This window comes from Schistocerca serialis, chromosome 1 (assembly GCF_023864345.2).
Source record: "Schistocerca serialis cubense isolate TAMUIC-IGC-003099 chromosome 1, iqSchSeri2.2, whole genome shotgun sequence".
NCBI lineage: Eukaryota > Metazoa > Arthropoda > Insecta > Orthoptera > Acrididae > Schistocerca > Schistocerca serialis.
In genome coordinates this window covers 479765891-479837979 of record NC_064638.1, presented here as the reverse complement: position 1 = coordinate 479837979, position 72089 = coordinate 479765891, and positions in this window count along the sequence as shown.

Genomic DNA, 72089 nt, shown 5'->3' with positions numbered 1-72089 from the left:
ATCAAATATTTTTGAGAAAGTAATGTATTCAAGAGTAGCCTCCCATATTTGTAAAAATAAAGTACTAACAAAATGTCAGTTTGGTTTTCAGAAAGGCTTTTCAACATAAAATGCTATATACACTTTCACTGATCAAATATTAAATGCTCTGAATAACCGGACATCACCGATTGGTACTTTTTGTGATCTCTCAAAGGCCTTTGATTGTGTAAATCATGGAATTCTTTTAGATAAGCTAAATCATTATGATTTGAGTGGGGCAGTGCACAAATGGTATAATTCATACTTAACTGGAAGAATGCAGGAAGTTGAAATAAGTGATTCATGTAATGTTAAAACAACAGCTGATTCCTCAAACTGGGGGGGGGGGGGGGGGCTAGCAAGTACGGGGTCCCACAGGGTTCGGTCTTAGGTCCTTTACTGTTCTTGATATACATTAATGACTTACCATTCCACATTGATGAAGATGCAAAGTTAGTTCTTTTTGCTGATGATACAAATATAGTAATAACATCCAAAAACCAAGAACTAAGTGATGTAATTGTAAATGATGTTTTTCACAAAATTATTATGTGGTTCTCAGCAAATGGACTCTCTTTAAATTTTGACAAAACACAGTATACACAGTTCTGTACAGTAAATGGCACAACTCCAGTAATAAATATAGAGTTTGAACAGAAGTCTGTAGCTAAGGTAGAATTTTCAAAATTTTTAGGGGCATCCATTGATGAGAGGTTAAACTGGAAGCAACACATTGATGGTCTGCTGAAATGTCTGAGTTCAGCTACGTATGCTATTAGGGTTATTGCAAATTTTGGTGATAAGAATCTCAGTAAATTAGCTTACTATGCCTACTTTCATTCACTGCTTTCGTATGGCATCATATTCTGGGGTAATTCATCGTTGAGTAGAAAAGTATTCATTGCTCAAACACGACTAATCAGAATAATTGCTGGAACCCACCCATGGTCATCCTGCAGACATCTATTTAAGGATCTAGCGATCCTCACAGTAACCTCACAGTATATATATTCACTTATGAAATTTGTTGTTAATAATCCAACCCAGTTAAAAGTAATAGCAGTGTGCATAGCTATAACACCAGGAGAAAGGATGATCTTCACTATGCAGGGTTAAATCTGACTTTGGCACAGAAAGGGGTAAATTACGCTGCCACAAAAGTCTTTGGTCACCTACCAAACAGCATCAAAATCCTGATAGATAGCCAACTAACATTTAAAAATAAATTAAAAGAATTTCTAGATGACAACTCCTTCTACTCATTGGCTGAATTTTTAGATATAAATTAAGGGAAAAAAAACAACAACAACAATTTAAACATTAGTGTCATGCAATATTTTGTGTAATGTAATATCTTCTACATACATCTTTTATTAACCTGACACGTTCCACACCATTACGAAGTGTCATATTCATGATCTATGGAACAAGTATTAATCTAATCTAATCTAATAGTTTTTATAATAATCAATCTCAATTTATATAATTTTATATGTTGTATAGCATATTTTTCGTACATAGCTTTTGCCATGGGTATAACTAATCTTATATTTTAAAACAAAGAGAAGGTACAACTTCATTATAAAATTTCGTCAAAAAGGTCGTAAAATTTTTTTTCGCGAAAATCTAATTGTTCATTGAGCAGCATTGATGATTTGGTTTTCAAATGAGCATATATCTTGATTTCTTCACAGGTCTGAAGATGGTTACATAAATGTAACCGAAACTGGTCACCTATGTTATTGAGACATAAGTGTTGTGATCAAGACTGAACTTTAGTTAAAATACCTTACAAATCAGTTATTTCAAGGACAGCTCCGAGCCAGATGCCCCACAGCGTATATTCCTCTTACCTCAAAGTATCACCATTTGGGGCATCAATGTTGTCGAACCAGGGCTCATTGAAGAGCTGGGTGGAGACCTCTTCCGTTTTCTGATGAACGCTGGCTACGTCTCAGTGTCAGTAATGGCCATATGTTGGTTAGAAGAAGGTCAGTAGAGGGACTGCTATCAACCTGTGTACATACTACACACACTGGAGCTACACCTGTAACTATGAGCTGGGTTGCGATTTCGTATGATAGCAGGAGCACTCTCGTGGTTATCCCACATACCCTGACTGCAAATTTGCACGTCAGTCTGGCAATTCGAGCTGTTGTGATGCCATTCATGAAGAGCATTCCAAGGGGTGTTTTCCATCAGGATAATGCTCGCCCACATACCGCTGTTGTAGTCCAACACGCTCTACAGTCTGTCGACATGTTGTTTGGTCTGCTGTATCACCAGCTCTGTTCCCAGTCGAGGACATAAGGGAGGTCATCGGACGGCAACCAGCATTAACCGTTCCTGTATTGACTAACCACGTACAACAGGCATGAAACTCCATCCCAAACTGACATCCAGCACCTGGGAAACACAGTGCTTGCTCGTTTGCATGCTTTCATTCAACAATTTGGCCGTTACACCCGTTATTGACGCACCAGCAGTTCACATTTGTAATGGCTTAGATCACGCTTACAATAATCTATGGTGTTGCAAGGTTAATCACGTAAATAAGTTACATAGACAAATGTGTTCCCGATATTTCATTACTCTGCATTAATTATTTTTTGACGTTACGACTTTCCATCTTGAGCACTTTATTTCGAAACATGTGCATTAACTTGATCTCTCTGAATATTTTGACATATTATACGATGAAAAAATAAAAAAAATTCATTCACTAAAAATTTAGTACTACAGCTTAGCTGGCGGCTGGATTTCAACAAGGGCCTGCTTTTCTTTCTTTTAATGTCCAGTCGGTCGCAAAATGGAAACAACAGTTACAATCAAAACTGTTTTATGTCCAACTTCAACTTTCAGCTATACCTTCCTGCTGCTTCTCAACATAATCGCCGCTCCGACTTAGACATCTGTCGTAGTGTTCCACCAACTTTCCAATACCGTTGTAGAAGATAGCCACCTGCGCTTTCCACCAATTACCTAAGCTGGTCTGTAGCTGTGGCAAGCCTTCCTCATAGCCAGCGGCTCGCGCGAGAACAGAGATGAAAAATCAGAGGGAGACAAATCGAGCTACGTGGTGGGTGATTGGAAATACTACAGGAGCTTCTTTGTTGCAGCTGCACTGTGAAGCCGAACGTTGTCATGAAGAAGGAAAATGCTTGATGGCAATATTCCTCCTCGTTTGTTCTGAATTCCTCTTCGTAGACGACATTTTCGAATCGCCTGATCCACTGAGTGAACAAGACCATCGTTTGACAGTCTCTTCCTTCTCTGACCGCCTGCATCATGAACGTCTATAGGGCTACGTCCTCCTTCAAAGTTCCTGCATCATTGTCCCACAGATGACAGTTACATTATGTGGTACGCATGAAGTCGGGCAGGTCTCTACAACCGACCCCACTGATTCCACGTGTGACCAATTAGCCTTTGTATTTTAAATGCCCGAACCGCGTGTTTTTAACATTACGTATCAAGAGAAAGAATGCTTCATTTCGATCGTGCCAATATTTACCGACCACTAACATTGCTTGAAAAGGAAGTAATAATGTGCAGAATAATTTTTATATCTCCACAGAAGTGATTATACGATATTGGCCACGCTACGGAAAATGAATCCGGTTAGTAGTCATGTTTACGACACCCCGCGCGGATACCACTACCTGCTGGGACTGCCTTACAAAGAAAAAAGAACATTCGTCCCTCCCGCAATGATTACGGGTCGCTCCTCAGAAAAATACAGCTTTTATTTCGCTCACTAGAGCATTTTCATTAAAACTGCACAACATTACACTGTTTTTACTAACAACAATAATGTGTAACACTAACTTTGGCACATATTAGCTAACACAATACTATTATCAGCAAAGCACCAATTTATATTTTAAATTTCTCTCCGGAGCAAGGTGTGGATAATGGGGTTCGGTTTCCAGGATTGGTACGCCACACAAGTTGCTACACACACACACAACACTTTATTTGGTCTACCTGGATTTGGTTTTATCCGCACCCCTGTAGCAAACACCTTGCAGCTACGCAGTCTTACGTTTCGACAGATCCACCGAAAGTAAATTATGACTACGAATATTGTTTTGGTCGTCAACTCTGAAAGAAAAATTTCAATACTTTATTTAAGTTTATAATTCTTTAAATCTGCCACAAGCAAATTTACGTTAAATTTTACTTGGAAACAAGATCTACATCGACGAACTTCTAGAGGATGTAGAAGAATAAAATGAGTGACCGGAAACGTCATTGGACGACGTTACACAACGTCAACGTTACAGGCGACGGCGCCTGTCCTCAGGCCTCCCTCCAGCAGCAGGCGTGGCTTTGTAGGTGAACAGACACAGGGCAGAACATCTCGCAATGTACCTGACACCAGTCTGGAAGTTAGATGGCGCTGAAGGCGGCCAAGCCTGTATACCAACACTGTAGCGCCAAAGAGTAACAACAAACGTATGCAGAACAAACACAGCGCTCCGTAGTAGCTTGTCGCACACTTGCATGCCCCATCAAGCAGACGCTCGCCTGAACTGAGGAAGGCGACACGCATATCGCGTATGGTGAGGTGAGAGGCAATGGGCATGCAGCGTTACTCTTCTATGGCCAACGATATCCCAGTAGACATCAGCCGCACTGCTTCACGTTTGCGACCATCCATCGGCGTCTGGATGAAAGGGCTGGTTTCACAGGGCTTTGACAAGACAGAGCCCGCTCGTGAAGGGTACGCAAGGTACGATTTCCGGAGGAAGTACGAGACAGTTTCGACGCAAACCCATCCGCAAGCATCTGCACTGTGGTACCCGCAATGCAAAACCTCCACTCAGCGATTTCGCGAGTGCTGCATAAGGAGGGAGAGCTTCCATTGCATCTTCAGGAGACACAGGGGCTGTTGATCCACGATTTTGGTCCACGAGTGAAGTTCTGGCAGTGGCTCCTGCAGCGTTGCTCCAGACAGCCGTATTATGCTGCGTATGTGTTGTTCACAGGGGAGGTGTCCTTCACGCCCACAATAACCATTTGTGAATGGAGGCGAACACCCGCGTCACTCACTAAAGATATCGTCAGGAAAATTTCACCATCAGTATATGGGCTGTCACGGTACATGATTTTTTGATTGGCTCCTCCATGCTTCCACCTCAGCTCACAGGCAACAGCCACACAGTGCTGTCGGAATTACTGGAGGAGGTGACATTTGTATTCTGCCGACGTATGTGGTTCCAGTGCAACGGAGCCCCCTCACACCAGAACCCAGATGGGACAGATTTTTGGGAATCGCTGGATTGGTCGAGGCCCTGTAATGTGGCAGCCTTGGTCACATGATCTCAACCCACTGAACTCACTCCTCCTCAACCATCTGAAGAATGTGGTGTGTAGCGGTACCATCGTTTAGGAGAGGGAATGTTAGTTTTGTGTAATATTCTGAGCTCAAGTTACAGCCAGGTGCGGGCCGGATTGCAGTGAGTTACACATACCAACAGTTGCGAAACAGAATAGAGGCCACAGGAGTAGGGGGACAAGGGGGGTGCCACCCCACTCTCCATTGTTGCCACATTTATTCACGATGGCGGCGATGACGTCATCCAAGATGGCGGCATGTAGACTTGGCAACATCGCATGACATCATCCAAGATGGCGGAGTTTGGCGGGAGAATAGTACAATTGTGCTACGTCCACTAACCCAACCTCAAGAAAAAATGATGGGAAGTTTGAATTTTGGCAGGAAAATAGTCCATTTGTGCTACATACACTAACCTAAGCCTCCAGAAGAAAAAATGGTGGGAAGTTTGAATTCCAACAGGATAATGCATGCAAAGACCGTACTTGTCTTTTTATTATTATTGATTATCATTCATTAACATTCATTATTATTTATTATCATTCATTATCATTTATTATCATGTATTATTATTTATTATTATTGACCTGCCTCCACTAGAAAATTCCCTCCATATTCAAATTCCAACACGATAATGGCGGCAAAACCTTACTTTTGTTTATTATTATTCATTATTACTTATTAACATTCATTATAATTCATTATCATTCATTGTCATTTACTATCATTCATTATCATTCATTGTCATTTATTATCATTCATTATCATCAATTATCATTTACTATCACTTATTATTATTGTTATTACTTTTATTTATTATTATAGGCCTACATCCACTAGGAAATTGCACCAAATTCAAATTCCAACACGATAATATCTCGAAAACTGTGCTTCTATATATTATTATCATTTATTATTTATTTAAGATGTCCGATTTTCTCGGTGAGAAAGTCATTTTCCTTACATCCATAACAAAAATCTATCATAAGTACAAATAAAAACATCATAATTGATCACACTCGCGATCTTTCTTCCTCACTTATCTTTCTTTTCACTGGTAGCCTTTCATAACCGCATCAAATAATAAACAGCACTTATAGTAACATAAGTCACGTGCTTTGATTTTGCAGGGGGGAAGGGACTGAAGACTTTATTTCAAGCAGTACAGTCATCACTTGTTCTCCAACACAGTCAGCACATACATCTTTGATATAGCAGCGAAGTCACCATGATGTCCGCACTCCAACTGAATTAGTTCAAATCCTCGCCACCCCCTGGCCAGCGCGCGGAGACACTGCCTACACCTGTCCCTTGAGGTGGCAAGCCACTAGCGCGGGTGGCGAGCCCAGCGATCGCTGTCTCGTCGTAAAGATGTTTTCGCTGGACACGCTGGAACTTGTAGAGTTTCATGTCGCAGCGGCCCCTTGTCCGCTCACCACGTGCATTCGTCGCCTTTGCACGTTTCCCGCCAAAATTGTCTGCCTCGGAGCTGAATCTCACAATGGTCGGCCGTTTCCCTGCAACACTTTCAGCGCCACGTTCAAAACTGCCGATGCCGACCACTCACTGTCCACCACGTGTCCCTGCGCGAGTGAGAACGCAGTGCTACACTTTTGGCGGCAAAGTTTGCTCGACTGTGGAATCCGCCATGACTATATAACAGCACGTATGGACCGCACTAGAATGTCCGCTAATTGACTCGCTCTAGCGCGCGCGTAATAACTGTACAATCGCTGCGCCGCCGCCCCGCTTACGACACACACCCTCCATACACGCGACGGACATAGCCTTCTGTAAATACCTGGAAAATGACTCGTTATTCAGACATTACGGTCATGCAGGTGTGTCCCAACTGACTTTTCTATGCTCTCACAGCAAAACTCCAGAGCGCAGCTGATGTACGCGTGGCCGGCTGAGCCCACTCCATCGACAGCTCCCTGGCTGGCTGACGTCAAGCGACCAAAGGTGCCCGCACAGCCCCCACGGCCAGCACACCAGGTAGGTGGTGAGCGGAGCCTCAAGAGTCCGACTACGTAAACATCTTTCGGGGCCCGTGAGCACTTAACGCTGGACACGATGGAACCTGTCGACCACATGCTGGACAAAGGATAAGTTTCCAGCACTCAACCTCATCCTACACGTTTCTGGTAAACGGACTCACCCTGCACTAGGTCCGTGGACTGAGGAACGAATTTACTTTATTTAGGAATGGAGTATATGTATCACACCGACATATCCCACTTCATACCGACCTGCAAAACACTCCTACATAACTCATTTATAATGATCTAGACCCACGCTTGCTAATTGTAAACAGTTAAAAATAGCTCATAGCACAGCCTACAGACATGCGAACCACTCGTAAATAATGCAAAATATTTACCTCGAAATAGCCAAACAACTGCTAATTTTCGCAAATAATTTCAGTGCATAGGCTGATGGAAGGAAGAACGAGTGTACTTTATTTATTTGCTACATATCTTTTTCAAACTTTTACTTCTCATAGGTTTCGATATGTAAGGCTGACATAAGGCAGTTTCTGAACTCCAGTAGTGCACTACACTTGGCAACACAACCACACCCATCAAGATATTCATTCCGATCCAGACCTGTAACTCCTCTACAGATAAATTTGTCCAGTTATTTGTCTACTCACTCACATTCTGACCAGATTGCCGTTATTGCGCAGAAACAGCTCAGACCGCGCTGTGCTGCTCGGGGAATTAAGGAAGGGCTGCACTCTATTTATTTTGAGCCCTTTTGTTTAGTCGTGGAGTATATTTGTCACAAAACACTCGCACTGATCCGACTGTGGTCATCTGAGACAGGCCACAAACACGTAAACAACTCCTAATTTCACCACACAATAGCAAACAGCTCTTAAATAATGCAGTACACAATATCAGCAGACGAGCTCTGTACGCTTAAACTCTCCAAATAAAGCACCGCACAGTGCACAGACATGCTCGCAACATAGTGCAACTGACGCGCCCAAACACCACCAGCTGCCAAACCGACCAAACGTCTCTGCTCGGCCTCCCCCAAACATGACCTCAACACACCTATCACTGGAGAAATTGATATCGCCTATGCGCCTTAGATTACGCTCCAAGGCAGGTCGCGCGCGCGTGCGGTCGGCGGGGAAGGGGATTCCAGAGTCTCCAGCCAAGTTCATCTTCCGAGCGCTCGTGACATCCGACACATGTGAATGCTGCATTGTTCTTCTCATGTATACCGCCAGCGTCTCAGGTCTGGACCTGCCTTCACGTCTATTCTCAGAATAGTTCATAGCTCGTTGACACACTCGATTATCGCGGCCGGGAAAACATTTACTACTCGCATGCAACCGAGATGGTGACGGAAAAACCAAATCACTCTGATCTTCGTTGCAGGCGCCTGTAATCTTTGAGAACACTCTATTTATTTTTTCGAACAACTTATTTAACCATACAGTGTATCTATCACGCTATCAACAAAACACCAATCCCAGATGTGCCCTGGGCCATGTTGCACAGCACCCAATCATAATTTCAGTACACACTATAGCAAACTGCTACTAAATAGTACATCACACAGATGTGTATATACGCTCAGTACTCGTGAACTATCCTAATAACGCATAGCAGAGCCTGCAGATCCGCTCGCAAAATAACTCAGCAGACGTGCGCAGATACCCCCACTCTGCACTCTGCCCACAGGATCGTGAAGTCACCCATCCGTCTGATTTCAGACCTCGCACAGCCACTGCTCGGCTTCCGCAAGCGTGAGTTGGCGCGGTCAACGCGCTCGTCAGCGGTCAAAGCACACACATACGTCCGTCCAGGACCGCGATCCCGAGCCGCGACCACCGACCGCGGGTGAAAGTCAACTTTATATCAACGTAGCATAGTTCCAAAGCGCAGCCCCCATACGCTACACACATCATAGCAGCACATGTCTTTACCTCCTATGACCCTGTAGCACACTGCGCATTGCTTCTTACAAGACATTACACGGCCCTTTAACTAAACACAACTACACATCCCTGCTCTCGCCTCGTCGCATGACCAGCCATCTAAAAACCTTCTCAATATTATTCCTACTTTACAACATTAAAAAAAAAAAAAGATCTAATTTACACCTCCCTCCGCACCTAACCTCACACCCGTCCCACCATCAACATACGCAAACGTCCTCAACCCTATCTTGACACTCATATATCACCCCACAAACCATGCCCATCAATCAATTTACCATTCTCTCAATATTTATAAACAACGTAGTTCGATAGATTTTTAAGCAAATCATCCAATCTATCATGTGTAAAGTATTGTTCTAGAGTCCATGATCGGTGCATCGAAGGTGCCGGTAGGAGGGAGAGAGAGAGAGAGAGAGAGAGAGAGAGAGAGAGAGAGAGAGAGAACATAAACACACACACACTCCTAAGACTAGAACGTTCAGCACTTAAAAACGGGCAATAACCTTAGATCGCTTACTTATCCGTCCTGTCAGACATACACCGCATTTCGGTGTATATTAGGTTAGTATATTAGGCGTATCCAGTCACCTCCAGATGCAGATCCACCTTCAAACACTACCCCGTGCGCTGCGTATTGTGGATCCGCATCTGAACACTCTATATAACTCGCTCTCTATATAACTCGCGGCGGATCCACATTCGAACGTTAACCCTACTCTACCACCGGTCCTGTGAGCATTTCGCGAGGCGTGCATGTGCAAAGAGTCACAGAAAAGAGAGTAAGCGCTCTCCGAATGTAGAGGTGACTGGATACCCCTTGGTTAGATTTAGAGACAATTTTAGAACACAGAACGATAACTTATTTAGCGGTCGCATGGATGGTTCTGACATAAAATCGAAAGAAATGCGAAAACTGATTAGCGCATAGATATAAACTAACCTAATATACACCGAAATGCGGTGAAAATGAGAACGTACTTGCTTATCTTCTGGTTCGCAAGGGGGAATTTGTACATGGAGTCAAGCATGCAGCAACAAGAGGAATGCAGGAAAACGATGACTTCGAAGCGAGCCGAATAAGGAAGGCAGTCAATTTTTTCTCGTTGAGTTCGTATTATAGTGTATGTCTACCGAGGTAGCAGTGATACACGCGAGTTGTCTACTGTATTTGATGCTTTTCAGGAGGACAGAATCATTCACGTCTAAACTTACTCACATCTGCGTTAAATCATAACAGAGGTTGTACGGGATGATCGATTGAGACAGAGCTGCAACTAGGTACGCTTCAAACGTTGACTCATTTATTCTAGAGAAGGACAAGTTGCCGATGGTAGATTTTTTTTCCAGTATTCTAATTGGATGCTTTAGTCACGTGATATAGCCAGCGTTCTAGTCGTATGCGGCTACGTGTTCGGTATGTGGTTTAAAGCGCTGTCTACTTGCGATCGTTAGCGGTGAACCCGTCGGTCATCAGAGGACTTCCATCTTATGTGTGATTAAGGTTGACACAATCCTCTAAATGCATTTTGATTTACACGATCCCCATCCTGTCGCATCCTTGGTGTAAAATCGAGACTTCAGCGTCATAACTAAGTTAGCTGTGGGTATTTGTGAGGGGCTGTAATCATTCTGTACACACTTACCCGACTGACGGGTGTTTATAGAGTCGGTGACGGGATGACTTTTAATTTTCACATGTTGGACGCTGCTGTTATACGTATCTGTTTGCTTGTAGGATGTACCGGCTGCTAATAACTATAATTTTTATATAGACCTGATGGAGTAATAGTATTATTTCTGACTCGTGATCTGGTGTGATCATTGGGCACTAGACGTGTCCGCAGGGCTATATTGGGCTCGTATCACAGAAAGGAAACGTTTTACGATTGGGATAGAGATAGCTCAGCGTAAGGTGACCGGGGAGAAGGATGTATGTCTGACAGGACGGAAAAGTAAGCGATCTAAGGTTATTGCCAGTTTTTAAGTGCTGAACGTTCTTGTCTTAGGAGTGTGTGTGTGTTTATGTTCTCTCTCTCTCTCTCTCTCTCTCTCTCTCTCTCTCTCTCTCTCTCCTCCTACCGGCACCTTCGATGCACCGATCATGGACTCTAGAACAATACTTTACACATGATAGATTGGATGATTTGCTTAAAAATCTATCGAACTACGTTGTTTATAAATATCGCTCCGTTCTTGTTCTTCTTAACTGTATGTTATTAAATTAAGGCACTTTGAGATCTGTTACTATAGTTTGATATGGTGTGCTAAGCTCTAAGATTTAGTTGCATTTCGAGAAATGTGGTGCACTTGGATGGATTAGGACTAGGAAAGCTCTATTCGGTCAAGAGAGGTGGAGTGTGGCTGTATTCGTCTGCTCGGTTGAGGAATAATTGGGTAGCGATGCTGCGGGGTAGGTAGGTCAATGCCAAGGTGAGGATGGTCTTTTAATGTAAGAGGACTAGATAGCTCTGTGACTGCCATACGCAGAGAGATTGATCGAGTACTATGCGCGAGGTCTTAGAAATATGTATAGCGTTGTCTGGTATAATTTGATCGTCTTTATGTGATCGAGAATTAAGTGTGAATGAATGTGTTGAGCAGTCATCTATGAATGGTAGCAATGATACTTGCAAAGTAGAGGGTGTATGGTTTAGCTATGACACTGAAATTAAGAAAACAAGCTGTCACATGATTGGCCTGTGTTGGACTTATTGTAAAATTTTTCGTGATATCAGCTGTGATGGATAATATTACAGTAGATGGGTGGTGTCTTATCCATCAGATTTGTAAATTGGGTACGACATAATGATTGACTGACAATGCTTGCTTGAGTTGGGGGAGAAATTTTGGTTGATTGACGGCAAATTCCAGGGTTTCTAGAACCGAAAACGGTGATCCTGTACTTGTGTGCAAAAATGACCAATCACTAGAAATTGAATGCAGAGTTATAAACTATTCGGTCACTGCGACATATGAGTTTAAATGTAGGGGTGGTCAATCACTTTCGAGGGAAGTGGCTACAACGCCAGCAGGCTCTTCTATTTTCCCTGTGTTGTGGGTGTCCTTTATTTAAAATCATTCAGTGTTATGCTATCAACTGAAAGAATATGATTTATAAGGTGCAAGGTATAGTTTCCTATGAGAGACCATGCATCAGTCCGTGTTAATGTCTGTTTAGAATCAGACAATGACTTCGAAGTCGTGGCAGAAAGACGAAATGCTCGGCAGTGTGCAAAAGCGTGTTAGAAAACACTGTTTGAACAAGCTTCTCATTCGCTTAGAGTATGGGTGATCAAACTTTAAAGGGCTCTCTGCAGAGCGTGTGTATATTTAATATGATCTTGTTCATATAGGCATTTGTAGTTTGAGGTGTTGGATTTGGTGAGCTGTTAGGAATTCTTGGATGGTTGCACTCTGAGTTATTCAGGGGGAGTATTGTGAATTCCGTTTGTCCAAGCTGGAGGTGGATCGCATTGGTGCCTTCGTGACTTTTTCACTGTTTGATGGCAGAGGATAAAGATGATAGGGTGTTGAGGATCTGTTGTACTTGTACCTACTTTGAGGCGTACAACATTGCGGACATTTCCGGCGAATGGTCAAAACAAGGTCCTGTTGTAGTAACTGAGATCGTTCTGTTTATAGACAGGTTGCAGAAGGTAATAGATGTGTCTTTCTCTGACTTAAATTGCAGAGATCAGGTGGGTGAAGATAAATGCATACTCATCTATGCTTAGAACGGGAGAATGCTTTTTTATTATTAAGTGAGTTTTGGCAGGAGTGAAAATGGTTTTATATATGCGAGTGGAAATTATCAGCGAAGGGTGAATGATGTCGGGTTCGCTGGCTGGGGGAGACACTGTTTACTTGTCCTGTTGGCGATGGAAGGGGGGGATAGAGATCTGCGCTATTCAGGAATCCATTTGTGCACTGTATGTCGTTAGACAATAGCTGGAGAGCAGGTATAGGAAGAGCCCACTTCAGCATTCTGGTCCTGGGGCTGAGTGGACGGCTGTTTAGATGGACAGCTATGTGGCTTTGACATGGCGCCGGCGGCGCTCGGACACTCGCTTTGTAAGGCACTATGGGATTCGTTTGAGGATTTAGTACTTTATTCGGTGGTTATTGGATTAAGAACTGTAATATTGAAGGTCATGTCCTCAGCGGGACCGCTGTGTAATTGAGTAAGTGTGTTCACATATTTGAAGATATGTTTCGCGAATGGTGATGTTAATTTGATGGCGCAGTTTAGCTACCACATAAAAAAAAAAAAATAAAAAAAAAGCTGTCTGCTGCTGAAAGAAAGAAAGAAAGGGATGACCTTGCCCCCAGACTTGATGGACGAGTTATTAGATAAGAGCAAGTGATAGTTGAATGACGCTATGTGCTCGGATACAGGAGTCTCTAAACGGTGGGGCGAGATTTATTTTTTATGTGGAAGTTTATGCAAACTATAGATAGTGATATTCGACCGCTAGTGACAACAGTTAAGAGCGGAAAAATAGGTACAAATCGAGCGCTGGCAGAATGTTGCGGCAATAGTAATAATATTTAATTGAAGGTGGAGGTGGTAAATATTGACCAGGCTTTGAATATTCTCGCATGTGCCTGATGCACTGTATAAAAGTTTGAATCTTTAATTGCGTTTGGTACTTCAGGGTGTCTGTAAAATTAATTTTACTGTTGAAAGTGCGAGAAAGATGAATTGATTGGTGTTTAGATAGAGGCTACGTTTGTAATTCGAAAAGAGGGGATGAGAATGGTAAATTGATTGATGGGCATGGTTTGTGGGGTGATATATGAGTGTCAAGATAGGGTTGAGGACGTTTGCGTATGTTGATGGTGGGACGGGTGTGAGGTTAGGTGCGGAGGGAGGTGTAAATTAGATCTTTTTTTTTTTTTAATGTTGTAAAGTAGGAATAATATTGAGAAGGTTTTTAGATGGCTGGTCACGCGACGAGGCGAGAGCAGGGATGTGTAGTTGTGTTTAGCTAAAGGGCCGTGTAATGTCTTGTAAGGAGCAATGTATAGTGTGCTACAGTGTCATAGGAGGTAAAGACATGTGCTGCTATGATGTGTGTAGCGTATGGGGGCTGCGCTTTGGAACTATGCTACGTTGATATAAAGTTGACTTTCACCCGCGGTCGGTGGTCGCGGCTCGGGATCGCGGTCCTGGACGGACGTATGTGTGTGCTTTGACCGCTGACGAGCGCGTTGACCGCGCCAACTCACGCTTGCGGAAGCCGAGCAGTGGCTGTGCGAGGTCTGAAATCAGACGGATGGGTGACTTCACGATCCTGTGGGCAGAGTGCAGAGTGGGGGTATCTGCGCACGTCTGCTGAGTTATTTTGCGAGCGGATCTGCAGGCTCTGCTATGCGTTATTAGGATAGTTCACGAGTACTGAGCGTATATACACATCTGTGTGATGTACTATTTAGTAGCAGTTTGCTATAGTGTGTACTGAAATTATGATTGGGTGCTGTGCAACATGGCCCAGGGCACATCTGGGATTGGTGTTTTGTTGATAGCGTGATAGATACACTGTATGGTTAAATAAGTTGTTCGAAAAAATAAATAGAGTGTTCTCAAAGATTACAGGCGCCTGCAACGAAGATCAGAGTGATTTGGTTTTTCCGTCACCATCTCGGTTGCATGCGAGTAGTAAATGTTTTCCCGGCCGCGATAATCGAATGTGTCAACGAGCTATGAACTATTCTGAGAGTAGACATGAAGGCAGGTACAGACCTGAGACGCCGGCGGTATACATGAGAAGAACAATGCAGCTTTCACATGTGTCGGATGTCACGAGCGCTCGGAAGATGAACTTGGCTGGAGACTCTGGAATCCCCTTCCCCGCCGACCGCACGCGCGTGCGACCTGCCTTGGAGCGTAATCTAAGGCGCATAGGCGGTATCAATTTCTCCAGTGATAGGTGTGTTGAGGTCATGTTTGGGGGAGGCCGAGCAGAGACTTTTGGTCGGTTTGGCAGCTGGTGGTGTCTGGGCGTGTCTGTTGCACTATTTTGCGAGCATGTCTGTGCGCTGTGCAGTGCTTTATTTGGAGAGTTTAAGCATACAGAGCTCGTCTGCTGATATTGAGCACTGCATTGTTTAAGAGCTGTTTGCTGTTGTGTGGTGAAATTAGGAGTTGTTTACGTGTTTGTGGCCTGTCTCAGATGACCACAGTCGGATCAGTGCTGGTGTTTTGTGACAAACACACTCCACGACTAAATATAAGGGCTCAAAATAAATAGAGTGCAGCCCTTCCTTACTTCCCCGAGCAGTACAGCGCGGTCTGAGCTGTTTCTGCGCAATAACGGCAATCTGGTCAGAATGTGAGTGAGTCGACAAATAACTGGACAAATTTATCTGTAGAGGAGTTACTGGTCTGGATCGGAATGAATATCTTGATGGGTGTGGTTGTGTTGCCAAGTGTAGTGCACTACTGGAGTTCAGAAACTGCCTTATGTCAGCCTTACATATCGAAACCTATGAGAAGTAAAAGTTTGAAAAAGATATGTAGCAAATAAATAAAGTACACTCGTTCTTCCTTCCATCAGCCTATGCACTGAAATTATTTGCGAAAATTAGCAGTTGTTTGGCTATTTCGAGGTAAATATTTTGCATTATTTACAAGTGGTTCGCATGTCTGTAGGCTGTGCTATGATCTATTTTTAACTGTTTACAAGTAGCAAGCGTGTGTCTAGAACATTGTAAATGAGTTATGTAGGAGGGTTTTGCAGGTCTGTATGAAGTGGGACATATCGGTGTGATACATATACTCCATTCCTAAATAAAGTAAATTCGTTCCTCGGTCCATGGACCTAGTGCAGGGTGAGTCCGTTTACCAGAAACGTGTAGGAAGAGGTTGAGTGCTGGTGGCTTAGTTTGAAACAATTTTCTTAGGTTGGTGGCGGGAGCGCAAGTGAGCTTTGTTTACTGGCAGATTTCAAACTTGGCGCTGGTTCCTAGGAGGAGGAGGTGGCGTTCTGGTCCTCGAAAAGTAGTTGAAATTAGGGAGTTGAACACGTTTGCATATGTATATGAAATTGTAAATTCAATTATTTAATATAGCGGGGTGGTGAGAGTGAATTAGCGAGTGTTCTCGCGACAAGCAAACGCGCTGTTCGCTGTTATACGGTCATGGTTGATTCCACTGTCGGTCAAACTCTAGCACCAAACGTATCCTTTGTCCAGCATGTGGTCGACAGGTTCCATCGTGTCCAGCGTTAAGTGCTCGCGGGCGCCGAAAGATGTTTACGTAGTCGGACTCTGAGACTCCGCTCACCGCCTACCTGGTGTGCTGGCCGTGGGGGCTGTGCGGGCACCATTGGTCGCTTGACGTCAGCCGGCCAGGGAGCTGTCGATGGAGCGGGCTCAGCCGGCCACGCGTACGTCAGCTGCGCTCTGGAGGTTCGCTGTGTGAGCATAGAGAAGTCAGTTGGGACACACCTGCATGACCATAACGTCTGAAATAAAGAGTCATTTTCCAGGTATTTACAGAAGGCTATGTCCGTCGCGCGTATGGAGGGAGTGTGACGTAAGCGGGGCAGCGGCGCAGCGATTGTACAGTTATTACGCGCGCGCTAGAGCGAGTCAATTAGCGGACATTCTAGTGCGGTCCATACGTGCTGTTATATAGTCATGGCGGATTCCACTGTCGAGCAAACTTTGCCGCAAAAAGTGTAGCACTGAGTTCTCGCTCGCACAGGGACATGTGATGGATGGTGAGCGGTCGGGATCGACAGATTTGAACATGGTGCCGAAAGTGTTGCAGGGTGATTCAGCTCCGAGGCAGACAATGTTGGCGGGAAACGTGCGGAGGCGACGAATGCACGTGGTGAGCGGACAAGGGTTCCCTGTGACGTGAAACTCGAGAAGTTCCAGCGTGTCCAGCGAAAACATGTTTACGACGTGACAGCGATCGCTGGGCTCGCCCCCCGCGCTAGTGGCCGCCCACCTCACGTGATAGGCGTAGGCAGTGTCTCCGCGCGCTGGCCAGGGGGTGGCGAGGATTTGAACTAATTCAGTTGGAGTGCGGACATCATGGTGACTGCGCTGCGATATCAAAGATGTGTGTGCTGACTGTGTTGGAGAACAAGTGATGACTGTACTGCTTGAAATAAAGTTTTCAGTCCCTTCCCCCCTGCAAAATCATGGACGTGACTTATATTACTACAAGTGCAGTTTATTATTTGACGCGATTATGATAGTCTACCAGTGAAAAAGAAGGTAAGTGAGGGAAAAAGATTGTAAGTGTGATCAATTATGGTGTTGGTATTTGAACTTATGATAGATTTTTTGTAATGGATGTAGGGAAAACGGCTTTCTCACCGAGAAAATCAGACATCTTGAATAAATAACAAATGATAATAATATGCCGGCCGAAGTGGCCGTGCGGTTAAAGGCGCTGCAGTCTGGAACCGCAAGACCGCTATGGTCGCAGGTTCGAATCCTGCCTCGGGCATGGATGTTTGTGATGTCCTTAGGTTAGTTAGGTGTAACTAGTTCTAAGTTCTAGGGGACTAATGACCTCAGCAGTTGAGTCCCATAGTGCTCAGAGCCATTTGAACCATTTTTGATAATAATATACAGAAGTACAGTTTTCGAGATATTATCATGTTGGAATTTCAATTTGGCGCAATTTTCTAGTGGATGTAGGCCTATAATAATAAATAATAATAATTACAATAATAAATGATAATAAATGATAATGAATCTTAATGAATGATAATAAATGACAATGAATGATAATGAATGATATAATGTTAAAAATAATAATGAACAATAATAAACAAAAGTAAGGTTTTGCAGCCATTATTGTGTTGGAATTTGAATTTGAAATGAATTTTCTGGTGGAGGCAGGTCAATAATAATAAATAACAATAAATGATAATGAATGATAATAAATAATAATAAATAATAATGAATGTTAATGAACGATAATCAATAATAATAAAGAGACAAGTACTGTCTTTGCATGCATTATCCTGTTGGAATTCAAACTTCCCGCCATTTTTTCTTCTGGTGGCTTACGTTATTGGACGTAGCACAATTGGACTATTTTCCTGCCAAAATTCAAACTTCCCACCATTTTTTCTTGAGGTTAGGTTAGTGGACATAGCACGATTGAACTATTCTCCCGCCAAAATCCGCCATCTTGGATGACGTCATGCGATGTTGCCAAGTCTACATGCCGCCATCTTGGATGACGTCATCGCCGCCATCTTGAATAAATGTGGCAACAATGGAGAGTGGGGTGGCTCCCCCCTTGTCCCCCTACTCACAGGGCCGTCGAATTGCTGAAAGAGTATACACAGTGGTTTTGCATATCGCAAATCACAAGCAGAAGGGGCCCACTGGCCAACTTAGCGTGTTATGAGTACGTGACACGAAACAGTGCGTATGGCAAAACAGAGGTGCACAGCTGTATATAAATAGGTGCGGGTTTCTAACGAGATTGATTCAAGTTTGGCAGGTCTCCTGGAAGGCGGGGCGTGTCACACCACCAGCTACACGCAGCAGCACATGCGATGCCAGTGGTCCAGTCCACGGTGGGTCGCTGGTTCGACCCTCTGAGGCCAACGCGGGGCCCGTAGCCAGCCAGCGGCGAGCCACGCGCGGCTCGCTTCCGCGGGCAGTCATCCTGGCTTCCAACACACGCCGAAGGCATCCCAAGGCGAGGGCCGCAGATTCGGACACTGGATCGTGGGCACTTGTTGTCGCTCTGATCTCAGTCACGTCGGCGAGGCAGCCATTCCGCGCCAAGCCGTTTCGCAGACAGCGAAATGGGGTCCTAAGCATTGCGGGACCCAGTGACACAGACCTAGGGGAACATGGCACTTTAGTTGGAAACAATAAATCACTTGGAAAGCTCAGACGAGTCTTAATACGGTGCCTTCTACCTCTTCCCGCTACATTTGTTCGTCCTGATACATTCGGTGGCAGAAGTTGCCACTACAGGTGTATGAAAGCCCGGTGAAGACAGCAGAAGACCTAGTGGTGAGGATACATTCTGCATGTGATGATGTTCGCACCATGCCCGATATCTTTGTGCGAGTGCGGCTGTCAATGATATGTAGATGTTACGCATGCTGTGATGCTGGAGGTATGTATTTTGAGTACCTACTTTGTATAATTGTATTTAATTTGTAAATGGTAAAAGCATTGTTGCAAGGAGTAACAGCTGTCCGTTAATTTAAACAAGTGAAGAAAAAAGTGTCGATCGCGCTGGAAACATTTATTTTTTAACGTTTGTTTCGCGTGTTGTTTAGTTTGTGCAATGTATTTAATATGCTTCACCAACGAAATAAATGGTTACGTACATTCCTTGAATCCTGTTGTCTGATGGTTGCCACAGTGTCTACACATATATTTCCTTCCCGTTTCCTTGCATTCATGGTTCCTGTCCTTTTCAATAAAGGCGCCGCCGTCTCGGAATGCCTGTCGTTACTCATGTAATGCGGCCGATTGCCGCACACCGCAGTGGAGTAGACGACGATGGCTGCTGCGTAGACCGACGTTCAGGCCCCCTCCCCCCCTCCCCCCCCCCTTAATTTCGAAGCTGTCTTTCCCTGTCTGTTACATCCTACGCATTATACCGCAAAAACATCGCAGATTGTATAGAGGGTTCCTGGAGACAGTACACTGCGGATAGAAGCCCGTGTCCGACACCATCAGCCAACACAGCAAGAGAGCATCGCATTCATAGGGGACAAGGGTTATCTACGCAGCAGCTGCTTCACTGGTGAATGTGGCAATGCGTCGTGATCAAGGAATAACAAAATGCAAAGCTCTCGGCCTGCCCGTGGTTTATTCGTGTACAATGTCACGACTGCTGCCGAAGGGGAGGCCTCGCTGCAAGCGATGGCGCCTATAACTTCGACGCTCTGTAGCGCCGTTGTATGACGTTTCCGGACACAGGTATTGTATCCCCAGACTTCGAAGTCTGTCGGTGTAATTCTAAAACATCCTATATATCAACAGGCTTTTTTTTTTTAATTGGTAGTTTATTATGTTGACCCGAGTGGCCGACTTGTAGTGCCGCTATAAGAGAAATGAGCTTATTTCTACGGTTCTAAGAGTAGGAAGCATCACTGCAGTAAATGCAGATCATCAACAGTTGCCAGCCGAAGTGGCCGAGCAGTTCTAGGCGCTACAGTCTGGAACCGTGCGACCGCTACGGTCGCAGGTTCGAATCCTGCCTCGGGCATGGATGTGTGTGGTGTCCTTAGGTTAGTTAGGTTTAAGTAGTTCTAGGTTCTAGGGGACTGATGACCTCAGAAGTTAAGTCCCATAGTGCTCAGAGTCATTTGAACCATTTTGAACCATCAACAGTTAATCCAACTTTGCTGATCCCCTTCTCACCAAGGACATGCATTATCTGTTTGTGGTACTAGAATACGTCTACTTCCCAGCTCGGTCTGTCACCAAGTGGCCAAGAGTGGCTGGCCAAGAGTGGGTCGTTATAAACGATCCTATGGCTCTGGGACAAGGTGAAGGTGTTTTGGCCAACGCCCAGCGTAGTTCCCTGTTGGCCGTTTAAACTTCTGAAAATGGTGAAATCTGATTGGCCTGGAATTTTTCACGCAGTGAACGTTCGAGCGTCAAGCACGGCTCAGCTCCGGTACGTTCGATTAGGCCGCTGCCTGTCGTGTCGCGTGCGGCTCTTGGAAGGGGTTAGTAGGTACCCTTGGCCGTTTCCGTCCAGTTTGGGTAGTTTGAACACCCGGCAGCCACACTCAAGACTCACTCTTGCCGTGCAGCAAAGTATGCTCGATTATGCTAATTCCAAAGCTTCTGGCCTCTAATAGCTCACTAACGCGCTTTCCGTACCATTCCCATTTTACCAGCTCTTAGTCCGTTCTCCCTACACTTTACTTTGTGCCAAATTAAATAAAATAATGGTTGTTCCCTCTCTACAGGGAAACGCTGGTCACGTTTTCTTTCAGCTTAGTTGGACTCTGACTTAATGCAACATATCTGATACTATGAGAAAAATTAATGAAGAAAAGCACGTTCTTGCTTTACTTTTATCTGATAGAAATTCTAGTGAAATGTTTCACAGTTTACAACTCACATTTTATGGCATAAAATGTAATAATCACAGCAAATTTAAAACTTTTATAGTACAATGACTTCTTTATTTTTTTTGTGAAAGAGCTTGAAACAATTCTTCCCTTTGCAAGACACAGGTAGTGGTTGCATTTTCTGCACTTCGTTTTAGTTCAGCTGTTGCAGTGTTCATATTGATATGTTTGTGGTGTCAAGACTTCCACTGTGGGCCAGTAATCATAGCAACTGCTTCGCTCTTCCAGAACTTGTTTCGGATGAGGTTCCCTTTTTTTTCTTTTAGAAGCCTAACTTATTTTCCATCAGTCCTCACTCTCTCCTTCCCTCCTCCTTCTGTCCATACAAGCCAAAAGGGCCTCTGCACAGAGACGTTCTAAATTTAATAAGGTTCATAATGTTTTTCGCTGTCTGGTTTTCACGGCAGCTGTCTCTGTGCAAAAATCGGGAGTTTACAGCGGAAATGTCCACGAAGTATAGTAAATACTGACGAAACGCTACTCAAATTAGTATTCTCAAACAGATAACGAATCTGATGTTCTGCTAATCAGCGCATAACAAACTTAATGCGCATCAAAACTTCCCGTAAAGCACACAACCGTATCCATTCAAGGCTAAGGCTATGCAGTAAACCCCACAATCACGTTATTTCGAATTTAATTTACCTTTTATAGATATGAGATTACTAACAGTTGTCAGTAGTACGACATTATGTACTCCTTACCAAACAACCAAACCCAGCATATCTCCAAAGAACTGAATTTTATACAATTGCTGGCTACTGACCTAGCGACGGGATGGTGCTTTTATCTTGACTGGCGCCGAGTGGCAGCATTACCAGGATAAATACATAGCACGGAATGTCCAGAATCGCTGAAGGTCGGTTGGAAGTAAGGCAAGACGATGTTTAAATATACACAGGTGCACAAACTTGTATGTCATCGTGTGTAATCGTTTACTTTTTTTGTAAGCTATTGACAATGGCTTAAGACACAAACTGTACAACCAATAAAGGAGAAACTAGCTACTGGCGGGACTAAAGCATTTAAACAATTCATCGCATCTGTGGAACCATTCTCAATGAAGATCATTGAGTGGATTTATTATTTGGGCTCGTCGTGCAGGGGAATTTTAACACAAAATCAACGCGTCAGTCAATTGGTAGATTGAAACGTCTCATATATCCTTGCTTTTGGTTAATTTTATTGAAGTCTGTTTCATGTTTCTACCACTCGATGAATGGAAATGAAATGGAAATGAGCGTTTGGCGTCATTGTCCGGGAGGCCCCTTACGGGGCATGTCCGACCGCCTTGGTGCAGGTCTTATTACATTCGACGCCATATTGGGTGACCTGCGCGCCGGATGGGGATGAAATGATGACGAAGACAACACAACACGCAGTCGCTGAGCGGAGAAAATCTCCGACCCAACCGGGAATCGAACCCGGGCCCCTTAGGACGGCGGTCCGTCACACTGACCATTCAGCTATCGGTGCGCACACTCGATGAATGTGTCGTGTTGATAATGTCGGTGATATCGGTGAGTGCGAAGACTGAGCCGCTGACATATCTCTTAATTTGTCTCCAACTCTGTAGTCAATAGCATGTGCTGTACGAGTATTTGTGCTGTACGAACTTGAGAGAGACTTGGATGGGTCCTCACAAAAGGAGAGGACAGGAGCCACGGCTGGCCAACTCCTCATCCTCCCACCCACCCCACCCAGAGGTCCCTAAGGAGAACAGGCAGCTTCATATTTTTTTAAAACCGAGCAGGAGCAGTAACCTGGACCGTAGACGTTAGGTATGCAGTTGCAAGAACCTGTATTGTCCGGATGGGCTGCAGCGTACACGAGCAGTCTAGATAGCACCGAACGCGGGCAAGAGCTGCGTGGTCCCAGAGTCTGTCTAAAAATAGCCGATATGATGAACGGTGCTGCACTTCCGGCCAGTGCAGTATAAATTACTTTTACAAGTCGGTCCCTCTGCTTAAAGAACACCTGGTGGAATGATCGTTTCCGCCAGTAATGCTTTGCGTAGGAAAACTGAGTGTCCCAGGCTGGTTGAGGGATTTTCATGTCTGTTCTCTCTTGGGCAGCTCGGCGACTGTTTATTGTAAACTTTTTTTCTTCTCCCTTAATGGAGGAGGAAGTTTAGTGGCCTAACGGCACTGAGCATGGAGTAAAGACTAATTTCTCTCGCAAGGCGAGGAGGAATCCCGTTGGCTGTTCTAAAAAAGTAACTTTAAGTGTGAGTTTAGGAAGCTGTTTTCTACACATTTCGCATTTGGGCCATTGGGCAACAGAAAAGATACCTGAGCTGTGGGAGTTTGGGACTCGGCTCTCTCACAACTGTACGCGCCAGATGAAATCCCATTGGATAACTTATAAAACATTTACTATGAGGGATTTTGGTTCGCTGTTTGAAAATAATCTCTGTGGTCGAAGTTTAACGTAGCCTTCTAATTGGTGGAGTATTCTTTTCTGTGGAGGTTGTACAGGTCAGAGTGGAAACAGAATTTTTGGGGGCTCTCCGTATGAAGGCACGGCAAGTAGACGCTCGTGTCGTGGATACACGGAGAAATGGACTTCGGAGGCGCGATGGAGGCCTCACTTGTATTTCTGAGGGTCAGCCAATCACACAGTGGCTGAATGGTTAGTGCCCGGCAGGAGACTCCGCCGCACGCACGACTCGACGCTCCCACTGATAAGCTATGGCGAAATTACGTGGCTGCTTAGGCTAACCGGATGGCGTTTTTCTGGTACATTGCAACCACCCTCTATTATGCTGTGTGAATTAACAACTGATCACAGATTCGACGTCTCATCCATTAACGAGCGGACTCTAGTTTTTACATGCGGATTTCATATGACTTCCCGGCACGATCAGGCTAATTATTGCACACCCGCCCCCGGTTATATATTTTCGAACCAACGTATTGATACAATGATCTCTCCCGACCCCCCTGTTCCTTGTAGTTTTTGCCAAACCAACTTACGTCTGATTTAAGTGTGTTACAGTATTTTAAACTGGTAGTTCCTGTCCTCTGTAATTTTGTAATCTGTAATTTTTGCTCGCATGATTAAATATGTACTTACAAGCAATAATTATAATAAACTGTGGTTAAAATGGCCTTTAATTCTTAATCCTTCAGTGCTTCCTGTAAAAACCAACATGTGGGACTCATTTACAAGGATCATTTTATTCATATCGTTCAAACCGTTACACGACAATGTCATGCACGTATTTTTTTCTTTCCAATTGAAAATACATGAATTCGTTGTGGGATATCGTGTAACACGTTCAGCCCCTATAGTTTCGTGCGGTTTCAATAGGTGGCGGTGCTACACGTAGCCTTCAAAATAGAGTCTGTAACAAAGGTGGATTCTAAGTATACAGTTGTCATTGAGTTTCTTTTGACGGAAAACCGAAGTATCGGATACACTTATATTCGTAGGCACGTGTAGAATGTCTACGCAGACATGGCAGCGAACAACAGCACGGTGAGTCGTTGGGCGAAGCGTCTGTCATCACTGTAACAGGGTCGTGCAAACCTGTCCGGTCTCGCAAGTTCTGATCGGCAGCACACAGCTGTGAGTCCTGCAGTGTTGAAACGTGCGGACACTCTCATTTGAGATGATTGAGAGATCGCAGTAAAACATCTCACTGGCCGACTTGTCTCTGTTGATAGGGCTGACACATTCGTCCACCAGTTGCAACAATCAAATCTGAAATTTATTGTGATAGCCTAAGGAAACTTGCGGGCTTTCAAAATAATAAATGAAATGATATTAGTGTGGCCCTCAACTACGTACCCTCCGACTCAACGTTGAAATATTAAAAGTTTTGGCTGGTTTCGTTGTCTAGGAGCTGGGATACGTAGCATTACAGGCCAAATACTGCTGAGTCTACAGTATACGATAAGAACACACACATGAATCGAATGGTTGAAGGTTTCCATCACTCGGCAATTGTGAATTATGAATGTAACATATAAATTTATAAATGAAAGATTGCAAATAAAATAAAATCTGCAGGTATTATCTTAACGACTTTAAATTATGAGTACGATAGTAGAAGTACTTTTGAGAATGCGGTATATTTCTGCAAAACCATTGGTGTCGATGGTCCAAAAATTAAGTAAAATATAAGTTGAATAACAGGGCAACAACAGATTCCTACTTCACGTAATTAGCTACGAACAACAACATAGCTCGCGAGATATTCACTGCTGAATGCAAACTACGAATTCACTGCAGAAGCCACGGTAATCACACAAGTGCACAGGTCGGCACTCCGAAATATTTCTATCCTCCACGACCACGTGCAAACTGCTCCACTGTCCAAGTCTTTCCGCCGACTGTGCGTCGCTCGCCGTACTGTCCAGCACTGCCGTGTTCTGTGCCATACTGTCCAGAACCGCCCTGTCCTCTCTCAAAACGATGCTCTTGACCCACTTCCATACAGTCTCACCATTAACGAGCGCTGTGATTGGCTGGAGCGCTCCCTCCAAGTCTCCAAGCCAATGTACACTCACAAACATATCTAAACAAATACGATATACTGGAGTTACATTTAAATAACTTTAAATTAAATAAATATTCCTACGGCTGGACCATAAACACGCTCTAACACACATTATTGAATACATAAACAAATTAGATTAGATTAGATTAGATTAATACTAGTTCCATGGATCATGAATACGATATTTCGTAATGATGTGGAACGAGTCAAATTTTCCAATACATGACATAATTAGGTTAATTTAACAACATACTTAAGTTAATATAACAACTTTATTTTTTTTAATTTTTTTTTATTTTTTAAAATATTTTTTTCTTTTTTTTCCTTAATTTATATCTAAAAATTCCTCTATGGACTAGAAGGAGTTGTCATTCAGAAATTCTTTTACTTTCTTCTTAAATACTTGTGGGTTATCTGTCAGACTTTTGATACTATTTGGTAAGTGACCAAAGACTTTAGTGCCAGTATAATTCAGCCCTTTCTGTGCCAAAGTTAGATTTAATCTTGAATAGTGAAGATCATCCTTTCTCCTAGTATTGTAGTTATGCACACTGCTATTACTTTTGAATTGGGTTTGGTTGTTAATAACAAATTTCATGAGAGAATATATATACTGAGAAGCTACTGTGAATATCCCTAGATCCTTAAATAAATGTCTGCAGGATGATCTTGGGTGGACTCCAGCTATTATTCTGATTACACGCTTTTGTGCAATAAATACTTTATTCCTCAGTGATGAATTACCCCAAAATATGATGCCATATGAAAGCAATGAGTGAAAATAGGCGTAGTAATTAAATAAACATATATCAAAGGAATAGCAACAAAAAGTAGGCCAGTAGCCTAATGTCTCTGTGCTTTCTAAAACACAGTAAATATTTAAACAATCTCTTCATGAATAGTATATATCGGATATAAACAAAGACATAGATGAATAATTCCCAGCCATGTGGCTGGACCATGCGCTGGGGCTACCCCTCTCGTCCGGCTAACGTTCGGCACCACGTGTTTGCTGCCGGCCCTGGCTGGCCCTGTGGCCCGTGCGACCACGCCAACTCAGAACATGGAATATTTGCAGGGCGCCACAACTCTCCCATTACCTCACAAACTCAAGAAAAGACATCAAGGGGTTCGTCGCCAAGAAAATGCATACCAAATTCCCCCTCTGCATGACGACACAGAGCCTCACAGAAGTCTGCATCCGAGAGCAGCTCACAAAGCTTCACTGTTCTCCCTCATCCACCCTACAGTTAGATATCCTACCCCGTCTGACTTACATCTGTTTGACACAATGAAGGATGCACTTTGCGGGAATCAGTACGTGGATGATGTGACGGTTATTGATGCAGCAAGACGTTGGCTCTGACGTCGACCAGTAGAGTAGTACCAAGAGGCTCTTAATTGTCTGACCTTAAGGGTAGCTCAGAGCAATGTAGTCACACACGAGAGGGCTTCGCTGTGCCTACGTGAACGCCGTACCTCTGCAGTCGTAGGCACTCATATTTGGTAATGTGGGCGTCCACCGAAATTTATCCAAAGGGAGAGGAGGAGGGGGGGAGCGGAGCTGCAAGATTTCAGAAGTTCCTTTTTGATGCAACTGACTGGTTGAGTTTGGAAACGTGTCGTCGCGCAATAAATATATTTGACAGGAATTACACAAGCCGGCCGTTGGTGGCAGAGCGGTTCTAGGCGCTTCAGTCTGGAACCGTGCGACCGCTACGGTCGTAGGTTCGAATCCTGCCTCGGGCATGGATGTGTGTGATGTCCTTAGGTTAGTTAGGTTAAAGTAGTTCTAAGTTCTAGGGGACTGATGACCTGAGATGTTAAGTCCCATAGTGCTCAGAGCCATTTGAACCATTTCTGAATTACACAAAGTCATTGTGTCTTAACCGTTTAACAGTTATCCAATCGATATATTTTTCAAGATAGATTCCACCTAGATTACAGCCTATACCTTAAAGGTAGGTATATTTCATTAGCATATCCAAAGTACATCTTTTTTGTCATTAATATGAATATGACTGTAGCAAATCTTCGGAAAAAATATGAAACTCGTTGGTAGAACAAACTCTTTACAGCGTAAGAGTCAAGCAAAATCGTCTTTGTTTTCCTTGTTTGGCACGTTATTGTGCAGGCCTGGCAACCGGATAATTGAACTCATTTGGATTTCGAGCATGGTTGCACTCTCATACAGTTTAAGAAGGTCAACCTTCTAGATCTTGATATTTCACCATTTTTTCCTTTCATTGAGGGCAGAAATTTTGTATTTTATTCTGTTTCTTGGGCCTACAGGCGAAGTAAAGGTGAACACATCTACAGTATAGCATACTTTGCTACAATCACTCTACCGTGTAAAACTTAAGTCCAAGCAAGCCTTGACAGGTCATACCGAGATTAAGACGTGAACAAGTGAAAGGGCTATTGTTGTTGGATTTGCGGACGGGTGTCGGGCAGGTATAATGCAGCAATTCATAATGAAAAAAAATGGCTCTGAGCACTATGGGACTTAACTTCTGTGGTCATCAGTCCCCTAGAACTTAGAACTACTTAAACCTAACTAACCTAAGGACATCACACACATCCATGCCCGAGACAGGATTCTAACCTGCGACCGTAGCAGTCGCGCGGTTCCGGACTGAGCGCCTTAACCGCGAGACCACCGCGGCCGGCAATTCATAATGAGATTTTCACTCTGCAGCGGAGTGTGCGGTGCTCGGATATGAAACTTCCTGGCAGATTAAAACTGTGTGCCGAACCGAGACTCTAACTCGGGACGTTTGCCTTTCGCGGGCAAGTGGTCCCGAGTACGAGTCTCAGTCCGTCACACAGTTTTAATCTGCCAGGAAGTTTCATAATGCAGCAATGTTTGTACTGTAGTAGGTGTTGTAACTGGTCCTTTCTGTATCTCACTAAGGGATGTCCAAGGAAGTGACAGAGAAAAGATCGGATATTCCATTTCGGCAATGTTCCTCCAAGATTGGAAGACAACACCGAACCTGCCGCCACGGCAAGAAAACAGTTTGACTTTCAGAGAACAACATGAACAACCAAATTAGGTAGTATTTACGAAAGCCACTGTCTTGCCCCATGAATGTGGCTGAGTACAATGAGAGACAATCATTTCTGCGAATACAATAAAATTTTGTAATTAATAAAAAGTGTACCCCACCTGTCAGCAAAATTGGACGAGTGCACGCTCTGGTCCCCTCTCACCGCTTGTGGACACCTATGGCTGGTACTCTGTTCTACATGTCTTCCGAATCTAGAGTCGTTTGTACCTTCCCTCCACTGTAGTGTCTTTATTCACAAACCATAGTGTCCAGCTCCCGCGCTTTGCCCTCACAATCAGATGAACCGTTCTGCCTAACTGGACACAAAACGTTCTCCACGGCAGCGGTGCTGCCGGGCGAAGATGCGGCTTTGCGGGTGTGACACGTGTCCGTACGAAGTCGTGGTTTCCCAGCCGTGAGAGAGCGCGACGCGACGTGGCTCTATCGATCTGACGTGCAGTGACTGAACTTCAGAGCGCGAGCTGCCGTAACACAATCGCCAACTCGTAACTCGGTTCACATACAGCGGGGAGACTTACACGGTAAATTAAGTTGTTTCTGCCGTTCCCGAGACTCTGGCACTGTTTCTAGCTTCCAACAACATATGAGGTTACCGGTCAATTCCTTGTTCCAGTTATTGAGTTTTTCATCTTTTTTTTTTCAGTGTTTCGCTGCAGCAGCTCAGAATCTTCGCTGGTGAAGCACTACACAATGTGAAAATAGTGATGCAAATTACTGAATGTGACTAATGGAAAGCGCTGGAAGGAACTGCTACAACCAAATCGAAATACGTGTGAATGCATATACTATTAATGAAATGCTCAAATACCGCGAAATTTCGAAGAGTTTCATACCCATCATCTACTGGCGAAGTGCCGAGATATGCGGAAGTGGTTATATATAGTAGCGCTACGTTGACAATGTAGGGTGTACATGAAGTCCGGGAACACTTTATTGCACAAGAACCAAACATTGTACAGATATCATACACATGTCATTTTGAAGAGAAACCGTGAAAGTATTTTTTTATGTATACCGTCACAGCGTAGTTTGGTAATTTGCCGATAGTCAGCGCTAGTCGCAAACATGGCGAGTTCAGATGCGGAGCGAGCTTTCTGTGTGTTGGAAGCCGGCCGGGGTGGCCGAGTGGTTCTAGGCGCTACTGTCTGGAACCGCACGACCGCTACGGTCGCAGGTTCGAATCCTGCCTCGGGCATGGATGTGTGTGATGTCCTTAGGTTAGTTAGGTTTAAGTAAATCTAAGTTCTAGGGGACTGATGACCTCAGAAGTTAAGTCCCATAGTGCTCAGAGCCATTTGAACCATTTTTGTGTGTTGGAGTTCGACATGTCCTCCCCGATCACCAGATCTCACTTCCTGAGGCTTTTTTCTATGGGGACACATTAAAGATCTGGTGTAAGTACCGCCTCTACCACGTGATGTAGCAGAGCTCCGGGAGAGAATACGGGAAGCAAATGCCACAGTCAACGATGTCATGCTGGGACGGGTATGGCAAGAATTCGATTACCGTATGGACGTCTATCGGGTCACTCATGGTTCGCACATCAATTTTTGTAAAAAAAAAAAAGAAACTTTCAGAGTTTCTCTTCAAAACGCAATATGTATGACATCTGTATAGTGTTTAGTTCTTGTGCAATAAATAGTTGAAAGTGTTCCCGGACTTTATGTACACCCTGTACTTTTGTGGGCGGGAGGATGGCAGATAGACGTTGGAAAAGTTTGTGGACCACCTTAACGGCATCGATCAAGACACAGCATTCACTGTGGAAACAGAGGAAGATGGTTGTCTCCTTTTCCTGGACATAGTAATAAAGAAGACAGATGGTAAACTAGGCCATGCAGTATATAGTAAGAAGACCCACACATAGCTGTAACAGCATGCAACGAGTTGCCACCATTCAGAGAAACGGAAGACAATGCTAACAACCTTAGTACATAGTGCACGCTTCATCTGCCATACAGAAAGCCTCTCAGCCGAAATGCAACATGAGAAGGAAGCGTTCCGCAAAAATTGGTACGGGCTAGTAGTGCATTCGAGAAGAGAAAAGATTCAGTAAACTGGGGACTTGGGACGTCTCTCAAGCAAAACGATGAGGCTACTTGCACATAGGACGTAAAAACCGGTTTCTGACCACCGCCTAAGAGGAAAGAGTACCTTGGCTTGGCGAAAGACACACTACACCTGTGATGTACATCATCGGCAGCGAATGTGGCCACCATCATATTGCGCTAGCGTAGCCCTGTATTTCGAACCGCTGCGCGAAGCACATTAGCCGTGTATGACTGGACACTCAAGAGAAATCAGCGATAGTAAACGTAGCATCAAGGAAGACCACACGTTTGGCTTTCATAACACCAAGGGGCTATGAGGGGTTGTTGGGGGGAGCATTATAAAGGAATTTACTGAAATTAGGATTCACAAGAATCCGGTCAGCAGGGACGAAGGATACCAACCGATGCGGCGCGGAATCCCACGTTAGCGGCAATGGGACGAGGGCGCGACCACCACCGTCCAGCGTGCAAGACGCGGAAAGCCCACTCCAACCTCACCAACCCCTCCGCCCGTGAGCCAGACAGCCCGCAGCCGCCCGTAGCCAGATGGAGGGAAGCACACTTCGCCAAAAGACGATGAGTGTGACACTCTTCGAAACGTCGCGATATTTTAACACTACTAGTCAGACGTTGGCCGGGGTGGCCGGTTCTAGGCGCTACAGTCTGGAACCGCGCGACCGCTACGGTCGCAGGTTCGAATCCTGCCTCGGGCATGGATGTGTGTGATGTCCTTAGGTTAGTTAGGTTTAAGTAGTTCTAAGTTCTAGGGAACTGATGGCCTCAGAAGTTAAGTCCCATAGTGCTCAGAGCCATTTGAACCATTTGCTAGTCAGACGGAAACCAGAGAGCTTTCGTCAAATCTAGATATGTTAAGCTACAACAATTTTTTATAACTCAGCTAAACGTCACAGAAATAACCATTGAAGGGTGTCTATGTGACCTCTTCATTTCACTTCATTGAAAGTAACCTCATCTCAATGTCTCTGGCATCTTAATTTATCATGCAATCAATAAATTTCCTACAGTATATAGTGAGCAGCTGCCTGCGTTCATATCAGCCACAGTTTACATATTTCTCATATCTTAACACTAAATAGGCCTGTTAATTGTCGAATTCAGACGCACTTGTGCAAAGTCCATTGCGTTCTGCTACGTCTCTGAGCCCCCCACTCATGTTTAAAATGCTACTGTAACTGTCCTTCCCTTTTTCTCCCGAAATAATAAACCGATAGGATGAGTGTGTGTGTGTGTGTGTGTGTGTGTGTGTGTGTGTGTGTGTGCTGTCACCATTTTCTTTCAGTCTACATCTACATCTACATGGTTATTCTGCAATTCACGCTTAAGTGCCTGGCAGAGGGTTCATCGAACCATTTTCATACTACTTCTCTACCGTTCCACTCTCGAATGGCGCGTGGGAAAAAGGAACACCTAAATCTTTCCGTTCGAGCTCTGATTTCTCTTATTTTATTATGATAATCATTTCTCCCTACGTAGGTGGGTGTCAACAAAATATTTTCGTATTCGGAAGAAAAAGTTGGTGATTGAAATTTCGTAAATAGAGCTCGCCGCAAAGAAAACCGCCTTTGTTTCAGTAACTGCCACCCCAATCATATCAGTGACACTCTCACCCCCATTGTGCGATAACACGAAACGAGCTGCCAGTCTTTGCACTTTTTCGAGGTCCTCCATCAATCCTACCTGGTAAGGATCCCACACCGTGCAGCAACATTCCAACAGAGGACGGACAAGTGTAATGTAGGCTGCCTCTTTAGTGGGTTTTCGCATCTTCTAAGTGTTCTGCCAACAAAGCGCAGTCTTTTTTCGCCACCCCCACAATATTATCTATGTGGTCTTTCCAATTTAAGTTGCCGGCCGAAGTGGCCGTGCGCTTAAAGGCGCTGCAGTCTGGAACCGCAAGACCGCTACGGTCGCAGGTTCGAATCCTGCCTCGGGCATGGATGTTTGTGATGTCCTTAGGTTAGTTAGGTTTAACTAGTTCTAAGTTCTAGGGGACTAATGACCTCAGCAGTTGAGTCCCATAGTGCTCAGAGCCATTTGAACCATTCCAATGCAGGCCATCAACAAGTGTCAGCATGCGAACCATTCAACGAAACATCATCAATACGGGCTTTCGGAGCTGAAGACCAACTCGTGTATCCTTGATGACTGCACGACGCAAAGCCTTACGCCTCGCCTGGGCCCGTTAACACTGACATTGGACTGTTGATGACTGGAAACATGTTGCCTAGTCGGAAAAGTCTCGTTTCAAATTGTATCGGGCAGATGGACGTGTACGGGTATGGAGAGAACCTCATGAATCCATGGATCTTGCATGTCAGCAGGGGACTGTTCAAGCTGGTGGAGGCTGATTATGCGAAATGAAAGCACCTGTCAAAAGGTCAATGAAAGATTCTTTTAACAAATTTGAAAGCAATATTTTATCTGCAGATTCTAAAAACAAGCCCACTAAATTTTGGTCATACGGAAAATCTATGAACGCTACAAATAGTTCAATACCTTCTCTTGCTGACAGTATGGGTAATGTAACGGATGATGGTGAAGGAGAAGGCCGAAATTCTAAACCTAGCTTTCAAAAACTCGTTTACGATAGAGGACTGCAGAACCATTCCCCCTTTTAATTATCGAACAAACGCAAGGATGGCTGACATAGTGTTTAGTGTATCTGGGATTGTAAAACAGTTTGTTGTGTACATAGTTCTGCGTAGTCAGCGCGTACACAACTTTCCCACTAGAGTGCACTCGCTAAGCACAACAGCGCAGGCGCAGCGCTCGTCCGTCTCCGCACTAGAGATGGCGCTGCCTTAGAGACAGACCAAATTCTGCTTACGCCGATCCGCGTATTAATATGTAACGCAGCCAATGAGAATGCTGCTAACGTAGAACCTTTTCTCCTCGTGGATCACACTCGCACAGTGATACCTGAACGTGCGAGGTATTATAACGAGTGTACAGACCTCCGATTAGTCAGTGTGCATTAGTCTGCATTAGTCTGTACCAGTCTATAGTCAAGTTTCAGTCTGCGCCTAATAAGATTATCATATTCCTGTACATAGCCATGAAGATAAATGTATAGTCACTTTGTCAAGTATCAGAGAAATGTGAGAATAAGATTAATATACCAAGACCAAAGGAACGTCAGATTGTCAATTGTAAATAGCATCCAGAATCAAGTTACGTAAGGTTTATGCTTGTTACTATTTTAATAAATGTGTGTGAACATTAATCAAGTTCTGTTTAAAGTTGGTCACCGTAAATCTGCTACTCTAAGCGTGCAAGTGGCATTTCTATCGTCTGATCTAACGGCAGAAGATAAACACGCCACGATAATACCACGAGACATATTGCTGACACTCGCCTACTTCGTTAGAGCGACAAGTCAAATAATCTGATGGTGTGTGTACCGAAGGTCTTACAGTACGCACACCACACAGTTAACATCCTTAGACGCCAGGAAGGCATCTGGCTCAACCGGTATACCCGTAAGATTTTATTTTGACAATGCTACAAATATAGCACCATTCTTATCCATCATCTGTCAGAGATCATTGGAACAGTGGAAAGTTCCACGGGACTGGAAGAATGCCCAGGTCATAGTAATCTATAAAAAGGGTAGAAAATCGGATACGCATAATTACCGGCCAGCTTCACTGACATCGATTTGTTGTAGAATCATAGAACATACTTTGTGTTCAGAAATAATGACGTTTCAAGGTTCTGAGAAGCCCATCTGCAGAAACCAGCACGGTTTTTCGAAAACAGCGGTCATGAGAGACACACATGGCCCTCTTTGTGCATGATATACGACAGGCTCTAGATACCGGCTCCCAGGTTGATGCCACATTCCTTGACTTTCGAAAGACGTTCGGCTCAGTTCTGCCCTGTCGCTTGCTCCAAAAAGTGCGCACTTACGGTCTATCCGGTGACATACGCGGTTGGATAGAAAGTTTTCTAAAGACAGAGAGCTGTATGTCGTCCTGAATGGGGAGACTTCAACAGAATCAAGCGTAACATCAGGTGTGCCCCGGGGCAGCGTAATAGATCAGCTGCTTTTTACGATTTACATAAACGATCTTGTTGATTGTACTGACAGCGGCATTAGACTGCTTGCTGCTGATGCTGTAGTCTACAGGAAAGTAGCATCACACGAAAGTTGTGAACATATCAATGAGGATTTGAAGAAAATGCGTGGTGTAATGACTGGCAGTTATCTATCAACATTAGTAAGAGTAACCGATTGCGTATAACAAAGCGAAAATCCCCATTAATGTCCGACTACAAAATAAATGCCCAGTCTTTGGAAGCGGTAACATCCTTCAAGTATCTGGGTGTGACTATTTCAAATGATCTCAGATAGAGCGATCAGATTACACAAGTAACAGGTAAGGCGAACTCCAGATTACGGTTTAAGGGTAGTTTCTGCAAAGGTTACGATACTTTAGTCCGTCCAGTCTTAGAGTATTATTCGTCTGTGTGGGACGCTTACAGGTTCAGACTGGTACAGGAGATTGAGAAGGTCCAAAGAAGAGCGGCAAGATTCGCGACGTACATTTAACCCTCAAGAGAGCGTTACAATCTCATAGAAAGTTTGAAGTGGGACGAACTTGCAGACAGACGACGCGCTAAACGGGTCAGCTTACTAAATTCCAAAACCCGATCTTCGCCGAGGGTGTAGAACATATGCTATTACCACCAACTTTCATATCGCGCAATGATCACCATTCAAAGATAAGAGGAATTAGAGCTCGTATTGAGGCGTTCAGACAGTCGTTTTTCCCTCGCGCGATCCGCGTGTGGAACAGTGGGGGGGAAATATGACTTTGGCGCGAACAGTGCCCTCCGCCACACACCGCTTGGTGGCTAGCGGAGTATATATGTAGATGTAGATGCAGAACTGTGTGGGGCTTGTGCAGTTGGAGTGATATGGGACTCCTGATACGTCTAGATACGATTCTTAACAGGTGACACGTACATAAGCATCGTGCCTGATCACCTGCATCCATTCATGTCCATTGTGCATTCCGACGGATTTGGGCGGTTCCAGCAGGACAATGCGACACCCCACAGGTCCAGAATTCCTGCAGAGTGGCTCCAGGAACACTCGTCTGAGTTCAAACACTTCCGCTCACCTCCAAACTCCACATACATGAATATTATTGAGCATATCTCTGGTGCCTTGCAACGTGCTGTTCGGAAGTGATCTCCACCCCCTCGTAGTCTTACTGATTTATGGACAGCCCTACAGGATTCATGGTGACAGTTCCCTCCAGCACTACTTCAGATATTAGTCGAATCCAAACCACGTCGTGTTGCGGCACTTCCGCGTGCTCGCGGGGGTCCTACACGATATTAGGCAGTTATACCAGTTTCTTTGGCTCTTCAATGTATATTTTGAAATATGTTAGTAATAACTAAGCATTATGCTGCTTAAGGAAAAAAACTACATATAAAATTTACATAAAAAGAAAAATAATAGCAATATTTAAAAGAAATAAAAATAAAAAAGACCGTCTACATACTATCATTTGGCCATCTACCGCACAGGTATCTGTTCATCCGGAATCCAGAAGGCTCACATTACTGGTCTACTACACTATGCAGCACTGCTGATCACAAATTCTGTGATTTATAATCCTCGACTACGCTACTATACAGCACTATACTATACAACACTACAGAACAGTACACTACACTACTGTACTGGACTACACTACTATACAGCACTATACTATACAACATTACAGAACAGTACACTACACTACTGTACTTGGTATCTCCGTCTCTAATGACCTCGTTGTCGACGGAACGTTAAACACTAACCACCACCACCACCACCACCAAACTTGGTTTCACATTTGTCCGGATGGTTAGCGCCCCGTGCGCTGAGGTGCAACTCAGGATCCACAGCGGCTGTTCTGCTGTGTCACTCAAGGTGTAGAGATTGGGAGATGGCTGTCAGGGTCCCAGGATATCGTTCTGTTCCTCCCCGAGGCTCATCTGATCACTGCTTTAGGAAGGTTCCAAATGCGTTTCTGTCCTGGTCTGTAGCATCTCGTCTAATGTTACATTCCCAGATGATGTCATCGGGGATGTCGATTGCTCCACGTTCACAATTGTCTGTGGTGCGTTGTCGTATTTTTAGTAAGTAGCGGGGATACGGACCATGTTCGGACAGGTAGTGTACAGCTGCCTTGGTCACAAGGAAGTATGTCATTCTTGTTCTGGTAGCTTCTCCTCCCTATTTCTGCCTTGTCCAAGATTTCTTGCCAGTCTCTACCAGTGCATAATTTTACGTTCTTATTCGCAAGGCTCTTGTGCCCAGTCTCTCCTTTACCTTATCATATTTGCGATTTTTGAGCCAGTATTATGCATCTCTCTTTCTTATTTCTGGGTCTAACATCACCAGCAGCCCCTCAGTCGGTATTGTTCTATACTCACCTGTTAGGTGCAGGAGTACGCTTCTCTGTGCTCACCGTAGAGCATGTCCTCTCCTTCCTTTCTGGCTATGAACCCTATCGCTCGAACTGTAGCGCACAATAGCGAGTAAGATTGCATTGTGGTGCGGTCTCAATGTATTTATAGGCAGCCGAAAACTTCTTTGGCCAATTACTGCCATTTTATTTAGGATTTAACGCCTCTCTGACAGACAATTTCTACATGTACATGGAAGTTTCGCTTTTCGTCGATGTTAATTCCAAGGTACCTATGTACTTCTTTTCTTTCACAGGTTGATCATTTATTCTAATTGTGGGATTTCTCGTCTTTATAATGTTCCTTCTCGTAATCGCTATTGTTGGTTTATTTTCTACGCACCAGCTGCTTACTCTTTCAAGAACTACCCTACTGTTTCCCTCTAATTTAGCCCTTATGTTAGCAGATACTATAATAAATACATTGTCTGCGTAAGCGATACAACCTAAAATTACACTCTGAAGCTGGTTCAGTAAGGGCTTTATGCCCACAGAGCCCTGTTGACAACCTTAGCTGGTGTCTTATACAATTTTCTTTCCAGGACATTCTGCATGGGAGTTACGGTAATATGCTACGGTGACAGTATGGCCAACTTTAGTAGATGCCTGGGGCTTGAGTAGCCAAAAGGTTTCTGTTTGTCCTGTTCGAACCTTTTGTGTAGGTTGGCACAATACAGTAGACATGCTCTCCGGTCATTTGAGTTGGAGGGATAAACCCCAGTTTGATGAGGAGAGAACACTATTCGCTGGTGGCTTGGTATGATCGGTTGCTTGTAAGAGCTCCTCCTCGATAGTCTATTTAACGTTTGAATTTCTGTAAGTTTTCAATTTAGCTGATGCCCTAACGCTTTTCGCTTCGAAATTTATAGTTTACTAGCTGGGGTACCCAGCATCGCTCAAGTCTTCGTTGTGTAGTGATTCCATGTTGTGACAGATTTGTCCTTGCATGGAAGAAACATAATCGATTTCATCTCCGCTAATACTGGTCGAAGTGAGACGAAAGAAGTCGTTTGGAAGCAGGCGTTCTACGCTTGTATAGTTTGAGGAAAGTGTTTTGGTTCTGGAGTTTCCCCAGTTATGCAACGCAAAAATTCCTGCTGAGATGCTTCCAATGGTGCTAATTGAATTTTTCCATTCATGCTACAGAGTCTTGGTGTTCCTCTACTGAATTCTTTCGCGTTTCAAAATCGGCAGATGTTATCTATTTTTCGATTACGACGTGTTTGTGTTTGTTATATTCTTTCGTCGGGTCGTAGTGTTAGGTAGTACTCTTTACTTGGCCTCGTCAACGCTTCTCTTAGGGTGACATTTTCGTGGCTGGGTTTCAGCTCGCAGTCTTTTTATTATAAGATTGTGTCCCAATTCTTGATTCTTCAATCCGTTCATTTCGTTGTTTTTCAGTTTCTCTGCTTCTCAGGGTGGTCATTCTCGTTTGTTGGAAACTTAAATGTGCTTTGTGCTCTTCATCTGTTTTGTTTTCTCTCGTTATTTTTATTTTCACCGGTTTGCTTCAGAACTGGCTGGACCTCCTCCTATTTTAGGTTTGGGCATTGTCTAAAATAAATGAATTCAACATTTTATTAACAAATATACTAAGTACATTTCACACATTTTTCACACTTTATTTTCGATTTATATTCTGTCACTGTATCTCTTTGACTACTCACACTTTGCTGTTTGTTTGTATTCACTCACTCCATTGCTTTTTCGGTTCCTCTCTTCGACGCTGATAAGAAACTGACATTAGTAACCACGACGGGTCTTGCTTTGTATACCGCTACCAATGAGTATCCCCACCAGTGGCGAATTCTAGAACATACCAAATGGTCTTCGAATGGTCCACAATGTTCCAGAGCAATCCACAATATTCGAGAGTGTTCTGAAATGTTCCACAATGATCTGGGGTGTACCAGAACATTCTGGAAACTTCCCGAATGCTCCAGACTATTCCCGAACATTCCAGAATATCCCGGATCATTGTGGAACATCCCGGACCATACTGGAATGTTGTGGAATGCTCTCGATACTGTACAGCGTACTCGAATGTTCTCGAATACTCTCGAATGTTCTGGAATGCTGTGCAAATTTCTAGATGGCGAAACTTCCCAGCCCTTATATTTTCAAAAGCACGACCTTCAGGTATAAACGGGAACGAGCTTCATGGATGGGGGTTAAAGGGCTACCATACCTTGATAGTATCGGGACTCGTTTATGGGTTTTAGCGGCGTGCAAATTGTACACTGTGTTGAATAGTTCAAAATTTAGATGATATTGTAAACTATTGATCGATTCCACTAGTCACTTGAACACATGGAGGTGTTTTGAATGGGTAATGATTCAATTCAGTTAGATAAATCCCAATTCATAAACCCGAGTACGTGTGCGTTATACGATACCCCTGTGGTTTTGCCTCTGATTTTTTCAATCCATACCGTCCATTGTTCGTTACTTGCTTTGTTCATTACCACAACGTGATAGTGTTCATGCTTAAGACCTTTCACCTCTCACGTGTTGTTTGTTATCTTTGCCATAAATTCAGTGCATTTCTAATCTGTTTATTCGGAAATTATTATTTGTTCGTTACCAGCACGTGCTCGCGTTCTGGTTTAACATCCTTTCGTGCTGTAGCTTCCGTAGTTTTTCTCCAACACTTAGCATTTAAATTAAATGTGTTTCGTAGCTCATATTTTGATCTTCGTTTGTCTATTTCAATGGTAACTTTACACATTCATTCCTCGTGTTAAAACTGAGGGAGCGGTACCTCTTTGTTAGCCACGTGTGGGCCTGGTGGAGGTTCAACGTCACCGCCCGTGAATTGGGATTTAATTATTTTACTTGTAATTAATAAGGAATACAATTTCAGGTTGTCAGCTAATTTTATATTAAAATGAAAAGTAAAGGCGGCAACATTAAAAGCAATTGGGACTCTTTCATTACATGACTGACTTAATTCTGAACTTTTACGAAAGTTAATGTGGTTTTTTTCTGAAAGTAGCACCGGCCCCGGGTTCGAGTCCCAGTCGGGGCACACATTTGCAACTGTCCCCGTTGACTTATATTAACGCCTGCATGCAGCTAGGGGTATTCATTTCATTGTAAATGCTTATGTATCTAAGAAATTACACAAAATTATAATGTCTAAAGGAAGGACACGTTTACCAACAAAAAAGCGGAAGTAGCTCGAAATGAAGAACATAAGATCTCAACTTCAGCATCGAAACTTGGGACAGGAGAATTGTACAGGTGCATGAATGATATTGATATGGATTCCACTGGATTCAGACTTACTGATTTAGAGCTTCTCTGCCAGGCTATAAAGTTTTAATGTTCATGTGTTAGCTGTAAAAATATCGAATCCATGATTGTTGTTGAAGAAGAGTGGGAATAGCTTGTGATTTTAAATTAACTGTAATTCGTGTGGCCATGAATTTTCATTTTCCTCCTCCAAAAAAAAAAAAAACTGTCACTGGTACCTATGAAAGCAATTTTAGGTTAGCATATGCTCTGAGATGCCTTGGACAGGGCAGGGAAGAAGGTAATTTATTGTGTAGTTTTCTGAACATGCCTCATCTTGTGCAAGGTTTGAAAAAATAAAGAAATGTCTGATGCTGTGTGCGATACTGCCAAAGTTTCTATGAAGAAAGGAGTGGAGAAGTTGGTGGAAAAAAAAAACAAAAATCCTGGGGTAGATATTCATGACAGTGAATCTCCTACAAAAGTTACTGGCTTTTGTGTGTCTGTAGATGGGACCTGGATGAAAAGTGGTCATACATCTCCGGATGTAGTTGCATCTGTTATTGGTATTGACTCATCTAAAGTTTTGGATGTAGACATTCTGTCTAAATACTGCCACCAGTGTGCAACAAGGAAAATGCCCAACAGTGAAGATAGCGAGAAACTGTGGCGAGAAAAGCATGTAGTAGCATGCACTAAAAAATTATAGTGGCTGAAGTGGGGGCATGGAGGCTGCTGCAGTGGTGAGGGCATTCTCCAGATGTGATGACCAGTATGGTGTTAAATATACTAAATACCTTGGTGATGGGGACTGCTCTTCGTTCAGAACTGTAACAGATAAAAATCCGTACAGTACAACAATATAAAAGTTGGATTGTGTTGGCCACATCCAAAAGAGTCTTGGTGACAGACTTCGTCGCTCGCTGTAAAAGAAGAAAGGTGAAGTACTCGAGGATGGAAAACCACTAGGAGAAAAAGGAAGGCTTACTCTGAACGAAATTGATTCTCTTCAGTTATTTTATGGGAGAGCTATAAGGAAAAACACACATAATTTAGAGGCACTGAGGAGTGCTGTGTGGGCAGTTTTTCTCCACAAACCATCCACTGGCTAAACACCAATGCACAATCTGCGTCCGAAAGGCGATTGGTGTAAGTTCAGCAACAAAAATGAGACGTGTTCACATAAACACTCATTGCCAGAACCTGTGATAAATACAATTAAGCCCACATTCAGGTTTCTTGCAAAATCCGATTTACTGAGGAAGTGTCTTCACGGAAAGACACATCATGCAATTGAAAGCCTCAATAATTTAATTTGGATTAGATGCTCAAAAAGTACATTCTGTGGACTTGAAGTTCTCAAAATAGGTGTCTATGATACAGTTTTATATTGCAATAACGGAAATAATGACGGAATTGAAGTGCTGAAGAGAGTTAGTATAGATCATTGTGTGTTTACAACAAAATCATTTTACACCACGGACGAGAGTAGGGTCAAGAAAGCTAACATATCAGTGCCTTACCTGCAAATACAGGCCAGGCAGATTCGAAGATGAGAGGAGAGGAGCCTGGAGGACGAGGAGTATCAGTACGGAGGATTTTAAAATTAAGTTAAGCTTATTACATGCAGAAATATGAGAAGAAAATCTTTGAACCTCATTTTCTCTGTTTTACATTTTTCACGTTACTAGAAGCCTTTTCTCAAAAAGTATATGCGCTAATGTTTTTAAATTATCAGAAACTGTTCGCAACGTGTTGCTGTCTCCCTGGAACTAAAAAATACGAGATCCTGCAATTACAGTCTGATTTTTATATGATTATATGTAGAAAAAAAGTTAATTTTGGATGTGCAAAATTAAAAACTCTGTTAATGATACAGTGTGTACTATAAATTAATAACTGTAGTTCAGTGGTCGTATTACCTTCTCAGGACACTACAATAAAATTTTCAGAGGAATTGCATGGATGAATTTAAGTTTTGGCTTTTTATGAAAAAGACAATAAAAAATAAAAAATTCAAATTTCTGGCAAAATATTAATTCTGCATATTTTATTAAGTTTTTCTGTTAAAATACAGCTCTTTTGCTTTAGACATGCAAAATTTTAGGTTTGTACATTAATAACTATGGCAGTAGTGATTTTTTAAATAAATGTTTACGTCTTCCCTTACATCACCCCTTAACGTTGTAGGCTGTGTTCATTCGGTTCGTAGCAGTGCGAGTTCTACAGAACGGCTGCTTGTTCCTTACCTAAGACTTTCTACACAGGCTGCTGCATCTGCACACTTGATTGAACACTTCACTGAAAACAGGTATCAATGTTATTAAGCAGTTTGCAATACAAGTACGTTCACTGTTCTCACAGACTAATGCAGTTGCAGAGTTTTGTTTATTTGCATAGAATGTACACGTATTACGACTTTCTCTGACTTTGGCATTCGTTTTGTTACTCATTTGCAATTACACCAGTCTTTTGAGACAAATTGCGCTGATACTAAGTTCCAAAAGTAGCTTGTTGCTTGTTTGTTAGCTGCATGGAGAGTAGTTTGAGACGACATCACTTTGGGCTACTTCTGTAATATATACATTGGAACATTGATGTACAAGAACGATATTATTATTCACGTATGGGCCCAATAGGACCAATGAGGTACAATCCATCAGTGTCGCTCCTGATGGTTGGCCTCCCTTTGTGTCCAAATTTGTTTCAATCTTTCAGAATGAAGTCTCTTTCTTTCATCAGACCACGATGTTCCAGTTCATTTTCTAATTTCCCTCTGACCAACTTTCCAATCAAATATTGTTGTCTGAATGTTTTTTCTGTCTGCCTGAGTTATACCGGCTCCTAAATCCCAGCGATCCATTTAAGTGGCTCAGTTATGGCCTTACTTCTGTTTTCGTAGAATTGTACTATTTGTTTATTAACCTAGTGGATGCCATTCTTTTAATGCGCCCATAATATTTAAGTCTTCGTTTTCTCATGTCACCATGTATGTCTGTATATTCTTCTATTTCCTTATTACTTATCAGCCTATAGGTTTCTCCATTAGTAATTTTGGAGCGTAATGCAGTGCCATTTTTTGACAGCAGTCTTCGTTTGCAGCTTTTTCCAGACCGTTTTATTATGATTTCCCCCAAGTATTTAAACTGAGAAACGCTTTTTATTTTTCCATATTTCGTGTTCAAAAATTTTTGCATGTCATATGTTTCTTTTTTTCGGATGATATTTGTAGTTCTACTTTTCCACAACTTCTTTAAGAATTTCAGTTTGTTTGTGAGATGCGGTAATATGGCTAGCTGAAATTGCCATATGTTCCGCAAAGGTGAGGCAATCTAATCTATTATTATTTCTACCTAACTTGACTAATTGGTTTATATTTTGTAATTACCTTTTCCAAAATTCAGTTATACAGTAATGGGGAGAGTCCATCTCCCTGTCTAACAACAGTCTTAATATAAAATGGTTCAGAATTTTCTCCCATGAATTTAACTTAAGAGCTGGTGTCAACTCACGTTTCCTTAATCAGTGTTAAAGTTTTATTATCTAGTCCTTTTGCCTTTAAAATTTGGAAAAGAGAGTCACGATCAATTGAGTCATAGGCATTTTTAAAATCCACAAATGTACGTACACTATTGTTACCAGAAATCCTTTGGTGCCTAAGGATTAGCTTTAAATTAAGAATTTGTTCAGGACAGGATCTATTTGATCTAAATCCTGCTTGGTATTCATCAATTTTAGGTTTCCTGGGCTCTATCAAGTAAACATTGCGAGAGAATTTCGTATGTGACCGGAAGAAAAGAAGTTCCTCGGTAATGATTAACATCGCTTCTATCCCCTTTTTTTGTGCATTGGATGGATTAGGCAGGTTTTCCAGCCCTCTAGTACTTTCACAGTTTGCCAGATATGTCCCATTATTTGAGTGATCTCTTTTATAGTGTTAGGGCCATCTGATTTTAGTAGTTCTGCAACTATACCGTCCTCTCCAGATGTTTTATTGTTTTTAAGTCTCTTAATTTGTTTAATTATTTCGATTTCTTCAGGTTCTTTAGAATTAGGGTTGGTGTTGTTAGTTTGCTGTAGTTGGAATTTGTTCTGACAGCTTAATAGTTGTTCAAAATGATTAGCAAATAACTTACGATTTTCCTGATTGTTAAGAGCCAAACTGCCATTTTCATTTTTGAAACAAAGACGTTGAGGTTTCGCTTGTTCGTTTTTTCACGCAGTTTCGTGGTACGAGGTCCAGAGGAAACTGCAGCTGGACTTCATAGTGCGGAGTAAAGAAGGTCACATTCCAGTTACTTCAAGTGCTTTTTTGCTACCTTGTCTGCTGTAGCTGTCCGCAGTAGGTGCTTCTGAATACACCTCACAGTGATGAATACTCTTGGCCGACGGTTAACTAGCTGACAAATAAATCGTTAGATCCCACACATGTCAGCCAGATAGCTGCTAACGCGTGGATTACAGTGATTATTTGGTTAGAATCGTTTAGTTACGAGATGAATATGTTACTTTCAATTCTAACGAAAACGCTTTTTACGTGGATACTAAGAAAGTGTGGTGTCACCGCCAGACACCACACTTGCTAGGTGATAGCCTATAAATCGGCCGCGGTCCATTAGTATACGCCGGACCCGCGTGTCGCCACTGTCAGTGATTGCAGACCGAGCGCCGCCACACGGCAGGTCTAGAGAGACTCCCTAGCACTCGCCCCAGTTGTACAGCCGACTTTGCTAGCGATGGTTCACTGACAAATTACGCTCTCAACTGCCGAGACGATAGTTAGCATAGCCTTCAGCTACGTCATTTGCTACGACCTAGCAAGGCGCCATTATCATTTTGCTATTTATCTTGTGATGCATGTACCGTCAGACCGATGTTCACCAATTATGGATTAAAGTTAAGTATTCCAGAAGCTACGTACCTTTTTTGCTAGTCTGTATTCCTTTAAGTGTTCCAGACCTCACGCCAGCCTGCGTGAGCTTAAACGCGTGCCTTTCGGCTACCTCCTGGTGGCTTGGCTGTCTTGCCAAGTCACAACAGAAAGAATAGAAGCAACAGTAAGTGTCTGTTCTATATACCACCATGCACTGCTACAATGGCTATCCATCGCTTTTTCCGCCAAGTGCAACCAACACAGAAAAACTTAAAAGTACGTACTCTTAGAAAATGAATACTCTTGGCCAAACTTCACTTATCCCTTTTAGTCCAACCCCTTTCTGTGCAATGTTTCTCCAGTGAGTTAGTTCAACCCGCCAAAGAGATCAGGTCTGGTGTTAAGGAAGAATTTTTCAACCACTCAAATTATAAATACAGAAGTTTTTCTGCCGTCGACGTACCTTTATGGGTGGTCATAGTGACCACAATAATGCATCTATTGTTTGTTTTGTAATCCATGTCTCTTCTCACGTGTTTTTTCATTTATTTGGCACAGATTATCCGTGTAGTGTTAGCTGGTTACACTTTCATCTTCGCAAGAAAACAGACGAGAAGAACCTCCTATGCGCCTTATAAAACGCTCACCATGATCTTTTGGACATCGGCTTCCACCCAAAACTGACATATCTGCTTTGCTAACTGATGTCTATACGGTGTTTTAATGGCTAAAAATCAGGCAGTGAACTTAACGGTTCGGTGTTAAATCCGATTTAATACACTTTTTTTAAATTTGTACTCAAACATGACTTTCACCCTGGCAATGCCTTCGTACGTGAAAAATGCCAGTGGCACCATGGTCCGAATCCACGTAGTCCTTACTAAGCAGGCTTGGCAGCAGATATCGAACGATTTCAGAAATGCGCTGCCAGGATAGTAATTGGACGATATAGACCATACGAAAGAAACGCTCAGTACACTTAGATGGAAACCCTTGGAATAAAGACGACGTAGTTCTCGAAAAGTCCTAGTGGTTAAATTTAGAAAAACCTGTATTCGAAGATGACAGCGCGGCTATTCCGTTGCACTATCGTGTACCTGGCGTAGGAATCATAAGAATAAGATAGAACTAGGGCCTTTCGCTCGCTTAACGCGCGAATGAAATAGGGAATATAACTGATAAGATAGGTACCATGTACTCTCCGCCATGCAGTGTACAATGGGTTTCGGAGTATTTATGTAAATACAGAAGTAGGTAAAAGAATGGCGCGAGATCGCGTTGTCACTTTGCCCCTAGATGGTGTTGTTATAGATTACTGAGCGAGATGGTGCAGAGATTAGTACATTAGACTCAGATTCGACTAAGCTGCTACACTAAGCTGTCTCGGACATCTGCAGTTCCTCGTGCCCAGCTTTCGCGAGAATAATGTAAGAGACATTAGGGCTCTTGAAGAAGCATAAAGATACTCATCGGAATGGAACAGGATATAAAATCACTAATAATGAGACGAAGTACCCTCCACACGTGTATTCAGAACACTGCACAATTCATGTAGGTGTAGATGCTGATCCACAAGTCGAAGTATTACTAAATACTTCTTTTGCAGTTGTCCCACAAAGGATCCGAAGCTACAGCTCTTCCCTTCAATCATCTCGTGGACGGAAAAATAGCAGACAAGAAAATAAATGATTCCAGACTCGAAAAGAAACTGAAGTCACCCGATACAGGGACGGCGACTGGATCTGACGATAATGTGTCGATTATACCAAAGAAATGGGCGTTTCGCGTAATTGGTAAAAAGCAGAGGTCGTTTCAGTTTTTAAATAGGATTGGCGACCTGAAATCAGATTTAAGTTTGTTGCAGAAACTGTGGAAGAAGTATCACTCTCGTACGTGACAACATGTTAGGAAATATAACAACTGCTCTATGAGAATCAACACAGATTCTGCAAGATCGTACGCCTCCCATCTCGTTTTTTTTTTTTTTCTTCAGGAAACTATGGATACTACCTACCGTATCCTTAACTTTTGAAAAGCTTTAGATACAGTTTAACAGTACGTTTAGCTTCGCAGTAAGCAAAGTACGGGCAGGTATATGTCAGACAACGAATTAATTCGAAAACTTATATTCAAACAAAAGCCAGAAGCGAAAAAAGCGTGTGCGCTGCCGGAAAGAAGTGTGTTAGTACTGTTACCTTCCATTATGTACACAGGATGTCCCAAAAAAACACCAACGTGGCTGAGTATGCCGTCCAGTTTTAAAACAGGAAACCATTTCCAGAAATGCACCAGTTGGGCGGAGGAAAGCGTCGGACTCTGAGACGAATGTGCTTTCCACTTTACGTCAATAAACCTAGCATGAGTAGCATATCGCCGGCCGATGTGGCCGAGCGGTTCTAGGCGCTACAGTCTGGAACCGCGCGACCGCTACGGTCGCAGGTTAGAATCCTGCCTCGGGCATGGATGTGTGTGATGTCCTTAGGTTAGTTAGGTTTAAGTAGTTCTAAGTTCTGGGGGACTGATGACCTCAGAAGTTAAGTCCCATAGTGCTCAGAGCCATTTGAACCAGTAGCATGTCACGCTGCCTACATTACAAGCGGGCTTCGAACTGCATACCTCTTACGTCGACGTATCGGCGGTGCTGAACCTCACGCACATGAGCCAATACGTGCTGTTGTTTTTGAAATATTTCAATCACTCACTCCATGGACTCGAGCAATAAGGTTCTCCGCTGACGCTACACGTGTGTCATACACCATGCTCTTCACACTACCTCACAGTTGTTAGATCTGGCGACCGTGCTGGCCATGGAACTGGTCTATCCCTACGAGTCCATCGATTGGGATATGCGACGCTGAAGTGGTTCCGCACAGCGTGCAAAAGGGTGCTGGAGCTCCGTCGTGTTACAGCCACACGTCCATCCGAACATTTAGCGACACTACTTCCAACAGGAAAGACAAAACATGTCTAACAAACGAGAGGTAGATAGGTCCTGTTAGTCTGTTTGGCACTTGATGTAGCACAGTGATATCGTCCCCAGTTGTCCTGGCCCAGATGCCAACACCGACCCTGTGTTGATGCGCACTCGGATTGTCGTTCGCTCAAACATACATGTTCTGCAAGTTTAATATGACGTATATAATAAACGTGCATTCATCCGTGAATAGCACCAAACTCGGGAACTGTGGCTGGGGTATGCGTTGTTGTAAATATCACTGCGCAAACTGTACCCATCGTGGTAAGTCCTCCCATAACTTTCTGCAAATACTGTGGATTGAGGCGGTGTTCATGGATAACACGCCGCATGGCGTTTTTATCCGTCTGTAGCGCCTGTGCCGCCCGCCGATTGCTGGTGGCTATGTCCTCTTCGAACATTGTTAGCACGTCCTCTCCAACTGTAGCGTTGTAGCTGAGCTTGGACGACCCGCATTATGTTACGGCACCTACCAGAGGGCAAACAGCAGACTGGGGATAACATTCGCAAGTACCCAAGTATACTGTATAGTGGACACACCTCAGGCAGAAAATACCTACGTGCAAATTTCCGACTTCTCTGAGGCGTCTCTCGATCGATGCGAACGTGGAATGATGTGGGCATTGGCAAACGTTCTCCACATAATCTTGCAGCAGCTCTTCCATTGCAGTCCGCTTTGCCGTATGCAGGCACCATGTCGCCATTTCCCCAGCTGTGCACTGGTACAAGTCATACTGTTGTCAACAACGTTATAGCACCGGCAGAGTACACAATGTCCGCAGTAGGAAGCGTACTAGGGCGATGGGGAGGAATGTAGCGCTTGTGCAGGAATGGTATTAGGCTCCGATCGTCCATCCGCAGTCCACAGATGGCAGAAGGGTTGCATACCTACCCGTCTTCTGACAGCAAAACCGATCGGAACAAACCGTCACAACCGTTCGTTCTCAGACTTCGACGTTCTCCAATGCCCAAGTCGTGCTTTTCCGGATATGGGTTGACAACTGATTAATTTATCTTTCCATCACAACACATAAAGCGTTGACGATGTTCTTTTTTTTGGGGGGGGGGGGGGGGCCACTCTGCGAAAATTCCCTGGAAGGTTACTTTGGTAGCTATCGAGGCAGAGGACTTTATTCGCAGTGGATAGCAAAAGAATGAAAATGTTAAGAAATACTGGGAGATACGCAGATGAGAACGCTAGTGCAAAGACTAGTAGCTGACATACAACCAAATGTCGCAACATATCTCTGGATATTCTTCCAGAGCGATTGTAGGTGGACTGGTTGCATAAACATCGTTTTCCATTCAAACACTTCCTTTGAGGCATGCTATTGAGCGAACTATGCTCTACTGACAAATGAATGTCTTTTAGGCCATGGAGCATACCAAAATTTTCGATCTGACGCCCTTTCAGCTACTTACAAGTCAGAATTCATATGTGGAGAGATCTCTTACAAAACTATCACCCGACGAATACTTGTGTATGTTTTATCATCTGGATATCCTCACCGAGTTAACTTGGGTTCATAGAAGATCTAAAGAAAATTCGAGGAGGAGATTGTTTATTCGTAACAAGTTTGCGCAGTCAGCGCAAGTTCATCACAAAAGTTATCAGTAAAAACTAGTAGCACGCGATGCCGGTAAGAGACAAGATGCATATTATTTTGTTACCCGTTCGTTTCACACGATTACTGTGAAATTTGAGTAGTTAGCGCATATACGGAGATGTAGGGACGCTGATCTCCCACCATTCATGAACAGTAAGTCAATAAAATTAAGCTGCCACATTCAGAAAGTTCGTGTGAATTCGCATTGCGTTACTAAGCTCTTGTGTCCTGCATCCTTCGAACTGTTTTAGCTGCCCGTTAGTAGGTATATCTACTGACTGATGTAGACATCGAACCGATACTAATATCGAAATGATATTAACATTACTGTCAAACTTCCTGGCAGATTAAAACTGTGTACCGAACCGAGACTCGAACTCGGGACCTTTGCCTTTCGCGGGCAAGTGCTCTACCAACTGAGCTACCCAAGCGCGACTCACGTCCCGTCCTCACAGCTTTACTTCTGCCAGTACCTCGTCTCCTACCTTCCAATTCTGGAAACCGCGCGGCCACATCGGCCGGCTACTGTGGCTTATCTCACGTTCACATTAACATGTAATCATGCAAGGTGAATCACTTAAATATGTTACCTAGACAAATTTATTGCTGACGTTTCATTACTCTGCATTAATTATCTTTTGGTGTTGCGATATATTTTTTCGTCTGGGACGCCGTTCCGAGAATGGTGTGGCCCTTCTGCAGTCCTGGTAGAGCGGTACCAGTAAGCTCCCGAATTCCCACGTTTATGACGTCACATTTCCTAAACTCTGTCGAACAATGATATAATTTTACGTGTACTTTCAGTGGTATATGTGGATGTTGTTTGCAATATGTTTGGTGACTAGGATGAGCACTAAAATTAAAACGACATACCTTATGCTGAAGTTTTACTAGATGACCAGCAAAAATTTAATAAGCCATAAACATTTTTCATTTCATATTCTGTGGAGGAGTGTCAGCCAGAATAGTTTCGAAAAGGTTTGAACTGTCTTAACCCTTTAACGAAATATTATAACTCTTAACCAATATATTGTCAGAGCATTTAAAATATTTAAATTCGGCCAGTAACTAAATGAAACACAGAAAATCAAATTTTTGTTGTTCCTGGACGCCATTAGGTAGATACTCTGTGAGAGGGTACGAGTGGCTGCAGCGGTTTAGAAATATTATACGTCGATTATCGGATGAGGCCGTCAGAACATCATAAGAGGGAGCGTTTTCAGTGGGCACGCAAACATACACACTGAATTGCTGCTGATCTTTGGTGAACCATTATTTTCAGGAGTGAGTAAAACTTTAGTTTGTAAAACGACATCAGACGTCATTTTATTGATCTAGGTGCCAGAAGCCCTTACGCTCCACCAGTTATTCATGAAATAAATCTTTTCGGCAGTGCGCATTTTTGGAAGACTACAAATTTTCTTCAACTCATTGTTATTCCACGTAGAACTTTGACAGAACAGGTGTACATCAACGTCTTTATTCCGCAAGCCACAGTATGGTGTGAGGCAAAGGGTACTTAGTCTGTTAATATCATAAACCCATTTCTCGTTTCATTCACAGGACGACCAACTGATGACAAACCTTGGTATGAGCTCTTTCTCAGGATTTTCGGAAACTATGGTTCGGTAGCTATGTGGGATCACTGAAATGATACCTTGTCAACGGATATGACATCTTTGATACTCATGTACGTCCTTTTGCTTGTGCAACAGGTGATGATTTCAGCTTACGAGAATGGTTCAATCAGTCTCGTAAAAAAGCAAGAAAAATGTTCGTTTCGTGAACAACTCAATTTACTTCTCGACATAAAATCCTTTCAGGGATATACAGTTAGTCAAGCGATAGGTTCTGTCAAACACTGAAAAGTAATGGTTGACTGTAACTATCACTTCCTCAAGTGATGAAAATTTCTGCCCAATAAGCCGAAGTTTCACGTTATGGAGCAGGAAGAAGTCACGTGGGGCTAAATCTGGTGAACAGGGTGGCTGTGCAACCAATTCAAAGCCTAGTTCATACACTTTCATCAATGGTATCGCTGATGTATGGGATGGTGCGTTACCCTGATGAAAGAGCGCTTTTCATATGAATACATGTCCACCATGTATTGGAAGCCAGTGGTAGCGAGCCGTGGAGTGGCCCACAGCTGGCTGGCTACGGATCCCACAAGAGCCTCAGAGGGTCGAACCAGTGACCCGCCGTGGACTGGAACGCTGGCGCCCCATCTGCTGCTGCGTGTAGCTGGTGGTGTGACACGCCCCGCCATCCAGAAGAGCTGCCACACTTGACTGAATCTCATTAGAAGCCCGCACCTATTTATACATGGCTGTGTGCCTCTGTTTTGCCATACACGCCGCTTCGCATCACGTACTCATAACACTCTAGGTTGGCCAGTGGTGATTTGCGACATGCAAAACCGCTATGTGTTCTCTTTCAGCAATTTGACAGTCCTGTGGCCTCCATTCTACTTCGCAACTGTTGGTATGTGTAACTCACTGCAATCCGGCTTGCACCTGGCTGTAACTTGTACTCAGAATATTGCACAAAATTAACTTTCTCCATCCTAAATGCTGGTGCCGCTACACAACAAAGGATTAAGTAGATATCCGCTTTTTTCCCTTAACTGTGTACACTCATCGTATCAATGGTTCCTAACCTCGTGTAATTATATTCTCTGAGGGTGAAAACGAAAGGGTTCGATTGTGTTTCGATCACGAAACTAAACTGCTTTTTAAATATCGTTACTATTTCCACTATTTGAGATGACTGTAGTATTCATTACATAAGTCACCAATAACTACACATTTGCATTAAAGCGTAACACAACGTTGTGAAGCTTGGAACTTGTGAAACAAATGTATGAACATCTGCCTCACATAGTTCACAAACTGCGCACCTGCTTTGTACCATGAGTCTACGACTGCAAAACAGTGACCTGCGCCGGGACATGAGATTTAAAATTTGTTGTAGAATTGTAGGTTCCTGCAAGCTAGTGAACCAGTCAAGCAGATGTGGCCATGTGAAAGTAGACCACATTAGTCGTTTTGTCTGTCTTATTTTGATATATAGGGAATCTAGCAAAGAATTACCTGATGGCACTCAGGGGTAATGATCTCAGAAAGGTTGGGAACCACTTATGTAAATGAATCACTCTCAAAGCAGTCCCCATTAGATATTATTTATTGGGAATCATTTCTGGGGTTCGATGTTTAAGATAGCTTCTAGTTCTCTCAACGATGCGTTTTGAATTCACCTATACCTGTAAAACGAAAGTCCTTTAAGGTTTAGTTTATTTTTGGGTAAAGGAAAAAGTCACATGGGGGGTACGGTGGGTGAATATGAAGACTGGGACATCATTACAGTATTGCTTTTAGCCAAAAATTCTTAAGTAGACAACGACGTATGAGCAGGTGCACAGTTGTGGTGTAAGACGCATGATTTGTTTCACCATAAAGCTGGGCTTTTTTCGTATTGCGCCACGCATAAAACATTGAAATTTTCGGTATTATTCCTTACTGATAGTTCGATCTTGTGGTAAGAACTCATGGTGTATTATTTCGTCAAAATAAATAACGCAGTGAACATAGCCTTCAGGTTTTACCGCATTCATCGATCTTTTTTAAGTCTTGGTGATCCATAATGCTTCCAGGTGGATGAATGAGCCTTAGTTCCCACGTCATATTCCTAAACTGATATTATGACCCGTTTCAGCATTTCTGCATCATTGCTGGCGTCCTCTCGCTATTCCTGAGCAACCTGCGAAATCGTTTTGTTTGTTCGAAATTTAGCAATTCTGAAACAAATTTTGCTGTCACACGTTTTATACTGAAAACACCAGAAAAATCTCATGGCACGAGGCAGTTAATATGCAAACATCATCAGCAACTGCTCTGATTGTTATTCGGTGATCGTTCATAAGCATTTCTTTTACTTTTTCCACGATTGTGGCGGTTGGTGCTGTGCGGTTGCGTCCAGGTAAGCTCGTCGTCTTCAAATTCTTCACTGTCTTTTTCAAAACGGTTATACCACTCGTTTTAAACACTTTTTTTAGTCATAGCAGACTCACCAAAAGCGACATTTAATGTTTCTAAAACTTTGCTGCATTTTATTTCGTTTTTGTATTTAATACAAATTCTCTTATCAGTTTTTATGCTAAATAAATAATCGTCAATCTATCAAAGCGTATATACCCTTTCTGACCGCTGACAAGAACACGTCTCGTACACTGAAAAATAAACGAATGCTTGTCCTAGAAAACAGCCTTTCATTGCAAGAGATTTTCTCGTGAGCATTATTATCACAACAGTTGACCGCTTTCCACAACTAAATACACTTTACGACAAAAAAAGAGATGGACGGAGAGAATGACGCACCACGAAGGACTTTTTATCCGAATGGGGCGGAAATCGATAGATGTGATGTACATGTGCCGAAAAATTATTACTGTTTCAGGAAAGTTAGATGACTTATTTAAGACAAAGAGCTTCGCAAATTAAGTCAGAAACGCATTGGTCCACCTCTGGCCCTTATGGAAGCAGTTATCCGGCTTAGCATTAATAGAATTGTTGGATGTCCTTCTGAGAGGCCAATTCAAGTGCTACATCGGCAAAATGCTGAGCTGGTTGGAGAGCTCTGAATATAATTCTCCAGAAGTTCTTAATTGGGGAGACATTCGGCAACATTGCTGGCCAAGATAGGGTTTGGCAAGTACGAAATCAAGCAGTAGAAGCTCTCGCTGTGTGCGGCCCGCGTTATCTTGTTGAAATTTAACTCCAGGATGGATTGCCATGAAGGTGGGAACAAAACGGGGCGTCTCGAGACATGTCTTCGGTCTGAAATCACATTGACTGGAGTAGACCTGTCTTCAGTGATGAGACTCGCTTCGAATTTGGCCCCGATGACGGCGAAGACGTGTCTGGAGACTCCCTGGACAGCAGTGGGATACCGAACTGACTGCCGTCCGTCATACGGCCTGACAGCCAGCAGTGATGGTGTGGGGTGCCATTCCTCTTCATATCAGGAGCCCTATGTTTGTCATCAGCAGCACCATTAGGGTACAGCGGTACGTCGACGATACTGTACTCCTCGATTTGATGCCCTTCAAGTCAAGCTATCCTGGGCGTAATGCCCGTCCGTGCATGACGAGAATTTCTACCGCTTGTCATCGTGCTTGCCATACTCAACTTTGCCTAGCAAGGTCGCCGGAGCTCTCCCAAGATGAGAACGTTTAGAGCATTACAGGTAAGGCCCTCCAAACAGCTCAGGATTTTGATGTTCTAAAGCGACAGTTGGATAATATTTGGCACGATATCCCCCAGGAGGGCATTCAACAACTCTTATCAATCATTGTCGAACCGAATAATTGCTCGCGTAAGGGGCAGAGGAGAACCAACGCTTTATTGACTTGCTCAGTTTGTTAAGCTCTGTCTCTTGAGTAAATCATCTGAAATTGTAATCAGCTGTTTGCCTACCGATTTCTGTCCCACTCGGATAATTCCTTCGTGCTGCATCGTTTTCTGTTGTTATTTATTTATTTATTTTGGCTTAGAATGTACTTGAACTTCACATTTATTGTTATTGACCTGTCAGTACTCAGTTGTTATTAGTATTACATTAATGATTTTTAGGTCAGAACTGTTAATTACGATAAGTTCCCATCTCAATGTAAGAAAAGTATCACATTCAAAAAGCGTAGCAGATAGAAAGCCACTGATAAGGGACCAGACATACATAAACAAAAACTTAATATTGAACACAACCAAAGAGATGACACACATACATACATACAGAGAGAGAGAGAGAGAGGGACGTACACCTACAAATACAATCTCTGCTCATAGACAATAGGAAATAAATTTCACAGTTGGCAACACTACTTAACTCTAAACGGGTTAACATGGCGGAGGAGTATGTGCAGTTGGTGTCAAGTGCTAAAAATTATTTTTAGTGCCACGTACAGAATGACAGCTTCACTAGCATTAGAACAAGAGCCCATACAGAACAATATTACCTCACACAGTAAGCAGTAAAAAGTATATTGAGAAAAATTGTGCCTATTCCAGACCTGTTCGTAATTAACAATACCAGAATATATAAGTTGAAAGTACTAAATGCAAATGAGAATATATATTTTTTACTATCCCTTATTAAACTGAGACAAAAGATAACCGGCAAAAGAAATCTTACCTTCATTCAGTTTCATACAGAAAGTCCTAGCCGAAAAATCATTGATGTAATCTCACTGTCATTCTGAAAAGCCCTTACCTGCAATAATTAAAAAAAATCATTCCTTTTCACTCGGAGAACGGGGGAGAAAAACTAGAATAGAGGAAGACAGACAGGACAACTTGAGCGATTCCTCCGAGCGCAGATTGGAATTTTAAAATTTGGAGCCCAGGAGGGAGGACTGGCCTAATGACGGTTACCAGCTGAATAATTCCCGCGTCGGCGGCGGTAAGTGAAAGGTAATTCGCGGCAGGCACCTCCTTTCTCGCCGCTGCTCCCTTGAAAAACGAAAGCGCACCTGTTGCCGGCCGTGTCGGCTGCCACGGAGCGGCGGAAACACTCCCACGCTTACAGCACTGACCTGCGCAACATTCCCACCGGCTCTGAGCTCCAATCTAGACACCTGCCGCAAGGAGTCATAATTGAAGACGTGGCGTCTGAAGGCACCGTGATCACCTATAATTCTTGTAATTCTGGAAACGCGAAATTCGTTTACGTGGAGTAAAAATTTTAGTTTAGTAAGTCTTTCCGGAAGGTATTTTGCCCGGAGTGTAGCGTTGTACGAAAGTTAAATGTGCATTACAAACACTTTAGACAAGAACAGGATAGAAGTTTTTGAAATTTGTTGATACGGAAGAATGCTGAAGATTGTATGCGTACATCAGAATACCAATGAGGAGAAAACGAATCGAATTGGGGAGATAGAGATTTATGGCACAACACTAAAAGAAGTTTCGGTTGATAGGAGGCATATTGACGCATCGAGAAATTTTCAATTTGGAAATGGAGAGAACTGTTGGAGAAGAGTGGCTGGGGGAGGGGAGGAGGGAATAGTAAAACTGTAGACGGAGACCAAGGCCTCATTACAGAAAGCAGGTTCAATGGGATGCAGGTTGTAATAGTTATGCAGAGATGGAGAGGCTTGCGCAGGATAGACTAGCGTGGAGAGCTGCATCACACCAATCTTCAGATTGAAGGCTACACTGAAGCGACGAAAGTTATGGGATAGCGATATGCACTTATACAGATGGCAGCAGTGTCTCGTGCGCTAGATATAAAAGAGCAGTGCATTGGCGTTGCTTTCATTTGTACTCAGGTGATTCACGTGAAAAGGTTTCCGACGTGATTATGGCCGCACGACGAAAGAATTTGTTGTGTAAGAAATGCACTTATTTTCGACGTAGTCCCTTCCCAGGTGAAATCACTTCGTCTAACGACTTTCCAGTGACTGAATTCCATTTCTGAAGTGCGTCTATGGAAATGGTTCTGTGCTGAGATTTCCCTTGACAGTCGCAGCTAAGCCTTGCTCATGTTCGAAACGGCTTAGAGTAGCAGCTTTGTCGAATGTGAGTGCAGCGTGCTAATCTCCGCACCATGTCGCTCGGTAATCAATAACAACGCTGTCTAGGGGCAAACCGACAACGCGACATCGTCTCATTTTTTTATATGCTTCAACATCTACATAAATGCTCTACAAGTCACGACACAGTGCACGGCGGAGGGCACGTCGTACCAGTACAGTAGTGGAAATCAGTATAAAGGCAGAGCTCCACGAAAGTAATAGTACAGTGTCTGAAGGATACATGTATCGAATTTACTGTGAAGGTAGTAGATACATATAAGGCATAAGGAATCATGACATAATAAGGCGTTTGCCTTTCCTGGGTGGAAATTATATAAAGGTATTCACTGTCCTGTTGTGTTATTGCATTACTAGTACTTTATCCTGCCTTCTTTCTCCCTCATTACTTCAGAAATTCTCTGTGACATTGATTTTATTAGGACTTGTAGTTCTTGCAGTGAAATTGTCGGCCACTCTTCTCGTGTCGCTCTTTTCATCTCACATACGGTATCAAATTACCTTCCATCGAGATAAACACGACTTGCAGTTATTCCCCAAAGGTTTCCCACAGGATTCAAATCCGGGCTAAGTGCAGGCCAGGGCCGGCAGCTGTGGCCGAGCGGTTCTAGGCGCTTCAGTCTGGAACCGCGCGACCGGTACGGTCGCAAGTTCGAATCCTACTTCGGGCATGGATGTGTGTGATGTCCTTAGGTTATTTAGGTTTAAATAGTTCTAAGTTCTAGGGGACTGATGACCTCAGATGTTAAATCCCTTAGTGCTCAGAGCCATTTGAACCATTTTGCAAGCCAGGGCAAGACATCGATATCTTTATCTTCAAACCCCTTTTCGGTTGTAGCAAAAACTAGCACAGGCATGTTATCTCGTTGAAACGTTAAATTTTCGTCCTCTAGGTCCTCGTACATCCTAATCAGTTCTGACTCTAATACCCAGTGTACATGTTAGATTTCATTTTAGCGTTCAGCCAAGCAACGCATAATTTACTTTTAGCGCAGTAGGCTGGTCAAATCATAACATTTCCAACGACCAAAATTTCTCCTCATTCTCTCCTGCAGCTCTCAGATCATCCCAGTCATATTGAAATCCATCCTGTCCATCTAAATTAAATTTATTCTCATCACCGAATACAACTTTATCTCTTTCTGAAATCCATGACATATGTATTTCTGCAAACTCCAATCTAGCCTTTTTATGTTTGGGTATTAATGCGGGTTTCTGCTGTCGTTTCTTGAATGCAAAATGTTTGTCACGTGACAAACTTTTTCGTACACGTGTGGCTGTTACGAGCAACAATAAATCAGCAACAAGCTGATAAGAATAACGATTTGTGGCGCTCGCTTTGCGCAAATTTAACCCTGTCTGCGCCTCAGATAATTTTCTCCTTTGCCAATATTTTCCATTCTGTTTACATTGTATGCCCAGTCTCACGAAATTATCAACTACTGTACTTGAACAGTGCATCTTCTCTGCAGTTTGACGATTAGAGTCCCATTTCCTTGAACGTAACGATTTTTGCATTTTCATCGCATGATAACTGTTGTTAGCGTGGCACAGTCACGATGTTCGTTTATGTACACAACATCCACTACCATTAATGGTGTCTGTTTCCTATTTCCAGTAAAGGCGCGCGCGCACACACACACTTTTTTTTGTCACGCCACGGCCACACCAACGTGGTGGCCATCACAAAAGATCTACCGTCACCTCCGTATTTCTTAGTTACTAATCGAGAATCTAACGGGAAGTGGGGCCGTGTTGTTATCCGTGCGTCTGGGTAGGATAACTCACTAACACGGTCGCATCGAGGAGATATATAGTGAACGAAATGCAAACGAAAGATAACTGTTTCAAGGGCAGAGGGAAAAAAGTGCCAAGGGAAAAAAGAAAAACTCTGCGATAGTATGGTCGGGTAGTAAGAGCTGTAGCGGTTTCTTGCTACCTGCGACAGATCACGCAAAGGTAAAGTAGTTGTTAGTTTTGGATACCGTGCAATGTTCGGTACCGTTATCATAGCTTAGGTCGTCACAAAGAGTGTCAGTCCTTTCGAGGAGGGGTACAGCTGGGCTGGTCACCTACCAAGTCTGAGCCGGCTGCAGCCTGTAAGTGGTCGACCGGTCACAAATCTGTAACCGTGTAAGGGCCTTGGTTGAATTTGTTTGCGTTTAGTGTGCAATGTGGCTTCTCTGGTTTACCTGTTGGTTGCTAGTGAGCCTTTATACTGAGTTCCAACCTTTATCACCTGAGTGGTTGATGTCTCATACTACTGACATCAAGTGCGATACCCTTGGACTGCATTGGTATACTGCATTTCATACACTTAGCACAGCTGTTCCAATCGACAACGTTAATTTTCCTTTTTACTTGCTTCCACCGTGATTTCCACTACTGTATTATCGCTTTTCTTTCCTATTGTTTTCGCGTGATAAGCACTGGAAAAATGACTGGCTGCACGTTTGATCTGTATCTTGTTCCTGTGAACCCTAGGCGAGGTGTACGTTGGTGGCAACATAATGTTCGCACAGTCATCTTCAAATACAGATTCGCCCAGCAGGTTCTCGCGAGAACTACGTCGCCTTTTTTTTCTTTCAATGATTCCCATTTAAGTTTCCCAGGCATTTCTGTTTCACTGTCATACGGGCGACGCCGACTAGCTACGATCCGATCATCGCGTGTCTGAATTCTTCGATTTTTGTTGTCACGACTACTTGAAACGGACTCCAAACACTGGAACGATATTCTAGAATTGGTGACACTAGCGTCTAGTATGCAATTATCAAATATGCACCGCACTTTCTGAGAACACTTCCGACAAATCTAAGTCTTCTATTCGACTTACCTAATGCCGATTTTACGTCGTCGTCCCCTTTCATACCGCTTCTTAGTAATACCCCTAAATACTTGTACCATGTGACGAGTTCCTAATGTTCATCTTTAATCTTGTAAGCAGCAACTATCAGGTTCTTTCTCTTTGTTACAGCAATATCTGACATTTACCCACATTCAAAGAGAGCTTCTATTCCTTACACCAAGTGAAAATTTTGTCCAAGTCTTTTCGGAAGTCTTTACTATCGTCGAGCAACGATCGTTACTGTACACAAATGCATCTTCTGCAAACAGTCTAGACTGCTTCTGAGCAAGGCGACAAACCACCCATGTGCACCGTAAACAGCAGAGCCAATATTAACACTGTAGGGTGACGCTTCGGGCCGCATAGAGAAATTCAATTTTCACCAACCCATGGTTACTGGTAGAAGCTTGGCGCTTACACATTTAGAATCTATGTATCACGAGGTATCACACTAAAAACTTTTAAGCAAAAAAGAAAATAATATATTGGAACTAAATGCATTTTTTCTGAAAGCTTACCTAGTGACTCATTTTCCATTCCTATGCTGGTACTGTGACGAGTGCTATCGCAAGGGGATCTCATGTTTGTTATTATTATTACTATTATTATTATTATTATTATCATTATTTCGAGGCACCTAAGCTAGTCGTCTTCATGTCCTAGTATCTGAAAGAATTCCAAGCAGTTGCAGCAGTCCGTTTACAATCGGCCTTTTGCATTGAGTCAAATGTAACAGAACAGAGACGGCTTTAAATAACATAACTTCATTAATTCAAAACTGTCACAAAGGAATAGAAAGCCGGATGACAGCTTTGTATACAAAAGGGTTTAGAAGTCTTTATCTGAAGATTTTATCTGTTGTATTATGGGGGGCGGGGTTTAGTAGTAACTAACTCTTATTAGGGTGAACACTTTGGCCAATTCTCCCGACGAGTACTGTGGCCACTTTTCACGATCTGACGCCATGTCAGCATTAGTGATCCACGCAAGAAACTATCAAACTGAAGTAAATAACAAGGAACTACATTTGGAGGCCAAAGGACGTTGTTTAAACTCTGATAAGGTAAAAAAATAATACTCTCTATACAACTAACTTGACAAGAATAATATAAAGGACTCACTTTACCTCAGACGATTCAAAAAGAAACGTTTTTATTAAAATAATAAAGAAGCTTCTTCTTTTAATCTCACTGATAACAATGGCGATGCATATTAGAACTAGTTCGACCACTTCTCGGCGGGCAGTAGCACTGATCAGGGCAAAAAGTATCCACTTCACCAAATCTTCACTTACCGATCTTGCTATTAATTGGTAATCTACATCAATCAGCGTGTTATACGAGTTAGTAAAAGTAACTGCAATATGAAACACGACCGCAGATGTTTGCTAAACGTTTTGAATGTCATTTTTCTTTTATTCGTTACATTGTATGATAATACAATTAAATTTCATATTACTTGCTACAAACATGTATCACAGTCGAACACCGCTGCCTCTACAACGCGCATTTACGAATCCGTGTTGCTTGCGATTGACAGAAAGACAGACAATGAAAGTCCTGTTCCCCCCTCCCGGCGCCCGTCACAACCGCGCGTCAACAATCCTGCATAGCGCGTTATATACCACTCTGCCCCTGACGTCAGCGGTAGAATTTACTTAGTTCACGGCGGAATTCACTAACGTCAATTAAAATGAAGCACTTCTTGAAGTGTTACTGTCTCTGTAAGTGTTTTTTGTTTGTTACTATGCAAGAAAGCTACGCTCTTAGAAAACTCTCAACGTCAGTTGACGTTTTTGGATACGGCTGTTAGTTACTTGATGCATATTATTATAAAATAGGACTCAGAACCACGGGCGGCACGAATGTATGACGTGGGCCGCAGTTTGACGACCACTTCATTACAGCTTCCATTGTGCTTCGTTGGGGCATAAGCGACGTTGGTTTAGTTTCTGTGCAACATTCGGCATTCAGTATAACGAACTAGGTTCTAATAGTCAAATACTCCTCTATCCAATCACAAAACTGCGAAGATACTCCATATGATGTTATCTTGGTTACTAGTCGACCATGTGTTACAGTGTCGAACGCCTAGAAAGACTGAATCTACTCCTTCACACGTATCCATTGTTTGCAACACACGAAATGTGAATAAAGGGAGCTATGTTTCATACCGGTGGCTCTTTCTGGCAACTTCGCTTATAGATTACTTTCTCGTACTATATATATTTTTCAGACTGGTCCGATGTGTCAAGTTTAATAGTGTGTCATGTGTACATTGTACTATTACACATTACAACCAGTTCAAGTTATTATTTCGTATCAGCACGGTTCTCACGTATATGTGCTGCAGGGTAAACGTTTATGGTAGCGCTAGTTCCGCTATTATTCATGCTCTGTTGTCATCTGTAGTACAAAATGAAAGAAAGAAAGGTTCTGTTTGGATGCTAGCGCCTGGCCGGCGCTGACCTGCTTGGCCGTGCTTGCCCGTATGTGAGGCGGAAGTGCGGGTCCCTCATGCCGGGTGGATTGTCAACATCCTGGCGGGTCTTCTACTGTGGATGTAAGCTGTCAAAAAACACGAATTCACTGGTTGACGTTAAGTCCATTGTTCTGTAGAGTAAAAGGTATACTGCTTTGCAAGAAGCGTTTGATAAGTCATTGTCTCTAACACGGTGTCGTCCTCGAAACGAATGTTTCGTTTTTCCTTCTGCTTTGGACATCACTGTATAGTATAAGCCAATCTCCACGTTACTGATATCCCATAGCACATGGCCTCCCGATCGAGCACTGATTCTTCCTATGCCTCAGACATCACTGGATGGTAGGAGCACCTGCATAACACGCAAATCTCCTGGCCAGACCCCCCCCCCCCCCCTCCCCATTCAAAATTCCTTGCCTATACCAAGGAACTCTTTTTCAAATTCTAAAGGTGGCAGGGGTAAAATACAGAGAGTGAAAGGCTATTTACAATTTGTACAGAAACCAGATGGCAGTTATAAGAGTCGAGGGGCATGAAAGGGAAGCAGTGGTTGGGAAGGGAGTGAGACAGGGTTGTAGCCTGTCCCCGATGTTATTCAATCTTTATATTGATCAAGCAGTGAAGGAAACAAAAGAAAAATTTGGAGCAGGAATTAAAATCCATGGAGAAGATATAAAAACTTTGAGGTTCGCCGATGTCATTCTAATACTGTCAGAGACAGCAAAAGACTTGGAGGAGCAGTTGAACGAAATTGATAGTGTCTTGAAAGGAGGATACAAGATGAACATCAACAAAACCAAAACGAGGATAATGGAATGTAGTCGAATTAAGTTTGGTGATGCTGAGGGAATTAGATTAGGAAATGAGACACTTAAAGTAGTAAAGGAATTTTGCTATTTGGGGAGCAAAATAACTGATGATGGTCGAAGTAGAGAGGATATAAAATGTAGACTGGCAATGGCAAGGAAAGCGTTTCTGAAGAAGAGAAATTTGTTAACACCAATATAGATTTAAGTGTCAGGAAGTCATTTCTGAAAGTATTTGTATGGAGTGTAGCCATGTATGGAAGTGAAACATGGACGATAAATAGTTTGGACAAGAAAAGAATAGAAGCTTCTGAAATGTGGTGCTACAGGAGAATGCTGAAGATTAGATGGGTAGATCACATAACTGATGAGGAAGTATTGAATAGGATTGGGGAGAAGAGAAGTTTGTGGCACAACTTGACTAGAAGAAGGGATCGGTTGGTAGGACATGTGTTGAGGCATCAAGGGATCACCAATTTAGCATTGGAGGGCAGCGTGGAGGGTAAAAATCGTAGAGGGAGACCAAGAGATGAATACACTAAGCAGATTCAGAAGGATGTAGGTTGTGGTAGGTACTGGGAGATGAAGAAGCTTGCACAGGATAGAGTAGCATGGAGAGCTGCATCAAACCAGTCTCAGGACTGAAGACCACAATAACAACAACCAAGGAACTAAATTGATTCTAGGTACAAACTTAAAAATGTCAAGGAATACTGTTCCGAGAAACAGTGACTGTCCTTTACAAAGAAAATTTATTATATACTAGCTTAGCGCCCGCTGCTTCACTCGCGCCGGCGAGCGGTTCAAGCCCCGTCAGTCCGGTCGCAGGTTCGAATCCTGCCTTGGGCATGGATGTGTGTGTTGTCCTTAGGTTAGTTAGGTTTAAATAGTTCTAAGTTCTAGGGGACTAATGACATCAGATGTTAAGTCCCATAGTGCTCAGTGCTATTTGAACCTTTTGAGCTTCACTCGCGTAGACTGTATGCCCTGCAGAGATTTTTTTGTTTTTATTTAATCGAATTTTTATGTTGTCCACAAATTGATACACCTTCTAAGCTTTTCACGCCAATTAAAGCCATATAAGAATGATCTTTTCCGAATGTACTTCTGGCCAAAAAGCGATTCTGGTAGCTGGAGTCCAAAATTCTTCTTAATCACGCGTTTTGCGTTCTTGTGGAGATATATCCATAGCAGCCTTCACCTCATAACAAATATTTCTTTGTATCTAATCTAGACGTAAAATACAAATTTTCATAAATTTATAGCTTTGAAATTTTTTAATGCAACGAAATATTTGCTTAAAAATTTTCATCCCCTATTGCACTCTTTTAGGAGTTGAATTTCCAGAAAACCGAAACACGTATTTTTTAAAAAAAAATTATATCAGTGAGGTCAAATGCCATGTCACAGATGTAGCCTTAAAATCCTTTAGTACTTCTTCAGTAACTATTCATTTTCAAGAAAACTTTCACCCACTATTTCACTTCTTAGGGTTTGAATTTCCAAAAACTATGAAAAACCTATTTTTTGATCTCTAACCGAGAAGCCAAACACCAGTTTTCATAGATTTAGCTTTAAAAATGCTTTTGCAATGAAATACTTTCATAAAACGTTTCACTCCCTATTTCACTGTCTTAGTGGTTGAACTTCAAGAACAGTGACATGCGTATGTTTCATTTCTAACAGAGAAACCAAATAAATATTTTCATAGATTTAGCTTCAAAAATGCTTGCACAATGAAATATTTCCACAAAAGTTTTCATCCCCGGTTCCACCTCCATAGGGGTTGAACTTCCAGAAACAGTAACACACGTATTTTTTTTTTTTATCTCTGAGAGAAAAATTTAAATTTTCATAGGTTTAGCATTAAAAATGCTTTCATAATGAAATAGTTTCATAAATAAGCTCAGCCCCTATTTCACCCCCTTAGGGATTCAATTTCCAAAAACAATGAAAAAACATGTTTTTGTATTTGTAAGCTATAATGTTCATAGATATGGCTTTAAAAATACTTTAGCAGTTATTTAACAGTGATATATTTTCAAAAAAAAATCTTTCACGCACCATTTCACCCCTGTAGGGCTAAATTTCCAAAAATACTGAAACGCGCATTTCTTTATTTCTGACCGAGAAATCAGATAAACATTTTTGTACGTCTAGCTTCAAAACTGCCATAAGACCGACATTTAAAAGAACCCTTCATCCCTTCTTTCACCCCTTCAGGAATGGAATTTCGAAAAATCCCTTCTTTAACGATGCCTACAGTAGAAGCTCCACACCTTCTCCAAATTACAAGTTTCGGTTTGGGCTGCGCGATGATGAGTCAGTCAGTCAGATTAAAAATTTCAGCCTCAAGTCATCGTCATCATTATCAGGCACTAAAGGCAACGGCTCGTTGATGTAGCTATCCTTTCGTCTCTCGCCTTTCTTGTCATTAGGTTTTAGTTGTTGGAGTTCATTCCACTGATAAGACATCGTAATAAGCAAGTTCTTGGCCTGCCTCTTAATTCTTTTCTTTCGGGTCACATACTTAAAAAGAAAATTACAAGACGATCACTGTGTATGCGTAGAAGTGTAAGTCTGTGCCTAATCATGGCTGAGTTTCAAATGTTCAAATGTGTGTGAATTCCTATGGGACCACACTGCTGAGGTCATCGGTCCCTAGACTAACGCATTACTTAAACTAACTTATGCTAAGAACAACACACACACACCCATGCCCGAGGAAGGACTCGAACCTCCGGCGGGAGGGGCCGCGCAGTCCGTGACATGACGTCCCAAACCGCGCGGCCATGGCTAAGGTACCGTATATAATTTTCTATAAGTGAAAGTCAAACTGATGACAATGTGTGATGATGTGGTAGATAAGGAAAACGAGTCGACGTAGAAGAGATAGGGAATGCAGTATTAGAATCAGAATTTAAAAGCACTTTTGACGACTTAAAAACAAACAAGGTAGAAGGTATAGATAACATTCCATCGTAATTTATGACGTCATTCCAGGAAATGTCAACCAAACTATTATTCACGGTAGTGTTTAGAATGAATGGGATTTGGTACATACCACCAGCCTTTCGGAAAAACGTCATCCACACAATTCCGAAAATGGCAAGAGTCGCCAAGTGCGAGAATTATCGCAAATCAGCTTAAGAGCTCACGTGTTCATGTTGCTGACAAAGATAATATACAGAAGATTGGAAAAGAAAACGAATTATGTGTTAGATGATATTCAGTTTGACTGCAGGAAAGGTAAAGGCACCAGGGAGGCAGTTTACTAGCTGCAGTTAACAAAGGAAGCAAGACTAATGAAAAACCAAGACACGGTCATTGCATCTGTCGACCTGGAAAAAGCGTTCAACAACGTAAAATGATGTCAAATGTTCGAAATTCTGAGAAAAATAGGAGTGATCTATAGGGAAAGACGAGTAAGCTACAGTATGTACAAGAACAAAGAGGGAACAATAAGACAAGAAGACGAAGAACGAAGTGCTCGGATTTAAACGAGTGTCCGACAGAAGTGTAGCCTTTCGCCCATATCGCTCAATCTGTACATCGAAGAACCAGTGATGAAATTAAAATACAAGGTGAAAGGATATCAGTGATACGATTCGCTGAGGACATCGCTATCCTGACAAAGTGAAGAAGAGTTACAGGATCCGTGAATGTACTGAGCGATGTAATGAGCACAGAATATGAATTGAGAGTAAATCGAGGAGAGACGAAAGTAAGTAGAAGTAGCAGCAGGAATGGTGATTAGGAAGTAGTTGAAGATAAATAATTCTGCTAGCTAAACAGCAAAATAACTCATGACGGACGGAGCAAGTAGGACACAAAAGCAGACTAGCATTGGCAAAAAGGGCATTTCTGACCAAGAGAAGTCTACTAGTATCAACCAGAAGCCTTAATTTGAGGAAGAAATTTCTGAGAACGTACCTTTAGAGCGCATCACTGTATCGTAGTGAAACATGGACTGTGGGAAAATCGGAAAAGAAGAGAATCGAAGCGTTTGAGAAATCGAAGCGTTTGAGATGTTTTGCTACAGACGAATGTCGAATTTAGGTGGACTGATAAGATAAGGAATGAGGAGGTTCTGCCCAGAATCGGCGAGTAAAGAAATATATGGAAAACACTGGCAAGAATGACAGGATGACAGGACATCAGTAAGATAACAGGGAATATACCATGTCATAAAAAGCATCCGCACACACCCCAAAAACGTACTTCTTCTTATCAGATTCATTGTGCTGACACCTACTGCCAGGTACTCCATATTAGCGACCTCAATAGTCATTAGACATCGTGACAGACTAGTATGGGGCGCACCGCGGAAGTCACGGACTTCGAACGTGGTCAGGTGGTTGGGTGTCACTTGTGTCATACGTCTGTACGCGAGATTTCCACACTCCTAAACATCCCTAGGTCCACTGTTTCCGATGTGATAGTGAAGTGGAAACGTGAAGGGACACCTTACAGCACAAAAGCGTACGGACCGACTTCGTCTGTTGACTGATAGAGACCGCCGACACTTGAAGAGGGTCGTAATGTGTAATAGGCACACACCTATCCAGATCACCACACAGGAATTCCAAACTGCATCAGGATCCACTGCAAGTACTACGATAGTTAGGCGGGAGGTGAGAAAACTTTGATTTCATGGTCGAGCGGCTGCTCTTAAGTCACACATCACGCCGGTAAATGCCAAACGATGCCTCGCTTGGTGTACGGAGTGTAAACATTGGACAATTGAACAGTGGAAAAACGTGGTGTGGAGTGACGAGTCACGGTACACAATGTGGCGATCCGATGGTAGGGTGTGGGTATGGCGAATGCCTAGTGAACATCATCTGCCAGCGCGTGAAACTTGCCAACAGTACAATTCGGAGGCGGTGGTGTTAAGGTTTAGTTGTGTTTTTCATGGAGGGGTGTTTGCACGCCTCGTTTTTTGCGTGGCGCTATCACAGCACAGGCCTACATTGATGTTTTAAGCACCTCCTTGCTTCCCACTGTTGAAGAGCTATTCGGGGTTGGCGACTGCATCTTTCAACACGATCAAGCACCTGTTCATAATGCACAGCCTGTAGCAAAGTGGTTAAACAACAACAACACCCCTTAAATGGACTGGCCTGAACAGAGTCCTGATCTCAATGGAAGCAGCTTGGTCACATCACTGCTCCTGCAGTTTTAATAACCATGGCTATGGAGGGAGTTTGGGCCACCCTATGCTGGTCCTTGGCATTGGGTTGGGAAAGAACTACAGATTTGTCACTATGGAAGTACATGTTGTGAGGGGGCATGAAAGAAAAGTTGCGACAACTTCTGCCCATCTGTTCGAAGTGACGAAAATTATGCTCGATTAGCTCTGCTGCCTGTCACTCATACTGCAACAAAATCATATATACTCAATGTGGTTGACAGAATATTAAAGAAATACAGAGAATATAGTTACATCACAAAATTTCTAGTGGGGCAGAGAATGAGCCACCCCTTTCACTATGACATTTAAAATACTTTTTTAAAGGTAACATTATATATCTCATTATCAAATGTTCTTTTGGTTTCAGTTGTGCTGTTGCTAAATGAATTTCACAGGTTTTGGGGTAACTGATCAGTGGTTCAGTTAACCCCATTGAAAATGTGCCTTGCTACTAACCTTTTATTCGTGGTTGTATATCAACAGAAGTATTATTATGCATAATAGTTATACATACTCTGAATTACATGGTTTACAATATTAAGAATAAGACAACAAAACACCAGACATTGAACTATTGAAAAAGTCAATCAGTCACCATATCTATAAAAAGTTTATTTGCAGAAATTAGAAAGATGCATGGGTATTCCTAGATCAGTCCTTAATTGATACTGTGGTGCCACATTAAATCCTGAAATTTTGCAAGTCCCACAATCTGACCTAGCATATGTCTCTCACCTCACAGTCACACCTAGATGCTCTCCAAAGCAGCCGTACCACAGTGGACACCTACCAACAGGAATCACTCCCACCCCCCTCTGCCGCCCCCCCCCCCCTCACTACTGCAATCTGCCTACCAGGGCTTCCACTTGGCACTCCCATCAGAATGCAAGGCAACCATTCTTATGCATGTTTTAGTGCTGAATAGTCAATGCAGTAGGTGCTCAAATGCTTCACTTGTCATTTGTGAGCTAGTGCTTCAATGAGGTCCCGAGCACCATATGATGAGTATTCACTATTCATGGACAGGTCGAGAGAGTGGGTCTTGTGGATTGCTTCATGGCAGATAGCTTGTTGGTGCCACAGCTTACCAAACTGGACCAATCACATTTCTGCAGTCTATGGCGTGCGCACCTCATCCTCTTCAGCATTTCTGAGTCACTTTAGAGACTCCATCTTCCAGTTCCATAGCCCATTAATTGAATTTTCAGCAAGACACATAAAGTGTCCTGTATGATGTATTGCTTTGGGCCAGTGCCAAGCATGCATGTGAACAATTACATTTAGTTCTTACATGGTTTCGAATCTTGCTTCACAGGTGATGGTACCCAGTCATTATATCTCTTTTATTTTCACTCATTGTCTCCCAGAGCCTCTATGAGAGATGAACTTTTAGTGTTTGTGTAGAATTTTCTAATGTGTGTAACCTTAATGAAGGCACCCACCTATAAAGATAATGTGTGTCTCTCTGCTGGAACTAGTGACAAAGCAGGCTGGGATCTCTTTACTTCCTCTCTTGTTTTACCATCTGCTTCCTTAAATTTGCTTTATTATTTATTTTTGCCTAATTATCATTAATATGCATGAGTATAATCTGCACTTCCATAAAAGAGAAAGATTGGCCCTCAGTCTATCTAATTTTGTGCTTAGTTTTGATATGTAATTAACTTCCTAATTTATTTTGACCATTCCTTGTTAATACTTTTGATATAAGGTGAAATCAGTAATTGTTTCATGACTTAGATTCTATTGTTGGCTATAAACAAATATAAATTCTGTACTAATTATAAACATTTGGGAGAAGAACTACTAGGATTCTCAAAGCAAGTATTTGGCCCTATTCTAAAACATATTAACAAAGCCAGCTCTTAATTAATTCCAAAATAGATTACCAGGTTTGTCAAAAGTATTGTTTGTATATCTATAACTGTTACTTTAATATTTCAACAAATAATTTGGCTTAACCTTTGTAGTAAACTGTTAAAAATAAGGAATTTTTTGATGTGTTCAGTTAATTGAATGAGTTATGTTTTAATTGTAATTTATGTAACTTAAACATTGAACAATGTATTGTGAGGATGTATAAAGGACCTATTTTTGGTCCCCAGACAGTCAGTCCATGGCCAATTTTCAGACAGGAATTATGTATCGCTTAACAACAGTGCATCAACTTAACAGTGGAATAAGTGTAACACAAATAGGCCATGTGTTAAAACAATTTAATGACAATGTCTGTTCAATTTATTTGAGAAATAGTGTCACACATACTGTATTATTCTGCAAAAACTGTGAAGTGTGTGGTTAGGTTTTAACTGCTTATAGATATTCAACAGCAAACTATTCTAGCAGTATGCTGATGTTTGCCTGCAACCTATTAATGAGGCTTATCAACATTTACCAATATTGAACTCACCATGTAACTGTGTAATACTGGGGGGTTGTGAATAGTGAAAGTAAAGAACTGTGAAAAACAACCGTGCAACTGTCAGCTACATCATTTACAGTAGTCAGTCTTGAACTTCCACCCCTCCCCCCTTCCCATTTTTCAGCCAGTATAACAATGCAGTATATCAAGACTGAGGACTATCAATGAAGAAATAAAGAAGGCAAAGATCACAAGCTGACGAACTAAGAATCTGGGCTGTGCAAATCACACATCAGATTTTTGTTTCAGTCACTTTTACTCCATATGTGTTTTCTTAAATAATATGGAGTAGTTTGGCTGACCTAATAAATAGCTTTTGCTACTGAAAATTTGTCCTCACATGTCTTCATTGCTTCACTGTAACATGTGATCCATATCACTTCCTGCCATCTCCTTCTGTTTCCCTTAAGTTCCCTAACCCAATAGTGGTGATGCGCATTGTGCAGTGAAACTGTTATGCACTGCACAGCATTTTCACAAAATAAAGAAAAGGCTTTTGTTGAAAGTATCAATTTTAGACTGTAAAATAAACAAGTACAAATTTT